The following is a 72089-nucleotide window of genomic DNA, read 5'->3' on the forward strand; positions in this document are numbered from 1 at the left end:
ACGACTGATATAGCCCAACAATTGAGATTTGGCTACACCAGGATCACCCATAAGACAAATATTTATATTACCACGAATTTTCATGCCATCAGGACGCTTATCAACACCACCCACCAACAGTAGAAGCATAGCCTTTTTAACATCTAAATGTCCATAGATTTCGGGAGCCAAACTGGTGGCCAAACGTTCATAGAAATCATCTTGAGCCAATTCGCTTAGTTCCTCGGGTGTTAATTCAGAATCTTTATCGGAGATTTCATCATTTTTGTTAATGCAAATAATGCGCTAATAGAAAGAAATTATTAAACAATTTTGAATAAAAACAGACATTTACTAAAACTTACATGAGCTTGTAAAAAGGTTTCCGACAACAAACCCTGTACCATCTGTTGGAAACCACTGCGTATTAAAGGCAAATAAACACCCGATATAAGGACATGATCACCGGGCTGTGCTTGACGTGTGACCTCACCACGACACATAATGGTCATGGTACGCGGTATATGACCCACAGGAACTTGATCGCTGTGTTCTTGAATTTTAACTTCTTGAAATTTAACAAATTTCGAACCACGGGTCTGTAGATAAAGACGTCCGCCCGCCTTATTGACACGACAATCATCTGAAGGACAATCTGAGACGGGTGTAAAAGACAAAGAACTAACGGGTTGATAGGTTTCAGAACCACAACGATCGCAAGTATAAGTGGCCACTACCATCATGGGTTTGACTTCGGTACAACGGGTAACAATACCACGCACTGTCACTAATTTACCAATATGCTCCGCCTTAATTTCACGTATAGAACTGGCTTTAACATGGGACTGAGGCTTAAAACCCACTTCACTGTAAGGGAAGTTAGTTACTATTGACAAATTTCTCTATTTTTCACAAAAAACACTTACAATCTTTTCATTAACTCTGGTGGGAATTGATTTCTCTGATCATGCTGTTCCATGGGATTTCTAGTGCGTGTTTCCATTAACAAACGATGTTCTATGTACACATCCAAGGCATCTTTGGCATGTACTTCATGTTCCTTGTAATTGGGCAACATTTCCGCTATAACATCACTAAACATAGTGGCATAACGGCGACTATTATTAACAACAGCATCGGCTAAACCCTCATTAAATTCCGCCAAATGATCTAGATCAACAGTCAACAAAACTTGCTCACGGTGAGCTAGCTTCACCAATTGCTGACCATAGATGAAATGTTTTTTACCCTCATCATCTTGTTTGCAGAATTCACTAAGGAAACTTTTGATGGCCTCTGTTTAAGCAAAACAAAAAATATATTTAAATTATCTTTATCCACAAATAAAAGTATTTCTTTCAATGTCTGTTGTTTACCTTTATCTTGGGCATAGTCACGTCTTGCCATTTTGCGTTTTACTTTTATTTAAATTAACACAGTATATAAAAAATATTTGTTTTATATTTTAGTTTAAGCTTGCCGCTGTTGTTAAATGCTCGGCTTTTTATTTAGTAATGTTTTATTAATCTTTAATTTTATTTAGAAAAATTGCATCTGCATTCCACCACCAAAAAAAACACACACAAAATATGGCACGCTTATATTTTGTTGTATTAGCGCGCCAAAAAATCAAAACAAATGTTTGTTAACAACAGAGTTGCATTTTACTATTGTGACATGTAGAGAGATTTTTCAAGAGAAATCTAGCGATTTAGGTTGTTAATCGCTGGAAATTTTGTAATATATAGTGGAGAGTTAAAGTTATGGTTGAAGTGGGAAAATTTTTACCAAAAAAGGGAAATAAATGGGATAATTTTCTTTGTGAGATTTTAATAAAATTTGCATATTTAGAGTAAGTTAAAGAGTTATTAAGGTTATGTTTTGAATTTATTGCACACAGATCTACCAGAGGGTGGAATAGAAGTCTACAAAGTAAGGTACGCCGAAAATTGGTAAGACAGTAGGTTGATAATGCAGTGTTTAAGAATTTGTGCAAATAATTCGAGTCGCTGCTTTTACTTCAAACACTTTATGTTTGTAGCAAACACGAGATACGAAAAATACATTGCTGTTTGACAAACCAGAGTTTCCTACGTCGTCAAACCAATGTATTTTAAATGGGACATCAAACAAAATCTGTTTGAAGGAAAAATTCTGAAATTTTTTGCGCGCAGTTGTATGTTTTCGCGCCAATTTTTGCAAATTCTTTATTGGATCTTCTGCCATTTTACACACATCAATGCACGAAATCTATATACATACGTATATAAAATTCTAACGTTACTGACTGACTGACTGATTCATCATCGTAGAGCCTAAACGGTTGAAGCTAAAGAGCTGAAATTTGGGCAGGATGTTAGTCTCCCACCAAATGTATCCAATAAGACGGGATTTTTGGAAATTCGATTTTTTTGGGGGTTAAAAAAGGGTAAAAACGTAAATTCGGTAACCTCAAATCTCCTAAACTAGAAAAGTTACAAAAACAGTTAAAGCTTATGTCGTTCATTAAAAAAAGCGGACAGGTGTCCGGTAATTTTTTCAAATTCGGCCCCTTTGGGGAATAAACGGGTAAAAACTGTAATTTGGTACTTCTTTTGCACCCCATGTATCTTTTAAACAAGAGAACATTAAAAAAATATTTTTGAATCCTTCATAACTTGACGAACAAATAAAAATATGAATTTAGTACTTTTTGGATATTCGGACGTTTAAGGGGTGAACATTTTACCTATTTTTGGTACTTTTTTATGAAACATTGTTTTTGGTTTATTAACAATACGATGTTGCAACTTTTTGGAACAGAATTTTTATTTCGTTAATGGGGAGGAAAAAAGTACCAAAAGGGGTAAAAACGGGAAATTTGATTTTATTAAATATGCTAATGGGGTGTTATTTGAAACACCGGTACCAAGTGATATTTTTTGGTACTTTTTCATTCTCCAATTGGTACTTTTTGAGTTTTCTATAAAATTTAACCTAGAAACATGAAATTAAGCAAGTAGAGTCCGGAGTAAATGAGAATCTATAAAATGGGTACTTTATTGGTACTTTATCGTACTTCGACTGGTACTTTTTGACTTAAAACTTAGAAACATGTAATTAAGCACTTGAGAATCTATAAAAGTGGACTTTTTGGTATTTTTTCGTTCTTCAAAAGGAACTTTTTGAATTTTCTATAATATTAAACCTAGAAACATGAAAGCATGTAGAGCCCCGATTAAGTAAGAACCTTTAAAAGGGGACCTTTTTGGTACTTTTTCGTTCTTCAAAAGGTACTTTTTGAGTTTTCTATTAAATTGAACATAGAAACATGAAATTATGCACGTAGAGCCCGGAGTAAATGAGAATCTATAAAATGGCACTTTTTGGTACTTTTTCGTTCTTTGACTGGTACTTTTTGAGCTTGCTACAAAATTTGAACCTCGAAACATGAAATTAAGCACTTAGAGCCTGGAGTAAATGAGAATCTATAAAAGGGGAACTTTATCGTACTTCGACTAGTACTTTTTGAGTTTTCCATAAAATTAAACCTAGAAACATCTATAAAAAGGGACTTTTTAGTACTTTTTCGTTCTTTGACTGGTACTTTTTGAATTTTTTATAATATTGAACCTAGAAACATGAAATTAATAATGTACAGCCCGGATTAAGTGATAACATATAAAAGGGAACTTTTTGGTACTTTTTCGTTCTTCGACTGGAACTTTTTGAATTTTTTATAATATTGAACCTATAAACATGAAATTAGGAATGTACAGCCCGGATTAAGAATGTACAGCCCGGATTAAGAATGTACAGCCCGGATTTTCGTTCTTCAAAAGGTATTTTTTGAATTTTCGATAATATTGAAGCTATAGACATGAAATTAAACGTGTAGGGCATGGAGTAAGTGAGAACATACTTTTTGGTACTTTTTCGTTCTTGAACTGGTACTATTTGAATTTTCTATTATAATGAACCTAAAAACATAAAACTAAGCAATCAGGGACTTGAGTGAATGAAAATTTAAACTGGAGTATTTCTGGTAATTTTTCGTTCTTTAACTGGTACTTTTTGAATTTTCTAAAATAGTGAATATATAAACATAAAATTAATTGAAAATTAAGTCGGGGGTTTTACTACTCAGTTAAACTAGTATTAACTTGTTGATAAATTAAACTCGGAACAAATTTAGGTGTTTTTCAGTTATGGATTAAAGAGCAGTTAATTAACTCTGTTAGTATTGCCAATTTTTCAGTTAAAAACATAAACAATGAACAGCTGCTTTTTGTAAATATTACTTTTGAAATATGAAAAATTTTAGAAAAAATGTTAATAAACATTTAAAACAATAATAATATTAATAAAACAAATAAAAAAAATACTATTTATTTAAAAAATTACGTTTTTCTTGTTCCGAATTGATAATTTTATTACGTGTAGATTATTTTGTCTTTTTCAATTGAGATGTTAAGTTTCGATTCGAATTTTGATATAATCTTTGCCTTGACTCCTTTTTATCATGATTTCCAAGAAAAAATACTATATTACGGTGTCCCATGGAAAATAATATGATGTAAAACTTTGTAGTTCCCTAGATATCGAACTAGTTTTAAAAAGACCAGGACTTTTACTGAAAATTTTGAAGTTTTAAATAAAACACTAATGGTTTTTTTTCGTAATTTTTTTTTAATTATATGTATTTATTTTCAGTTTTACGAAATAAAAATGTGTTTTTTTTTACAAAAAGAAATTCAATTTTACATAATTTTGTTTTATTATTAATATTACTCTTTTTTTAAATGTTGCACATTTATTTTTTATCATTTGATTAATAATAGTTTATAATATATATATATTATTAATGTTAATTTTTATATATATTTGTTAATAATAATTATTTGTTGGTTTTTTGTTTAATAATTAAACAATAATTATGTTGCCGATGTTTTTTTTAAACTTATTACTGTTTTAACTGACATTTATTTTATTTAACAATTTATTTTTGTGTTTTTTTTATTAATATTTTATATTTAAATTAAATTGCGACTATATATACGGCCATTTTATTTTCTTCTGTTGGTATTTTTAAAAATTATTTATTACAGACTAATAATAATAATAAACTATTTATATAAAAATATTGAATTAATATTATCATTTAAGGGTTGACAGTTTTGTTGGAAAAACAATAATATTTTTTAAAATATATTTTTTTAATGTATTTTTTTATATTTATCGTTTTAACTAAAAAATAAACTGTTAACACCTTAAATATAAAGTAGTAGTTTAATATTTAGTGTTTTTATAATAAATTATGTATTTTTTAATAAGAAAAGTAAACAAAATTTTTACGCTTTTTCTTAAAATCGGAACTGATTCGTTCTGATATCTCAACAAACGAATGATTCTTCTGTTCTAAATAAATTGTTCTATTATGATTGCCAAAAGTTGATCAAAACTTGACTGCAGATCTTAAAATCCTGTTCATCTACATAGAACTCGCTTCTCAAAATGAATCTCTTTCCGCATTCAAAATTTTGCTTTCTTTTCTTTTTTCGTTTAGTTTTCAATACTTTTCTTATGCAAACAAAAAGTAATAAAAATAATAAAATTTTAAACAAAAATTATTTAAATATTAACTTATATTTTATTAATCACATGCAAAAAAACATTTGTTGTTTTTTTTTTAATTTTAAAAAATATATTTATAAAGTGAGTTATAACATATAGAAAATATAGATTTATTTTTATTATTTAATATATTTTTTTAATTATAAACATGCAAAACTTGTCATTAAAGGTTGTGCATTTTTAGTTATTTTTTTTATTTATAAATTATTATTTAAATTACTTTAATAATTATTGGCTACTAACTAAGCTTTTTTTTATTACGTTTATACTAAGTTATTTTAATTTAATATTTTTATTTAGTTTAATTTGTGTGTTTTTTATTATTTTTTTATTATTTTGAAATATAATTTACATTTAAACATTTTACATTTATAATTAAAGATTTTTTCCGTTTTAATAATCGTTAGAAGATGGTTTTTTGAGTGTTTTTTTTTTAAATATATAAAGAGCAATATTCGGGTTTTTGTGAAAAAGGAATATTAAATAAATTTTTTTAGATTTTTTTGTTTGAAATCAAATTTTAATTGGTCGTTTGAAAGTTTTTTAAAGAAATTCTGTAAAAACGTAATTTTATAACTTTTCAGCAATTAATTAGTTATATATTTTTATTTAATATTCCTTTTTAGCTTCAGCAAATTATTAATCCTTAAATGGAAAATATTTATAAGGGAATTGTAGACATTTTAACAATAAACGATTTCGGGGGAAGAAAAAAATCTATAACGTAATAGTGATTCTTTTTTATTTTTTTCTAGAATAACTGACTTTTATAGAAAAATGTCTATATAATAGGTTTTCCAACAGAAATTGTCTGTAAATCGGTTTTTTGCTATAGAAAATTCGTAAATAACATTTTTTGTATAAAAATTGTTTTTTAATTGAAAATATTAATTAAAAATTAGGTATTTGACAGTTTAAAAATAAAAATATTCTGTTTGCCTATTATAAGTATGACAGTTTATTTTTAAGAAAATGTTCAGTATAACAGTTTTATTTCATAATTTTCTATAATTTTGGTACTTTGGGTATGAAAGATCTCTTTGAATATTATTCTAATACCGAACAAAATCTAATTCTCGAACCCCCCTGATCTATAATTTCTAAATTCTCTATTTCAATTTAGAGATTCTCAATAATTTACGGTTTTAATTTTATTTCAAAACTTTGCTAATAAATTGTTAAATTTATAAAAAAATATATAAAAACAATTGCCACATTCGTTCAAAATTTTTTTAATTTTAATTTTGAGAAAAATTAGCAATTGTTTTTATATTTTTAATAACTACAATATCCATTTAAGCTATTAACTATACAATTATGACTTATTTTAATATTTTGCCATTAAGTGATTAATAATTTCTTGTGTCCCTTAAAAAACAACAATAAATTTCTAATTAATAATTATTAATTATTTGTTTTTGTGTGTTTTCAATTCTTTAATTGTTTCTTCAATTTGTATAAAGCTTGTAAGTCTTCTAAGTTTAATTTTTTTTTAATATATATTTTTAATTTTTTATTAATTTACTAAAGTAAATTTCAGTTCTTCTTGTACGTACTTAAATTTTTTTGTTTGAATTTTTTTTTTATATATATTCTCTTTTTTTACAAATTTCACAAAATCTGAATTTGGATTTAATTTTCTTGAATATTGTGCTTGTTTTTTTTTTTTAGAAAAAAAAGAAAACCTTTCTTTTACCATTTTATTGTTGTATTATATATTTTAAATTTAAAAAAGGAACAATTATAGTTTTTTTTATATTTTGTTTAATTCTTTTTTACTTAATATTTGCAAACAGTTTAGTTGTGGTTATGGTTTGTTTATTTATTGATTTTTATAAATTCCAGTTTGAATGAGCAATTTTCATATTTTTTTTTTTTGGAAAATTTGTGTTTATATGTTTATGGCACCTTTTTTTCTTATTTTTGCTTGTGTTGTTTATTTTGTGAGTAGAAATGTTTGCTGGGCTACTTTAACAAAACAACCCTGTTTTAGTTTAACGGTCAAAGAATAAACAAGAAGTGAAACGCTGTCAATTTTTTACAACAATAACATTACGCTCTTCTCACAGACGAGTGCTGTGTAAATTCAACACATATGTAAAAATTTTATTCTCTCTCCAAACTTCAAAACTTTTTCGCGAAAATTTGAGGATAATAGCACTTTGAAATATTTTTTATCACTTAACATTATATTTTATAATTTTTTTGCACAATTTAAACACATTTAATAGCCCGAAAATAATATATTTTTTACAAACGAAAATAAAATATTTTTTATTTTTTGACATTGAATTTTTGTTGGTTGAAATTAAAACTAAAAAAAACAATGTTGTAAATTTTCGTATGGTAAACGAAAAAGATATTTCAAATAAATAATTTATTTTTGCAATATTATAGATTAAAAAACAAATAGACGTGTTTATAAAATGTTTGTAGATAAAATATGTGGAAAATATCTTAAGAAACCTTTCAAAGTATAAATTGAAATGTAATATTTTTTTTTCAATATTTTTCAATACGATTTTTTGCAACTATGTTGACTTGAGAATTCTACTAATACATTCTTAGAGTTAGGTACCGGATGACAGTACACTTAGGTACTTTTGACAGCAGTTTCATTTCTTATTTATTCTTTGTTAACGGTTTTCAGTTGTTTCCTTTACAGGGTTGTATTTTTCTATCAGTTTAATGGGGAATCATGTGGAGACTTTAACGCCAAGTAGTTTTGTTAAATTTAAATTTATTTTTTTGTTTAATTCTAAAAATTTGTTAATTGCCTAAAAACAAGTTCTCTCTTTTTTGTTTTGTTTTTAATTTCTATTAAAAGATTTACATTTTTTTATTTAGAGCTCTTTGGACTTTCTTTAGATTCAAATTATGTTATGTACGTAAGTTTTGTTTTTGTATTTTTATGTTCTTGTATACATTTAACATATTTTCGTATTTTGTTTTTATAAATTTTTAATAAAGTTTTTCAACTTTATTTTTTATCACTTTTTTTTAAAATTATTTTGAAAATACGTTCTTTAAAGAATTTCTTGCACTTGTTATTGCTGTTTTTTTTGTATTTTGTCAATTTTTGTTAAAAATCATTTTAAAGAATTTCTTTATTGTTACTCTCTAAGAGTATTTTAAGAGCAAGTTTAGTTTGCATTTAGTCGAGTTCGAGTTGTTAATTTGTATATATATATTTTAAATTTATATATAAACTACATAATTTATAAAACAGAGTTGCACCCTTTGGATTTTTTCAGTAATATTTTTAATATAACTTAAAAAATCGTATCGTTGTTAATAATTGTATGACTAGTACGGCGCTTAGAAGAGTTGTCAAACTCATGTGTATTGTTGTGGAAGAACTACCGCCAGTTCCTACCGCAGGTACAATCTCATTTTCAGTAGGATCAGACTCTGAGCGAGGATTAAAGGCGAGGGAAGGATGATCTGTAATAAGAATAGGAAATTAGAAACAATTATAGACAAATTTAAAAAAAATCTCTATAAAATATTAGAAGAAATCGAATTTTTTTTGAAATAAACCTACCTCCACCAGATCCATCTCCTGAGCCTTGCATATGATATTCTTCATCGTCGACATCATCTGTCATGCGGCCAGAACCTTCATCATCATGACCAGCCATATCACTTTGAATGTCATTGATTGTCCTAGTGGTAGAGGGTATCTGAAAAAGAAGAAGAAGAAACCCATTTGAAGTTAAAAACATTTTTTGAAAAAAGTTTATTGACAATTCTTGAAACATTTCTAAAAAATTTTATAAAATATTAAAAAAAAAACTTTGAAATTTATCAAAAATTTCAAAATATTATATATTATTTAAAATTATATATTTTTTTAGAAAACTTACCGCTGTTGCAATATTTTTGCGTATTTTCAATAATTTATCAACTAATTCATTTAGTTTAGAGGGTTGAGAATTTGGTTCCAATGGTACTTCGGGATTATAACGTTGCGTATCAATGCCAGCGGTCATAACCAATTGTGTATAGTCACCAACACGATCACCAATCCAACAGTGACGATCGTTTCTTTGGATATCTTCATCTTCGCAGAAACTAAAAAATAATAACATAAAAATAAAAAATTATTAAAATTAATTAATTTTTATGCCCCACTGTACTTTGTCATAAATTTTTAATTGAGAAAAAAAAAATATTTAAAAATTTCTTTAGATTTTATTTTAAAATGATTCTTATCAATTTTATAAGGAAACTAAAATCTATTGTACACGATATTTTGAAGGGTAGATTTTTGATACCCTCACAAGGCACTGGAGTAAGTTTTCTTTAATAAAGAAATTTTGTTATTTTAATTTGCATTTTTTTTAATATAGGCCTACAGACCCCCGCTGTGGCGCGATATTGTGCTGAATGTTATATTTTTTGGTGGTGGCATATTTGCTCCTTTATATTTTTGCATAATACGTGATATTTTACGTAAAATATGCAGTTATAATTATAAAATTGTTAAAATTAAAAAATAATTTTGAAATTTGCAATAAAAACTAGAATCTAATATTTAGTTTTAATACTAGTTCTTATACAAGATGCCGTTTTAAGTTTTGTCTTAATATTTATAAATATTAAGACAAAACTTATTTCGTTTAAAATTTTAATTGAGAATTTTCAAATTGAAGATCATTTTATTGAGATAACTTCAAGTTAACTTACTTATTGACAATGTTTGAGTAGAATTCCTTTGATTTATCGATGGTAGAAAGGAAACGTAAAATTTCCGAATCGGCAGGTGTGGCCCATTTAATATTGTGTGGCATTGGTGGTTTAGGTTCTTGTTCCATACTCAATGAGGCTAATAATTTTGGAGTACCGCAGGTTTTTTTCACCTAAAATATATTAAAAATAGAGTAAATTATGAATAAAATATTGAAAATTAAAAGTTTCAGAGAAAAGCTTATTATTTATATGTATAAATCCAGTAAAATCAATTTTTTTTTTGCAAAAAACTAAAAATTTTTAATAATATTCTGTCTTTTCATATATTAAAGCCTTTAAACAAATAATTTCCTATTAAATTCCTTAAAAATTAATAATATTTCTTAAAAATATCCATTCTAAACCTTAAAAATCCCTGATTCCCGTTTTCCCCATTTGAATTCTTCAAAAATTAATAGTTTCCCCTTAAAATTTCCCTCCAAAGATTAAAAATCTCCAATTCGCGATTTTCCCCACAAATTAGCGATTTTTTTTCTTGATCCCCACAATCGCACCTGTTGACAACACCATTATTAGTCTTTTATTAAATTTGCTACTGATAACACGCGTACGGGAAACGGGTTGAAGTGTTTTCGTTAAAATATCAATATAAAATCGAAAGTAATTTAGAAAAAAGTGTTTTAACTAAATAATTAACTATATTTAACATAATTATTTATAAAAAGTTTATTAATTTAACAAGTGTTTGTGCTTAAAAATCCAATTAAAAAATCTGCAAATTTTTGCATGTCTGCCATGTTTTTTTTCGTACGCGTACGGGAAACGTTTCGAAGTGTTTTCGTTAAAATGTCAATATAAAATCGAAAGTAATTTAGAAAAAAGTATTTTAACTAAATAATTAACAATATTTAACATAAGTATTTATAAAAAGTTTATTAATTTAACAAGTGTTTGTGCTTAAAAATCCAAATAAAAAAATCTGCAAATTTTTGCATATGACTGCCATGTTTTATTTCGGCAAAACAATAACAACAAGTATTAACAAGACATTTAAAGAGATATTGTTGTTGCTATTGTGTTGCAATAAAATAAATGCATTTTTAACCGAATGTTACTGAAATTGTGACAAAAATTAAAAAAAACTTTTACAATTTATTTGCAATAAAAACTTGTCATAAATAACAACAGCAACAACAAACAAATGACAATTTGTTAAGATGTTTGTGTAGTTGAAAAGAAGAAGATGAAAAATATGACATACATACATATGTATGTCGTATGTATGTATGAATGTTTATTTTTATGTTTCTGCGTAACAATCAGGAATAGACTGTTGCACAGTGGTATAGGAAAAAAAAAAGAGGGAAATAATTCGGTAACTTCTAAACGGTTAATCCGATTTTAATGAAATTTGGTGTGCACAAAGAGGAGGTGTTGTCGAGTTTAGGTTTTGAATTTGGACCTTATAGGCCAACCAGGGGCCCGGCGGGGGGTCATCAAATTAGGACACCTCGGCTATGTTAAATTTTTAAAACGATCCTATTTCTTCATTTGAGTTCCGATTTAAAAAAAATTTCGTATATAGAATCTCCTCATCGAGCACTATAAAAAATGTTGTCATAGCAGTAAATTATCTCTTATAGTTTAGGAGATATTCGCATTTGAAAATTAAAATTTTAAAATTTTTACCGTCCTTACTTTAGTTTTTTTTTGATAATAGCAGGTCCAAATATTCCCGATTTTCGCCATTTTGTTTTATTCGCTTAACAACAAGTTTATATATCAAGCAGTGAAAGAATTATGTAAAAATCATGACTGAGTCCAAAGTTATAGGCATTTTAATTTAAAAAATTAAAAAAAGGCGATTTTTTGTCATTTTTTTGGGAAAAAAGTATCTTTTTCTTTTTAAGTTATCTAAAAAGTTTCTAAGAAGATGTATATAGAATTTATACTTTTTGGAAAGCTGACTTTACATAAAGTACGATAAATGAAACAAAACCTAAAAATTTTTGATACCGAGGGGACCAGGTCCATCCAAAAAAACCCTATTTTTTATGGAAAATTAAATTTTGAGCAAAAATTCTCAAATCGCATAGTCGATATCAAATTATAGTTACCTGTTTTATATGACCCAATATGTTCTTAATCATTTTGTAACGGGTTTCGATAACCCCGCCCCTGGTATGGATATAATAGGCAAAAAACTAAAAAATCCCATTTTTGGGATTTTTTAAAACTTTTTTGGGAATTCCGGGATTTCTAATAAGAAAATTCGAAATTTTGATTTAATTTTGGATTTTAAGTAAAAAAATCTACCTAACTGTAAAATTTCATCAAAAAATATTCATAAATAAAATTTTTATTGCAATTAGAAAAATTTGTATCTTCGCAAAAACTGAATAAAAAACATTTTTTAATTTTTTTTAAAAAAAGTATTCCGCGAATTTTTTAATTTTCAAAAATTATATACAGTTTTGAAAAATAGACAAAATTACCTTTCCATTGATATATAACATGCCTACCTAATGTTTTTTAAGTGACAAATTAATTAGGGAAAACTCAACATCTTTTAGAAAATTTGCCTAGCACTATTATTTTCATCCATAAGGTTAACTCTTAAATTTGTTACATATATGGATGAAAATAATAGTGCTAGGTAAATTTTCTAAAAGATGTTGAGTTTTCCCTAATTAATTTGTCACTTAAAAAACATTAGGTAGGCATGTTATATATCAATGGAAAGGTAATTTTGTCTATTTTTCAAAACTGTATATAATTTTTGAAAATTAAAAAATTCGCGGAATACTTTTTTAAAAAAAATTAAAAAATGTTTTTTATTCAGTTTTTGCGAAGATACAAATTTTTCTAATTGCAATAAAAATTTTATTTATGAATATTTTTTGATGAAATTTTACAGTTAGGTAGATTTTTTTACTCAAAATCCAAAATTAAATAAAAATTTCGAATTTTCTTATTAGAAATCCCGGAATTCCCAAAAAAGTTTTAAAAAATCCCAAAAATGGGATTTTTTGGTTTTTTGCCTATTATATCCATACCAGGGGCGGGGTTATCGAAACCCGTTACAAAATGATTAAGAACTTATTGGGTCATATAAAACAGGTCACTATAATTTGATATCGACTATGCGATTTGAGAATTTTTGCTCAAAATTTAATTTTCCATAAAAAATAGGGTTTTTTTTGGATGGACCTGGTCCCCTCGGTATCAAAAATTTTTAGGTTTTGTTTCATTTATCGTATTTTATGTAAAGTCAGCTTTCCAAAAAGTATAAATTCTATATACATCTTCTTAGAAACTTTTTAGATAACTTAAAAAGAAAAAGATACTTTTTTCCCAAAAAAATGACAAAAAATCGCCTTTTTTTAATTTTTTAAATTTAAATGCCTATAACTTTGGACTCAGTCATGATTTTTACATAATTCTTTCACTGCTTGGTATATAAACTTGTTGTTAAGCAAATAAAACAAAATGGCGAAAATCGGGAATATTTGGACCTGCTATTATCAAAAAAAACTAAAGTAAGGACGGTAAAAATTTTAAAATTTTAATTTTCAAATGCGAATATCTCCTAAACTATAAGAGATAATTTACTGCTATGACAACATTTTTTATAGTGCTCGATGAGGAGATTCTATATACGAAATTTTTTTTTAAATCGGAACTCAAATGAAGAAATAGGATCGTTTTAAAAATTTAACATAGCCGAGGTGTCCTAATTTGAGGACCCCCCGCCGGGCCCCTGGTTGGCCTATAAGGTCCAAATTCAAAACCTAAACTCGACAACACCTCCTCTTTGTGCATACCAAATTTCATTAAAATCGGATTAACCGTTTAGAAGTTACCGAATTATTTCCCTCTTTTTTTTTTCCTATACCACTGTGTGTTGCTATTGTTGTGTTGCTGATTATTGTTGATCTTCTGTATGTAAATAAATACGCAACATGTTTATTACATTTTAATTGTTTGTTGTATTGCATATTAACTAAATAAATGTTTGTATACATTTCTAAAAATAAACAAGAACAACAAAAACAAGTGCTGAGAACATGTTGATGATGATAAGAATAAGAGCTTATGAACCGAAATTTTTAAAATAAATAATTAAAAGCTAAATTGACAACAATTACAAATAATGAAACATACAATTAAAAACAAGTAGGAATTGCTTATTTAATAAAATTAGTTTGAAAAAGTGTTAAAGTGAAAATATTTAAAATTAAAAAAAATGTAAAAATTTGAAATTTCTTTAAAAATTTTGTTAAAAAAAGTGTTAAAGTGTTTAAAATTAAAAAAAGTCAAAATTTATAATTACAAAAAAAGTGAATTCTATGAAATTTGTATAATGCGGATAAGAATTTGGAGGAAAATATTGCAATATTTTAAGCACAGGTATGAAATTTTTTTAAGTTTTCTATTTATATCAAATATTTATAAATTTTTATACCCTACACCACTATAATGGGAAGGGTATTTATTATACGTTTGGGATGATGTTTGTAAACACTAAAATATTAGTACTATACCCACCTTAAAGTATACCGATTGACTCAGAATGAACTTTCTGAGTCGATTCAAAGTACAGGTCGCAATTTTCAATATAATTTCATGAACTTTGGAATACACGTTTCTTTTGACCGAAAGACGAAGCCTATTGAAATTGCTTAAAATCGGTCCATTATTTCACCTAGTCCCCATACAACTAAACCCCCCGAAAGGGGTTTAGTATGGGGTTTAGTTCGTGCAACTAAGTTTTATACAAGCCTTGATGACCTTGCCGAATTTTGAAATGATCGGACCTCATTTGACCCTAGACCCCATACAAAGCTACCTTCAGAAAGTGACTTGAATATCCGCAATTCACTTACTAACACTGTTATTGCAAAGGAATTTAGCATAGACAAATATTATATAAATATAAATCTATCCAGCCCACATTTTATCGGGATCGGTACACATTTTCAACCTATCTTTCATATAAAGCCTCTTTCAGAAAATTAGTTTTTCGTCAATAAATTGCTTTAATAAATCGAAATCAAGATAATATTCCGATTTATGCATTATTATGAAAAATAAATCATATTTAATATTCAAAACTGGTGTAGGGTTTCATTGTAGTTTTAACCTTAGACCCTGCTGAATAATGACTGAAATATAATCGCAAGTTAGCGAGAAATATTTCCCTTATGTTTAATTTAAAAGCATTGTTAAATACGTGACAATTCTTTATATTTTTAATAACAAAAAATACAGCTTTGACCCTACAAAAAAACTAATAATTTCTGACAAAATTTAAGAGCCTAGACGATATTTGTTATTTCCTTAAATTTAACCTTTGGAACTTCGAGGCAATGACAAAAGTTTTCAAACTTCTCTAATCTTCTAGGTCTAAAACTTTATATGAATTAAAACAGATTAAGAACTGAAGCGATTCAAAGAACTAGTTTGTTTATATCCATTGTCTGATCCATTTAGGTAATCCCAAAAGTACTCCCCTGTAGACATTAGTAGAATACATAATCCGTTTGGTAGTTCTATGTAATACAGTCAGAGACCATGTTAATTTTTTAAAAACTGCAAGCTGTGGATCTTACAGTCCCAATGTTTTAGCAAAGAAGTAGTTCTGGGATTAGTCTGATGTAATAAATGTGTGGATTACGTGATCCTCACCTAGGCCATGTCAGTATAAAATGAATCATGTTTTTATAATATGTTTGGATTAAGATCAGGGTTTGGACAATTTTTTAGCACGGGGTAATGAAATCCTTTTGAGAAGTTTTGTTCTGTTATATTTCTAATTTAATTTTTAAATAAATGTTAATGAAATATATGTAACTACTAATCAGACCATCTTAAATACGACTATTTAAGACCAGTAGCATATAAATTATATGCAAATATTTACATTTTATAGGAATATTTCAGTGGAACTTAACTAAGTACTTTATTATAGTTTTTATTATTATTTTCCAACAAAGACAAACAAAAAAATTACAAACATTTTACAGATTGTTTTATGCACTTCAATTTAATTTGTTGTAGTATTTAGTCCTTAGCAACAAGCTGGAAAACATGTTAACACTATTCATTATATTCATTATAAAACATACAAATGCATGTTGTAGTTACAAATAATACAACTACATGTACAAAACTACGACATACATCTATAATTTATTTAACAAATTTACGCTAAACTTTAAACTTATTCAACATTTAACCAAACTTTCATAAGGCCTCAAACGAGTGCTTGATATGAAAACGCCGTTAAACTAAACACTAGTGTTAAGTGTAATGCCAGTGTAATTTATGCTGCAACTAAACTAAGTCTACAACTTCTTCTACACTTCTGCCACTCTGGCACATTCTTACATTCCCTGCTTACAACTGTTTAATATTCTTTAACTTTCTATTGTTTTTATCATAATGAGGGAGTAAGTACTACTACACTACTAGTTGTGTACATTAAGATAGTCAAGGCAATCATACGAAAGGATTATTTCTTAAGCAATTTATAAATATTCAATTTGCTTGAAAATCATTTTATGTTGTAGGTATACACAAGTGTTTATTTATTAAGTTTTTTTTTATATGTCTTTCTACTCTTTTTATTTTGCCTCCATTTATTATGTATTCAAATAATATTGTTTTGCATTTTATGTACTTTACTAGTATTACGTATGTATAGCTTGTTTTGCAACAAGCCATTAGGAATTCAGTTTACGAAATCATTTCTATAATTTTATGTATTCTAAAGGCATTAATTTTTATGTTTAACGTATTTGTTTTTTTTTAATTTATCCTTACAGGAAGTGAAAAGTGTTAAAGTGTTAGACAAGTAAGATGAAAATGTGTGTCTTTGATTGAGACGACTATTTTTTTCTATTTTTGTTCTATTTAATAAGGATGATCGGGGTTTTAGTTCCTTAAATATGTATTTGGGAGTATTTGTTGAAAGATTTGGAAGTTCAGAGGAAAAGAGCTGACAGAAAACTGGGGTTCTTTGGAAGCAGTTTTAGTTCTTAAAGTCTTATTTTAACTTTTATGGGTCATTGGGTGTAATAGTGATTTGAAGGACCAATTTAATAAACTTTTGTAGGACTGGAATGGGGGAAAACTGACTAATTTTAAGACTGAATCTTTGAATTGCCATTGCAATATGAGGCAGAAAAACTAATGAAATTTGAGACTCGCTACGGAAAGACCTAGCAAAGCTTTGAGACAACTTTGCATCAATAGATCACTTTTTCCTTAAGGAAATTGAGGAGAAATAACACAATTCTGTAATTAAATGAACATTTCATAATATTTAACTTTAGTTCTCTATTCAAGGAAATCATTGTTAAAGTATTCTTGCAAATTGTCCTTTTTTATTCTCAGTATTAATTACATATACATTTGTTCTTCATCTAATATTGTTTTCTACTTAATTGATTTTCAAATACATTCATATATTGGTTTCAATATGACATTGTCCTGTGCCAAGTAGTACATATAAAAACTTGTGGGTAGTAAGATATTTCAAACTACCCACAACTTGTAGCAATTTGTAAATTGCCTTTTCATATTTTACTTTGAAGATTTGAAGAACAGAACTGACTAACTAAATTACCGAGTGTTGTGTATTGTTCGAAAAACTTACCTTCTTTTCCAATTCAGGACCATTTTCCATAGCTCTCATTATTGTTTCTGATAGTTTATTATCCAATTGTTTAATGACTGTAACAATGCCAGTATCAGAACGTATATGTGTTGTGACCAAATTATCAATAGCATCAACAACATTTGACCAAGGACTATCTAATACACCAGCATATTGAGCCGAGCAGCCTCTGTCAAGGAAAATAAAATAGAAGAAAAGAAATGATGTAAAATACTATTAAATTAAAGTAGCAAGCAACTAGCTACAAAGAGTGATGTAACAATCTTAAATTGTGTAATACTTAAGAACGTCGCAAAACAACCACATGACATTTGTGTCCAACTGTCTGTCTGTCTGTCTATCTCTGTTCGTATCTTCTATTACATTTACAATTCACATAGTAGTACATACCTTAAAACATTCATGCAATAACTGTAACAGGGCTTAACATGCGTCTTTTGTAGACCATTACAACTGGGACAATAACTCATTTTAAGCAAATGCTTCTGACAGCTCTCACTCAAATGTGTGGCATATAATTCATCAGTTTCACTTAAAACTTCAGCACTTTGATACAAAGCATTGATGAAAATATGAGCCGTTTGTAGACTTTGTACTAAATTGCGTGTAATTTCTTTGGGTATGGCACCAAATGGCTGCAGATCGTCATATGTGTGTTTCAAACAATTAATATAGTCTTCATGTAATTCACCATAACTTTGCTTATTCAAATGCACCACTTGATGATAGGCCACCGGGAATAAATTCACAAAGAACTTATGGATGGCATTTTCCAAAGAGGTGGCACTAACCGTTTCACTTGATTTTAAATTGCTAAAAAATGAAAGAGAAGTAAAAGAAATATGATAAAATAATTGATTTAAATTGAAATGAATGCGAAGAAATTTATATTTATTTGGAAGTTGTTAAATAAAACTTGCATGCAATCAGTGGTTCCTTAGAAATTACTTTAAAAATATTAAGAGTTGATTGACTTTTACACTTATTTTCTAAGCGAATATGATTGATCGTATTCTTTTTTTGAGATTATGATCGATAATTCTCAAAATAAGAACATTGTAAGATCACTTTTCCCCCAAAAATGCTTACATTAGGGTTATCGTATTTTGTATTTGATTTTAGTAAAACCGTACTTAAAGAACTTCGCAAAAACAGTGTTTCCAACTGATCGAGTTGAGATCAACCCAATTTTTTTAAATTAAAATTGCAAACAAATTTTATTTTGTTCATTAATTAAATTTAAATCTGAACGATATTACCGTAAAATTTATTTAAATTAACTTACCTTATAATTTCTGAATATAATTGTACAATCAATTTGCGTGATAAAGGTAACATGCGCTTATACACTTGGGAGAATATATTTATTGTTCTATTCTCTGATTGTTGAGCCAATTCCAAAATGTGAGCTAAAAAGAAATACAAAGAAAAACATATTGATAATTCTGACATCTTTCAAATCATACTTAAAATATAATATTATAAACAAAGAAACAAGTATCCCCTTTTCAAATGTCGTTTCTTTTATTAACTGTCAAATTTGACAGTTAAATTCTCTCTCACTGTTTTACACGCCCCATCCCTAATCCTATATATAGTTCTTTGCCGAAATTGTAGCAAGTTTTTGTTTATTTGATTTTATTAAATTATTAAATTTTATATTTGTTTAAGCAATATTGCAACATTACCCTGCCCTTATTTCGGACGATTGATTTAATAGAATTATTTTTCTGTATTTGTATTTTATTTCCTTCATATTGGCGGCAATGTATGAAGTCCTTTTGTTCTGCCCATTTACTGTAGACCAACTGTCTCTGTTTGTTATTTGGTTTTGTAGGTTTTTGTGAAAATTTCTTAATTAAAATTCAATTTTGATTATAAGGGTCGTTACATACAAACATATGTTGTTATGTTTTGCTATTATTTACTAGTATATTTTGACCGGATATTGGCTACATACATATGTTTTGTATTTTAATTTTAGATTTATGTTTTGTCATTTTATGTCAAAGACAAAATCCAATTATATTTTAACTTTAAGTCTTTGTTCACATTATAATTTATTTTTTGGTATACATAGTAATGATTGTTTCCCCTACAGCAATCACTGTACAGAACTAGAACAGAATTAGAACAGAACTAGAACAGAACTAGAACAGAACTAGAACAGAACTAGAACAGAACTAGAACAGAACTAGAACAGAACTAGAACAGAACTAGAACAGAACTAGAACAGAACTAGAACAGAACTAGAACAGAACTAGAACAGAACTAGAACAGAACTAGAACAGAACTAGAACAGAACTAGAACAGAACTAGAACAGAACTAGAACAGAACTAGAACAGAACTAGAACAGAACTAGAACAGAACTAGAACAGAACTAGAACAGAACTAGAACAGAACTAGAACAGAACTAGAACAGAACTAGAACAGAACTAGAACAGAACTAGAACAGAACTAGAACAGAACTAGAACAGAACTAGAACAGAACTAGAACAGAACTAGAACAGAACTAGAACAGAACTAGAACAGAACTAGAACAGAACTAGAACAGAACTAGAACAGAACTAGAACAGAACTAGAACAGAACTAGAACAGAACTAGAACAGAACTAGAACAGAACTAGAACAGAACTAGAACAGAACTAGAACAGAACTAGAAACAGAACTAGAACAGAACTAGAACAGAACTAGAACAGAACTAGAACAGAACTAGAACAGAACTAGAACAGAACTAGAACAGAACTAGAACTAGAACAGAACTAGAACAGAACTAGAACTGAACTATAACTTTAAATAGCTTTTAAGGAGCTTTAAAAGTTGTTAAATAGTTTTGAAAGTAACGAGCCAAATAATGTTACAGCTGTTAGTATGAAAGCTTTTAGAGTGCTCGAAGCTTTTTAAAGTTTATGAATAGTATTGAAAAAATCTTATATAGCATGGAAAAGCTTTTAAAGAGCTTTGATAAGTATTTAAAGAATATTACTGCTCTAACTAGAGCTTTCATATGTAGCACTGTTTTAAAGTTTACAAAATATAAACAATTACTTTATGTAAATAATGTAAAAAAGTAAAGAAATCATGTAAACAATAAAATCTTTACATAATGGGAACAATTTTAAATTCCAACTTAGCTTACCGCATAACTCGTTACATTACATTATGTAATCAATAAAAAAAACCTGAATAAATATTGTGACATTTCCTTCATTTTTCATCTGTGACAGTTTACATCAAAACATTTTTATGCAATTTAAATAAAACTTCTTACTTTATCCACAAACCGGAAGTTATTGTCTCTCAAATATTTTCATGCAGAGAAACTAACAGAATCTTATTTTCTTCAACCACTTAGAAGTTTCCTTTGTGTAAAAAAACATTTTATAACTTTATTTATCATTGCAACATAACCAATTAAATACAATACTTTATTTTCATCTTGATGCACTTTTCATGTTTATGGCTAATGGCTAGTCAGCCAACTTTTGTGTAAATATTTTGTCTGATTGTATGTTCACATTTACAAACTAAATTAATTATCTGTTAAATTAATTGTTGTTGTAGTTTGTATATAAAAAAATCCTGTTTTTACAACACTTCTTTTTAAAAAAAACCGCCGTTTTTATGTTTGAAAAACCTTTATTCATTAATGAACTGCATGTAAATTTCTTAATTATTACAACGTTTTTAAAACTTAAAAACTGAAAAAAACCTGTTGCTATTTTTTTTTTAAATTTTAATGTGGAATTTTAATTTTATATACATTACCATGTTTTGTTGGTTAAATATTGTAATGTAAAATGTAAATAATGACGGTGTAAATGGGTGGTCAACATTTAGTGTGTTTATTTAAAAAAATAATTAACGAAATAAATAAATTATTTAAATAGGAATGTAAATATTTAAAATTAATTTGTTATTTAAAATAAATAATGTAAAGATTTAATTGCTATATGTGTAATTAGTTGGAGTTTGTGGGGCAAATTAAGTTTGAAGTAAAACTACTCTATAAATGTGTTAATTTAAACCATTAATCTTAATTAAATGTTAACATTTAAAATTGGAGATAAATGTATTATTAAGTTTTATAAGAGGTTTTGCTAAGTGAACACATTTGTATCTTTCCCTTTTAAAAAGCTTTCTTTTGAAAAAAATCCTATTTGTGGTTTAAAAATAGTTAAAAAAACCTGCTCACTTTAAAATATCCCTCTTGCTTTAAGACACACATTAAATTGAAAATTTATTGTTGTATGTTGACTCATATGTAACTACAACAACATGTTTTTACAACTTGTCTTAATATTTAAAAATATACAAAATTGTTTTTTAACAAAAAGAAATTTACATTTTCTATGCGTTTAAAAAAAAAATAAAAGTTGAAAAATTTTCAAATAACTTTATTTATAATTTATGCTTTTATGTTATGGAATATTTCTTTGCTTCATTAAAAATTAATTTACTTCAAAAATACCACAACAATTTTTACACCATATAGACTTACACTTACACATACATACATATTTACATAAAAAGTGAACAAAATGAAATCAAACTTCCTTTTCTGTACAGAGATAAATGGGAAGTATACCTACATCCAAAATAAAGCTATTTTCTTTAGGATGTATTTAAAGAGCTTGAAACAGTTTTTACTGCTCTAACTTTAGCATTTAGATAGTTCCCTAGAATCTTCTGTAATCCTCGATTTCTTTCAAAGTTATGTTAAGTGATAGAAAATATAATTTTTACCATGTATATTAAAAAAGACTAAAAAAAGTCAAGAAATCCTAATGCGAACTATTTTGAATAGCTTCTCAGTCTCACAAATCGAAAGTTATTGTCTTTCAAAGCTTTTAAAGAGCTCTGAAACGATTTTGAATAGCTTTGAAAAGCTTTTAAAGAGCTTTTGAAGAGGTTTGAGAAGCTTTCAAAGAGCTTTGATAAGCTTTCAAAGAGCTTTGATTAGCTTTTACAGAGCTTTAATAAGCTTTTGAAGATCTTTGATAAGTATTTAAAGAATATTACTGATATAGTTAGAGCTTTTTCATAGCATTCTAAAGAATCTTCCTTTTCTTTCAAAGTTTATGAAATGTAAACAATTACTTTATGTAAATAATGTAAACTGTAAAACATCTCAATGTAATGTAAACCATTTTCAATTTCTTCTCAAAGAATCTTCCTTTTCTTTCAAAGTTTATGAAATGTAAACAATTACTTTATGTAAATAATGTAAACTGTAAAACATCTCAATGTAATGTAAACCATTTTCAATTTCTTCTCAATTTACCTTATTTCTTGAAAAATCATTATTCTTCTGTCCAACGAGTTAAATGTGAGCTTTGATAAGCTTTTAAAGAGCTTTGAGAAGCTTTTAAAGAGCTTTAATAAGGTTTTGAAGAGCTTTGATAAGCATTTAAAGAATATTAGGCACTGTTCTAACTAGAGATGTTTCATAGTATTCTAAAGAATCTTCAGTTTTTTTCAAAGTTTATGAAATGTAAACAATTACTTTATGTAAATAATGTAAAAAATCATGTAAACTTTAAAACATCTCAATATAATGTAAACAATTTTAAATTTCTTCTCACTATTATAATTATTCATCTGTCCAACGAGTTAGGTTTGAGCTTTGATATGCTTTTGAAGATCTTTGAGAAGCTTTTAAAGAGATTTGATAAGCTTTTGAAGAGCTTTGATAAGTATTTAAAGAATAAAGTTCTAACTAGAGATTTTTCATAGTATTCTAAGGAATCTTCAGTTTTTTTCAAAGTTTATGAAATGTAAACAATTATGTAAATAATGTAAAAAATCATGTAAACTTTAAAACATCTCAATATAAGGTAAACAATTTTCAATTTCTTCTCAAATCATTATTCATCTGTCCAACAAGTCAAATTTATTTAGTGTAGATGGGAAAACTTCCCTTTTATATTAAAATTTTTCTCTGACAAATATCATTCTCATCCTTTGTATTCTATCTGTATTTGTGTATCTATTGTAACACTGATATGTAAATGTGTAACTTAGTAACGAAATAGATAGTAGAAAATGAAAATTTAGCATAATTTACGTTTCATTTTACAGACACAAAAAAAGAAGAAAGATATAAATACACAGAAACCAACATCCTGTTAATGTTTTCAATGCTTTTATATGTCTGTATTTGTAAATGTTTGCAACTAAATGTATGCTGCGTTTTTAAACATAATATTCTAGCTTTGTTGTCATTTACAAAATCTATAGTATATTTTGCAGAGTTTAAATCTTCTAGAAACTACAACAGCATTGTATTTGGAAAACCACATAATATTCACATTACTCTATATGTATGTAAATTGTAGAACTGGGAAATTGTTAAAAATTAAATTGTTATTAATGCTAAAGGAAACATAGTTATAAGAAATTAATTATTTAAATTAAAAGTTGGTTTGGGGTTTCCTTTAAAATTTAAAGTTTAAATAGTTGGGAAAGTAGTTAACAACATGTTCAAAACACAAGCTTTTGTGGATTGAGAAATCTGCGCGAGATGCTTTAAAAGTGAAATATAAGTATTAGGAGAAGAAAGTCAAATAGCAAAGCTAAATATTTGGAGAGATTCTCTTTATATTATAGACTTGTAAAACGGAGATTTGAATCTAATTTAGGAAGAGTAGGAAAGTTTTTTTTTTAAATATTTATATATTGGAAAGAGAACAGAGAGTAGATTTAACCTAAAAGAAAGAAAAACGTTTAAGCTCAGCCTTCTGAAACCAATCGGAACAACTCAAAGGTCACAACTTTTACCCATAAGCAAACTAAAAGCATAACCAGTGCGACTAAAGGCGGAGAGAAAACAACGTCTAAGCAAGTTTTTAAAAAACATTATTTAAATCATATTAAGGAAAGTTATCAAATAAGTAGATGGAACGTTTGAAATGGACGTTAACATACTAAACTTTAGATGCAGGGTCTCCCTTGCAATAAAAGGCTGATAGTTGTAATCTAAATGAAAGAAAATCATTTAAGCCCAGCCTTCCGAAACCAATCGGAACAACTCAAAGGTGCCAACTTTTACACACAAGAGAACTAAAAGCATAAACGATTTAGACACCTAAGCAAAATCTCAGCATAATTATCCGAAAGTAATCGACTCAACTTAAAGTTATATGAAATTTTTACTCATAAGCAAATTAAGAACAAAAATATCCAAGTAAACTCTTTCTGGACCGATCATTAGGGCAGATTTGCAGTACGGCATAACGTCTAAGCACAGCGGTCATAACATTTGTGTCCATCACAACACTAAAATGAAACGTTGTCCACTTATTATTATCCCAAACTTTATATTTTATCATGAAGATATCCGTAGTCTTAAACTCCCCATAGTCTTGTATCACTTGTTTATATTTGTTGAAATTTAAACTTTATTTTTATTAAATATTTTTGCCATAAACATAACTACACATACATACAATGGGAATACAAAGTTTGAACGTGTACAACGACCACAATTGTATTGTTACTTAAATAAATATGTTCAAACCCAGCGAAAAAAAACAAGGACTTTCCAGAAAGTGTAAAAGGAAAACAAGGAATTTGTAAGTAGTCTACGTTGTGCTCTATTGAATGAATGGGTAAGAGTACATCTAATGTAATGGAAGAATGGAATTTTGAACGTGAAAAAGGAAACAAGGATTTCTGAAGGAGTCTACCTTAAGCTCTATTGATTTCTATTTACTGAATAGGAAATTGTACTGCTAATACAAATACTTCTAGTTAGCAATACTTCCCGAAAAAAGTTTTTATTAATAACTTGCATAAATTGAAAACATTTGCACTTTTCGCTGGGTATTTATTTATGCACAAGTATTATTGTTTAAATTCATTGTGTTTAAAACTTCATAGTTTCATAACTTTTTTTTTCAATTTTCCATTCTTTAGTTGACATAAACCCAACAGCATGTTCGAATATAAGGAACATTTTCATCAAGCAATATACATATACCAAAAGGTATGAACTTTTATGTATAAACTAGAAAAGGGAAATAAAGGCTAGAACAAGAGAAGTGGGGAAAATGATGCCAAACATTATCCAACATCTTGTTCTATTCTTTTTTATTTTTGCCCATATTGTGTATGACTCTCTGCTGTGAACATGTTATTAAAACTTTAATGAATTAAACTACACATGTATGCCTCACAGTTTACTCTCTCTTTCCTTTTCCTTTTCGCTTACAGTATATTTCCTAATATTGTGAGTGTTTTTGTGTAAATTACCTTTTGTCCTTTTTTACTTATATGTGTCACAAATCTAACTAAGAGTGTGTAAGTGCTTATATATGAGTTTATTTGACTTTTCAAAATTAACAACATGAACTTACGAGTACTGTGAGCAATTTAATTTAAATTTTTGCTATTTTGCACCATGGTTAAGGTTGCTTTTTTTTATTCCTTAATGCTTTACTCTTGATTTTTGTGCTTTTCATTATGAATCGTTTATGCAAGATGTTGTGTTGGCTTTAGTTAATAAAGGAAATCAGTGAATAGGAGAGGGTAGAGGGGAAAGGTATTTTAATTAAAGCCTTTTGGGCTAAATGTTTTTATATGGGCAATTTCTGTGGTCAACTGGAAAAAATCTCTTTGAACCTAAGTCATAATCATAAATCTTTATTGTAGAGATCTCATTTATGTGATTGTATTCAAGGAATAAAGAGTAATATAAATTATTCCATTTTCTCGAAATATCACTTCCAGAGATCGGTGATCTTGAACAGTTCTAGAATCTAGAGATACAAACCGATGCAAAATGATCGGCGGCGGCGGCGCAATCATTTTAGGTTTTATTATATTAAACAATCTCTGTATAATAGTCTGTTATATAGAAACCTGTCTCTATATAAGTTTTTTCTGCAGAAAATGGACATTTATAGTAGTTTTCACTCTTTTAATATTAGCACAATATTGTGTGGCAACTCTTTTCAATTTGCCATAAGAATTTAAAATAGTGGCAACTCCGTTCAAATTGGTGAAATTATTTTCTGAAATACATGTGAGATTCCAATCTTTATCAGCGGCTACGTTTAAGCCGGCTAAGCTTTTGAGCCGAAAGAAGTCGGCGGCGGCGCGGCTTGCAAAATATTAGCGGCGGACAGCCGCCTCCGGTTTGAGCGGTCTCGGTTTGTATCTCTAGAATGTATCTAGATCTTGTTGCTCTCAGTATGGTTTCCGATAGCTCCGATACATTGCTTAGTATATGTTCTGAAAAGTTGGTCAAGCATAATGTCCAAAATCTGAGACAAAGTCCGCTTATCCGTTAACTATATCACGTAAGCTATAATACTATTTTCTATAACGTTAACAGGAAATTAAGTTGATCATTGTCTGATCAACCCTGATCGGTCTGTAACGTTTCCTATACTCAAGGATAATGTCTAAATATTTCCTTTAACACACGTAATATGAATTGCATCTGTGTATCTGTTCTTGCTCTTTAGTTTGGTTTAAGATTTATGTGATCTTTCCTGATTGACCTTATATAGAAAATCTTGTCAAAGAGTAACACTGAAGAGAGACTAATTGAAAGTCATTGCCAACTTATCTTTCTGTGGTAATCTCTGCTTTATTTCAACACCAGTCCACTGTAGATTAGTAGGTAACGATAGAACTAATGATCTTCTTATAAAGGCAAAGTAACTTGAGGATGTTAACTTACAAATGGTAAATCATTTCATACAACGAGGAGGGAGTTAAAAGCAATTGGGGGAAAAGCTAAATATGTTTGTTGGAGAGAAGCCTCCTCAAGATGAGTAAGTCCAAGGATCAAAATTATATCAAATGATATGAGCGGAACTGATGATTAGACAACAAGCGGAAAAGACAGAAAACTCTGGACATTGACGGTTACTTCTCTGAATGTTTTTATGGCATAAATCTCTACATGACCCTCTGCTTGCAAATATCTCATCCTTTATTAACCTTTATTAACTTTATTAACCTTTATTAACTTTAACTTTATTAAGGATTAAGAGAGCTTCATTTTAAATTCATCACGAAAAACACCATTTGACACGTCTCTGTAGATCAATTTATCTTAGTATTCCCTTTAAACTCTCTGAGAGTTATGCACACAGTTTAAAAGTTTTCTCCCTAAATTTTTTTGGTGCCAAACATTGCCCAACTTTGCATTTATACAAAAATATTTATAACATTTTATTGCTAAACCCATAATGACTCATTTTCCAATTTGTTATGACATACTTGAAGCTCAAAATACCACAGAAAAAAGGATTGTGCACTGTGCGTTGAGGGAACAAAAATCTGGTTTGTTAAAATATAAATTTTACGAGTATAACTACTTTATTTATTTTTTTGTTATACATATTTAAAACGATAAAGATTTTATGATATTTACATTTAATTTTTTCTCTACCATATTCCCACGCTTCTTGTGCGCGAGTTTCCTTTCCTCTAACAGTTCCTCAAAAAAAAAAAAAAACCTCCAGCTCAAACCAAACAGTCAAACCCATAAAAATGTTGTTTGAATTCCTTTGGGTTTAAAGACTTCTTTTATTTTATGTGTTTATTTTTATACTCATATTTATTATATATTTATGTGCAGTATAAGTAAATATATTTATTTATATATAAAAAAACATAAATCTTTGCGTAGTTATATATACGAGTATAATATGCATCAATGATTTAGATACAAATGTAAATTTACTCTTTGCTTAAATGTTAGTGTGTAAGTATTGCACATATACATATATATTTTTTATATAACGATTTTATTTGTGATTTTCTGAAGCAAATATTTGCATTCAATATAAAACTGATACATACGGGTAGAAATGCATATAACACACAACAGATTGAAATTTATATTAAAATAAAGATAAATACTCATACTAACACTTGAAAGGTGATTTTTAATCGTTATTTTGAGGTGTGTCGTATTTAAGTAATTTATTTTAATTTGTCAATACTTGGAAGATATTTTAAGAAATATACTTTCTATAATTTTATTTAGGTGTTAGGAATCAGGAAATGTTAACCATATTATCTAAGCTAGTGGATCAGTTATTGATAATGATTTAATTTTAAAGTTAATAGAAAAAAAGTTGTGGAAATTAGTTACGATGTTAAAGGTACTTGAACTTTTTGATTTAGAAGAATTTGTTATTACAAGGATAGCTCTAAGATAGACTGTAAGAGAGTCATAACCGACTTATCTTTCTGTGGTAATCTCTGCATCATTTGGGCACCAGTCCACTTAAGAATAGTGGGTAATGTAGAGCTTATAAAATAGCTATTGGGAGAAGATATTCGTGGAAATCGACTTCCCAAAAGCTTTGCTTTTGAGACAACGAGAACGGAGTTAGAAGCATTAATGAGAGAAGCCAGTTGGAATAATAAAACTTAAGGTTTATCTCAAAGATCCTTCTGGGTAACTTAAACTAGAGGAAACTTCTTTGTTTGAACTATGAATGGGACGTGCATAATCTGAAGAATGCGGGACATGCGGATAATACAGTAAAACCCTGAAACACTTGGTAAAAGTGCACTCGAAAATATTCGGTAATGAAGAGCTACTGAATTTGCTTTTTGATTTAGAAGCCTTTCTTGGAGGATCCTCTCATGTATTAATATCAGTTATCTAACCAGTGTTACTTGCTCTGAGATTTTTTAAAATGCGATATTAATTTAAGTTACAGAAATAATTACCAATAATAACTCTCCATTATTTTACTTTTGATCAGTTGACTTATTCGAAGATCTTTTAACATCAAAGGGATCGGAAAACACTTAACTAATGATCCTCCTCCATTGTAAACTGTTTGAAATTAAATTGAAATAAATCTAAGAAAATCCCAACTTCCTTTATGAAGACACTTAGCTAAAACAGTGAAAACTATTCTCGTTCTATTACATCTTTCTCTATATGTAACATTTTCTGGTATTTCGTTTAATAATGTAGACTGGAATTCTTAGTAGTTACCACCAAACCAACCAGCCAACTTCCGTCTAAGTAAAACATGCAAAATTCCTTTAAGATGAAAAAGAACGCGAAATAAAAAAAGAATATTATGCCGCTATTTATATTTAACTATGAATTTCATTAAATGTTGTTATACATCTTTAGCACTTATACAGATGCAAACTCATACTCAGTGTAAACATTTTAATAATATTTTTGTTAATACCACTACACCACTGTTAACATACACACATACGCCATTATAGACACGATATTAAAAGTATTAAAGTATCTAAAGAGATACTTACGAATGTTAAAAGGCTAATAGGAAATAGGAACACCAAACACTTCCTTTTCTTCAAAACTTTACAATTAATCGGATAGAATTGACTTTCTCGAGAATTACGAATTTCGAATCATATTATTGTATTCGAGATTCTATATAATGTGGAAGATGTTAAGGTAATATTAGTGATGCTGCTATTGGATAGTGAAATGCTGTTCCAAATCTGATATAGAGAGATATATGCAGACCGATTTGCCCATATATAACCGGATGTATTCATTAAATCAAACTTTACTGTTACTTTATCGCATATCAGAGACATAATTTGTCGGAAATTGCAAGACATTGATCAAGATTGTTTTCAAGCGGAACATTAAGCCATTACTCGTAAGAATATGTTGTGACAAGGACAGCTCTAAGATAGACTGTAAGAGAGTCTTAACCGACTTATCTTTCTGTGGTAATCTCATTTGGGCACCAGTCCACTTAAGAATAGTGGGTAAAGTAGAGCTTATAAAATTGCTATTTGAAAAAGATATTCGTGGAAATCGGCATCGAGAACGGAGTATTGTTTACCTCAATGATCCTTCTGGGTAACTTTAACAGGTGAACATCCTCTGTTTGTATTACGAATGGGACGTGCAAAATCTGAAGAATGAGAGGTATGCAATAAAGTGTCAGTAAAACCGAGAAATACTTGGTCAGAGTGCACTCAAAAATATTCGGTAATGAAGAATTTTCTGCGAAGGCAAGGACACTCGAGGATATCAACCTGACAAACGCTAAACTGTTTTTGACAACGAGAACGGAGAACGGCTAGAATAATAGAACGAAGGGTACGGCTACAAAGATCTTTTTGGGTAACTTAAACGAGAAGATACTCCTTAATATGAGTAAGTCCAGCTTTACGATAGACTGTATGCTTGTCACAAACGACTTCTCGTTTCGTATATAGTTGGTAATGATAGTGTACTTACAGGTAATCGAGGAAGTCAAACTGTCAAATTCTAAACATCGAGAACGGAGTTAAAAGCATTTATGAGAGAAGCTTATCTAGTCAGTTGGAATAATGTCTACAAAGATCCTTTGGCGAGCCTCCTCCAGATGAGTAAGTTCACCCTTAGTACGATGGTATTCTGATGGACAATTCGGACTACGAATGGCAGGATTTGAAAAAATAGGGGTGGATATCTATGGATTTTTCTGATTCTCAGTTGGGACAAAGATGACAAAATTAGGGAGAGACAAATTTTCCTAAATAATCGCCATCATTGAAGACTTGGCTTTACCTGGATATATTCTACACGTCCTCTGGTTTCTCACCTACTTTACGATGTGAGGGAGAGCACATCAGGATCAATAGTTTTAAACAAATTTGATACTTATCTATTCAATAGCTTATCGATTGTGATGATCTTAGTCTTCAAATCCTTTTGTTCGCATTAGCAGTGATCTCATGTTAGCCGGGTCATGATTTTAAAAAAGAATCGTCGGATTTCTTTTATAGTTGGAGAAACGGAATAAGTTGTTTTAATAAATTTATTCCAAATTAGGTTTCATCAAAAGTGTAAAACAATCATACGATGTCTTACTGATCGAGATGATCTTAGCCTCAAGCCTTATTGATCGCTTAACCTTTAACCTCATATAGGCTCTAGCATAATTAAACAAAGGGAATGGTCGGCGCAAGAATGGTTACTTGGAGATTAAAAGTTTTATATTCACTGTGAAATGATAATGAAGTTTTAGAGGAAAATATGTACGCATGATGAGTTAAAGAACTGGTTGCTGAGAATTAAAAAGGGACTGGTTGTGGAGGAATTAGTTGCTGAGGAATAAGCAGAGTTATACAAATGGCTTAAAGTTGGCATTTCCTTTTGGGTTTAACAACAATAATATAATTTCAATCTGATTTCTTAACTAGCATCACTGTCACACCCGTTAGGCATTTTCGAAAATTATCTTGCCAAATAATTAATTATTCCTATTGGCATTAAAAATTTTATTACTTTGCTATAATGCAAATAACTTTTCCGTTACGTTACATTTCCTACAGTCTTCCAGTAAATCTAGCTAATGTTTTTGTTGTTCTAACTAAAAATGCTGGAACAACTGCTGTGTACCCGTTGTTGTTGTTGGCATTATAAACGACTACTATAACAACTACAAGTATTACGGGGCGTGCGTATATGCTGTAGTAAAAGCTTAGAATTTTTTAATATTTATAAATAGAAATTGCTTAAGTTTATGCCTGAGAATATTTATAAGTTTTAATGCATACTTTTGTAACTAAAGCTGCAGATGTTTCTTTTCTCTTTTTTTTTGTTAATAACAAAATTCATTTGCCTTTTATAAGGTTAGTTACCTTTTTTCCAAAGATATTTTTTTCTTTTTTTAAAAAGAATTTTTTAATAAAGATGTTTCGGACATAAATGAAGATGAAAACATTATTACAAAGTAATTCTAGTATTTATAAGTGGATTATTTCCACTTTTGATGCATTTCCTTTTCTTTTTCTGTCTTCTCATAAGTTTTCTTTTTTTACCCTTTATTTGAGACATTAAAAGATAAAGTATTAAACTTTTTTTTAGCTTTAAAGCAGCAGAGAAGGGGAGCTGTTCTTTAAAAGTTATATTAAAAAGTTCTGGGAATATTTCCTGGGTAGAAGGAGGAAATGCTTTAAAAAGGTATTTTTCCAAGAATTTCATTTTAAAGAAAGGAATTTGTTTTAAGCTGGATGATATAATAAATCATTGGTTGTCATAAAGTTAAAAATTTTGCTAAACTTCTTTTAACGTAAATGAGAACAACCCTCGCATTTTATTGTTTATACAATTTTTGTTATTAAATATTGCCTACTTTCATTGTAAAAATTTAAAATTAAAATAGCACACAGTATATATTGCATAACCTAGGGCTGTTAATAGAAAACAATAAAGTTGTGGTAGTCCATTATTAATTTCTCTATGTATTTGTTTCTGTGTGTGTGTGTGCAATTTCCTGTATTTATTTGTTTTTATTACTCTTTGAAAAGTTATTTCTCTTTTTCTTTCATTATATTTTTTTGGTGGGGAACGGCTAAAGTAAAAAGTTTTCTATGCTCATGATAATTAAAGTTTTTAAATGAAATTTTGCTTAAATTTATTAATTTACTACTCTGTAGTAGAATTTGTTTTAGCCTAAATGAGGCTAAAATACATCAGTAAAAATAAATAAATTACTCTAGAGACCATAGAACGGCTCTACTCATGTAAATAGTTCTCGAAGGATTAAACAAATATACAATTTAAATATCAATAATTTGTAAAAACTAATGACTCTTTACAATTCATATCCCTGAACCTCCTTATTAAAAAAAAAAAAACAAAACATCATTGATACAATAATTTTGATTGCACTATGTGAATTTTTAAAATGTTTGAAACGTGATCATTGTACAATTTGTTTTTGTTATTTTCATTATTATTATTATTATTTGCATTCATTTAATATTGATATTATAAAAATTTTGCTTTTGTTTATAGAGATTTTAATTATATTTGTTAAATTATACTTATTTATTGTGCAAATATTTTTCAATTTACCCAAATGTATTGGTTAGCAATTAACCCATTTGGGTTGTTGAAAAAAATTAAAATTTTCAAAAATTTTTATTATTGAAAATTAGCGGCAAATATAATTTTTGTTTAAAGTCTGTTTATAGTGTTATTAAACTAAATTTTTTTTCAATTCTCAAATTATATTCTCAATAATATTTGTAATTACAATTTGTGCGCAAAAAATATTAATATTATAAGAGGTAATCAAAATTTGTTCTCAATATAATTTGAATTTTAAATGGAAATTTAAAGATTCCAATATATATCTAAAGAGTGACTATAGCCTGTTTTGAGGATAGCCTTGACTATATTCATGACTATCTACTGTTTATAGTTTTGACTAATGTCAGATTTTAGTTTTGACTATTGTCTGACTATAGACTGACTATAGACAGACTATACTCGTGACTATAGACTGACTATAGCCATTCTATCGATTAATTACAGTTTCGACTATGGACTGATTTTAGTTTAGCTATAGACTAACTATAGTTTTGACTATAGACTAACTACAGTTAGATTATAGACTGACTACAGTTTTGACTATAGACTGACTATAAGACAGACTAGTTTGGACTATTGATAAGACAATGTTTGCACTAATGAAAGAGTATTCTAAGGATTATAGACTGAATATATTCTGGATTATAAAGTGACTTCAGTATTGACTATAGACTGACTATAGTCAGGACTACAGACTCACAATAATCAGGATAATATATTGACTAGAGTCTGGAATACAGACTGAATATAGACTATAGAACAGAAGTCTGTTCTATACACTAACGTTAATATATAATATAAACTGACTATAAACTAACTATAGTAAGGACTTTACTCTTTCTATTGCGACACCTATAGATTGACAGTATTCTAAGCTACAGCCTGAGCCCAAATTATGGCATACGACATCAATCGATATCTCCATTTAGATTCTATTGAGATTTCGATCGATATCGTAATTTGGGCCCTGGACTATGTACTAACTCTAGTATGGACTATACATTGACAATAGCTGGACTATAGTGAGGAATATAGACCTACTATAGTCTGGACTATAGACTAACTATTGTCTGGAATATATAGTGTAGATTGATAGTGAGGACTTTAGACTTGCTATAATCCGGAGTATCGACTGACTATTGGCTGGACTATAGACTTACAATAGTTTGCTTTGCAGACTGACTATAACGAGGTCTTTAGACTGATTGGAGTGAGGAATATAAACTGAATATACTCTGGACTATAGACAGGTTATGGTCTGAACTATAGAGAGACTAAAGCGAGGAATATATAGAATGACTTTTGTCTGGACTATAGTCTTGAAAATTCTGGATTATAGAACTGAACTGTTTAAGACCGAAATGCTTAATAAGTTTTTAATTTTAACCGAATTTTTATGAACTCCGTTATTATTATTATCATTAGTATTCTGATTTGGTATGAATGTCATTATTTATTTGCAAATACTTAATTAAGGATTTATAGATTTCCTGCTGTATTTTTTTTTAATAAAAATGTCAACAAAATAATAATCCTCAAGTGTGCCAAAAATTTTATTTGCAAAAAATACAAAAAAACTCATTATAAATTATTGAATTTTAGGCACTTTTAATTAATTTGAAATTCACAACATCCCACTGACAATTGTATCTTCCTTTTTAAATATTTATTTATTATGCAATGACACAAACATTTGTCATTTATAAAAAAATATGAATATAAATGTTTATATTTTATGCATTTTTACGGTATTTATTTTATTTTAATGAGTAATTTTCAAAAAAAATTATGACTTTATTTGCCAACCGCAATTTCAAGGAAAACATTTGTCATTTTTTTGGGCAGTTTTTGCAATAACTTTTTTTATACTGTTTTTTATAAGATTAAACCAAACAAATTTTTATGAAGTTTGATGTTTTTCCATGCTTTTAAATTTAATTAAAATTCATAAAAAGTTTATGATTTTTTTTAAGGCTTGCAAAATAATAAAATTTGTTAATCAATCAAATAATTTTTTTATGTTATAAAGAGGGGTTTTGAAATAAGATTTTGCATTTGAATTTTTTTTTTTGTTAAATTTTTTTATACTTACATTGAAATAAATTTGCTGTTGATTCTAAAATGCCACGTAAACTTTTTGTATGATGATGCAATAGACGTTCAAATACTGTTGTGGCCTTTTTTCTTAAATCGATTTCTGTTGAATTCGAACAACATTGACCGCCACATTGTGAACCTGCAAAGAGTGAGAGAGAGAGACATAGTAAAATGGGTTAAAGACAGAGTTATTAAATAAATTTTATATATATAATTTGTTTTCAATTTGCTAAATATTGGTTATATGTTTTCAGTGAAATTGTGTCAAGGTAACTTTAAGAAAAGCTTGACTATTATTTTCTATACATTGTATATGTTCGAATTTATGTATGTATAGTTGTTGCAATAACTCTTTTACATAAAAATATTCTTTTGGCATTTCGCCAAACTATTTTATTTATTGCATTTTTTCCCCAACATTGTTATAAAAAAAAGAGAAAAGAAGCATAGTTTGTCACCAGCAAATATTACACAAATGAATAAAATGGTGGACAGACAGGTTGGGAGAAAGAGATAGAGAAAAAGCTGGGATGGAATTTGGGTATGCAAATATGACTATAGTATGGATATAGTTGTATATAATCTGGCCTATAATAGCTATATATTGACTAAATTTTGGACCATAGAATGACTACAGTCTAAACTATAGTCTGTACTGTAAATTTAGTAAAAACGGGATTACAGAATGACTAAAATGATTATAATCTGCAGTCTAGCCTGGATTATAAAGTGACCAAAGTCCAGACTATATATTGATTATAGTCCCGACAATAGAATGACTATTATATGGATTGTAGAATGACTGTAGTCTGGACTACAGGGTGAATGTAATCTTGACTATAGAATGGTTATAATCTTTATTGTAAAATGGCTATAGTCTGAACTATAGCATGATTACAGAATGGCAATAGTCTAGACTATAGAATGACTAAAGTAAAGACCATAGAATGGCTATAGTTTGGATTATAAAATTACTATAGTCAGGACTATAGAACGGATGAGGTTTAGATTATAGAGTGATTATAGTATAGACTATTGTTTGAACTATAAATAGATTACAGTCTGAACTACAAACCATTACTATTGAATGACTACAGTCTGGACTAAAAAATTACTATATTCTGGATTATAGAAAGATAATAGTTTGGACTAAAAAGTGATTTTAGTATGGACTATAGAATGGCTATAACCTGGACTATATAATGGTTATAGTCAGGACTTTAGGACTATAGCATAATTAAAGAATTACTATAGTCCGGACTATAGTATGATTACAGAATGGTTATAGTCGGGACTATAGAGTGATTATAGTAAGGACTATAGAATGACTATAACCTGGACTATAATGTTACTATAGTAAGAGCTATAGAATGTCTATAGTCTGGACCATAAAGTAAATGCAGTTTGGATTATAAGGTAAATGAAAGTTTGGACTATAGACAACTTGTAGTCTGGACTATGGACTAACTATAGTCTGTATCATATAGTAATTACACTTGATTATAGAATGGTACTATAGTATGAATTATAAAACGGGTATAGGCTTGAGAATGAAAAAAGTATGATCTTATTAAACTTCCCATCTCTGCGAGAGAAACGCTCAATTGTATACCTTCTAAGGGAAATTGTAAGAGTGCAAGAGAAAGTGGGTTGTGTTGGTCAGTCATGATAGTGAGTTTAAACATTTCAAGTTGTTTTCAGGGCTACACAAAATTTGTGGTCAATTATGTAGATTGTCTGACGGTAATAGTTTAAAAGCGTATTTTGTAATAGTATTTGTGGTTTATGAGGATTTGTTTTTAATTTAATATTTTAATGAATTTAAAGCCTAGCTTTAGGGGAGGCAGTTAAAGGAATTTTAACGAATTTTAATTAATGCAATTAGAAAAATATGCAGTTTTTTATTTTGTAAAATAACAACATTTTGTTTAATAAAATATTTCGTACTTTATTTGTAAATTTAAAGCATACTTTTAAGGAAAACTAATTACACTTAAAGTTAAAGTTTTATTTTGTAACTAATATTTTTTATAAAACATAAAATTGTTGCATACTTTTAGTTTTGTTTTAGCAGGAATTTTCAGATTATATGAAAAAGTATTTGCCAGTGCTAGACTGTAACTAATTTTGTTAGTATTTAGCCAATGTCCAAGACTAGTATGCCAGACTATGCATTACTTTACATTGAAATTTTTCCTTTAATAATTTTATACCTTTAAGCTTTGGTTAATGGCATTTTAAGGCATTTAACATTATGATTGCCTACTTTAAGGCATTGATATATGTATAACAATATGATTGTTACAAGAAATTCAATATTTTGCGCCTTAAGTTATGCCCATAAAATTGCAGCATTTCTTGCAAATTTTCTGATATATGCAAGTAATCTACCTGAAAAAAAAGGAGTATGATTTTACATTATTTATATAAAAAGTATGGGTTTTTTTCAAACTCTAGCTGTTTCTGAGCAGTTTTATTTATTATAAATATATTTACTTTTATATCAAGACAACAACTATATGTAACAAATAAATATATAAACAAACAAACTAAAACTTTCTCTCAGATTAATTTAAAAAAGTTTATATTTATTTTAAAATGAGACTGTCTGTATGTCCGTCTGTACTAGGAGGAATCCAATTGACCCTTAAGAGAGTACAATTATATGCGACTTTGTTATTAAATCAAAAGTTCACTCTGCAATACAAAAGATATGCACCCGTACTCCTTGTAAAACTGCTGGGTTGTTGTTATTGTTTTATGCTGTTTATACTACTTAACTTTATTGGTTGTGTTTGTGCATGTTAAATAATTTTAAAGGTTTACTTTACATTTCATTTTTTTTGTCTGCTTGTATGTTTATTTTTATTTAACTTAAGTGTTCTTTCATATATGCACACTCTCTCTCTCTCCCTTAGATGTATTCGCGCGCCTAAAAGCAAACACTTGTTTCTTTATACTTAAACTCACAACTACCATGCACTGCCTGATTATTATTGTATGAGTAATATTTTTATTACTTTTTTGTTTTTGTTTTTCTCTTGTTTATTTAAATATATGTGTGAGCAGCATACAATTACTTCAATTGTGTATGTTTTTATTGTTTTACATATAAGTAAATTTTGCTAAAAGGAGTTGTATTTAGGGCATTTTTCCCCAAGAAAAACAAAGCAAACAAGAAAAATTACTATTGCAGTGTTGTTTCCTTTGTTTCTTGTTCTCTTTTTTAAGATTGTTGTTATAGTGTCAGGGTCGTTTTTAAATTTGTACAGTGTTTTTATTTAAAAATATTTCTTTTAAAGTAATTTAGGTTGTTTCTGTACATATTGCCGAGTTTTAGGCTGTTGATTTTTACAAATACATGTTATGGATTTCTGAGTAAACTGAAGCCAAGTTTTTTTAGTTTTATAATTATAATTTTGATTTTATGCCAAATATATGCTTAAAATGTTTTAGTTTTTTTCTAATTTATTAATTTCTAAGAATTTTGCCTAAAAGTAGGCAGTATTTTATGCTATTCTAGCAAAGAAATTATTATAATTTATGTGTAGCTATAAATTATATACAAAAATATAATTTAATTATAAAAAAATCTTTACATTTCAGTAATTAGGTTAAAGATAAAGTAAAGAAATTTAAATAAAAAACTTTTTTGCCCTAAAATAGGCTATATATATATTTATAAATATGTAATGAACATTAACAAAAAGGCAAACTGTTGTCTTTAATTTTATGTAATTTGTGAGCTTTCTCCAAAACAATTACTTTTTTCATAAATTTTTTTAAAGCCTTAAAGTATGCTATAAATATTTTGTTTATTTAGAAATGCCTAAAATATAGGCTATAATTTTTTGCTACTAAACACAAAACTGTTAAAATATTTTAATTTGTAATAGTTTATTTTTCTTTTTTTTCATTTTTAGTTTATTTGTTTCAAAATTTCTAATTTATTTGCTAAAACCCCCTAAAAGCCTACTTTGAATTTTTAATTTAAATAAAAATCCCTTAGCTATAGGCTACAATTCTTTGTTGTTAAACACCATAAGGCTTTTAGTTTTGCAATTAAACAAATTTTACTAATAATATCTCTGAACAAAAAAACCCTCATTATTTCTAATAGAAATTTCAAACCATAAATTTCTATCTACAGCTACACAAAACCTTCAAATATGCTATGATTTTTATTTAGACTGAGGAGTGCCTTCTAAACTAGTAATTAACAATAAACATGTAAATTAACAATTAACACCTCAATACTAATTGAAAATAATGAGCAGTTGAAAAAAAAAAAACATGAAAAACTAATCGCTAGCCAGACATAAGGACAACAATACATTTGGTGTGTGAGAGAACGAGACAAAAAAATAATAAAACAATTGTCAGGGAAAATCAATAATCTACAAAAAAAATTTTCGGTTTTATTTCGATATAACAAACCAATGAAAACCACAAATGCTGCATATGTCAGCCACACTAGTGCACCAGCATTGTTGTCCTAAATAATGTTGCAATAATATTTTCAGCATTGTAACTGTTTTACAAATAAAAACTATAGACAAAATTTACTTGTATGTATTTTCATACCTGTATTTAACAAGAGGGTATTGGTTGAAAAATATTTGAATACAATACAATGTATTGACAGTAAATCCCTCATGACATTGAATGGTAAAAATAGCTACAACATACCACAATAACCATTAAACCATAACCGGTAGAACGGTGTTAAATATAATGAAACCTTAGTTATTTTAACATGTGTTTGTCAAAGATGGAAATTAATTGTATCCTTGCAGATTACAATTATGCAACACTACGTTTTCTCTGCAGATTAGATTATTGCCCAGACCATAGACAAGACTATAAGCTAGAGTTTTGTCCAGACTATAGACAAAACTATATAAAATACTATAGTTCAGAGTATTGAGTATTGTATTGAGGGTGTAGATATAAGCTAGCCTTTTGTCCAGTCTATGGACTGGACTATAGTCCAGATTTTAGGCAGGGCTTTTGCCAAGACTGTAGACTAGACAATAGTCCAGACTATAACGCCTACAGTCCTGACTATCGGCTAGGCTATAGTCGTATCAATAGAACAGACTATAGTCCCTATTATAAACAAGACTATTGTACAAACTAAAGTTTATACTATAGACCAGACTATAAACTACACTAGACTATAGTCAGATCCATAGTCCAGGCTAGATAGTTGTCAGATTGTAGACTGAATTAGAGTCCAGACTATGGAATAGCCTATAGTAAAGACTATAGGCTAGACTATAGCCCAGATTGTAGATTAGACTTGACTATAGTCCAGACTATAAACTATTGTATAGAATATGGACTAGAACAGGGGTCGGCAAACTTTTGAGTCTGAAGAGCCAAAATTTACAGTTTACTAAACATGGGTTTTAAAAGAGCCACAAAATTTTTGTTTATTAAAACATTACAAATACTTTATGAATTCACTTCAAAAACATATTTTTTGTTTAATTATCTACAAGAAGAATCTTTCTTATAGATTTTTGACTACAAACACTTTTAGAATTTTTATGGGTCATTCGAATGCGTTTTTTAACACTTGTTATATAAATATATTACAGTTTATTAGAGTGGAGCGACAGTGATATAATTAGGCAGCAATCGAGATAAAGTTTTGCACAAGTTTTTTTATACAAACAAAAAATTTACTGTGATGTATTGCGGTCATTGAACCATAATTGACCAACCCCAATTCAGAAAATTACTCTAACGATCATAATTGACTTAACAGTAGCGGTATAGAGACGAAATTCGACATAAACAAGTTGTATAAGAACAAGAATCTATCTTCCAAATTTGATTTTAACACTCATAACTGGCTTAATAATGGCAATTTTATGACGAAATTCAACACAAACAGGAACAAAAATCACTTTACCAAATTTGGTTACGATCGGCTCATAATTGATCCAACCCCCCATATTAGATCCCCATTAGAAAATGACCCTATCGCTCTTAAGTGACTTAATAATAGCAGTAAGCGACGAAATTCGACACAAACAGGTTTTATAAGAAAAAAAAAAAAATATCCGTACCAAATTTAATAAGGATGTATTCAAAATTGACCCTTCCCCCCATATGGAGTCCACTTTCGAAAGTTCCGACATACAACAGGCTAAAATACAAGTATAGTGATGAAAATCAACACAAACAAGTTTTATAGGATCCAAAACTTCATTACCAAATTTTGTAAGGATGGGTCCTTAATACGCTTTCTGGTCCCTTATTTATAGCCAAAAATTTTATGTCAAAAATATATCAGTCTTTCATAGATCACTGTAATTAAAACGTGCAATATATAAAAATTTATAATTTTTTGCACCTTTTTATAGAAAGCGTGCAAAAAATATAAAATTCTTAAAAAACAAGATTAAAGTTTTGAGATAGACTAAGTTTTTAGTATTTCACTTAATCAAAATTCTCCACATTATTAATTAATTACTATATTTTAAATTTCCAAAATATATGTTTTAATTCGAAAAACACGAAAATTTCGGAATGTATGAACATGATTTACATGTTATCTAATGGCACCTCGTAGGATCACTGATATGATACCACATTCGTTTATAGGGAACTTTTCAATTAACACTTTAAAGAATTAAACATTTTCTTACAATATTAACTTGTACATGGAACAAATTCAATGGGAGTGATAGGTTTGTATGGCTTTAGAAAGCTTGGATCATAACTTGTTGTTTAAAGTTTCAAAAATGACTCTAAATTTTCATTTGTTAGTTGTCTTTTTACCTAAATCTTCCAATTTGCTTTTAAACTTTGACAATTTTCCACAACACAAAGCTTCACTTTTTAAATTGATTTCTAGAGATCCAATACCAATTTCAAATGGCTCAATGAGGATTTATCCTCACATGTACAATTGTAGGGGCAAATAAAAGCAAGGAAATGAGCGAAAAGCTAATTGTGTTGTTTTCTTTCTTTCTCACTCAAAAAGTATTTGTTTTTGTTCTGTTCATGTACAGAACGATTAAGAAAAGTTAAAAAGTTTTGTATATTGTAGAAACGTTTGCGAAGTGTTTTGTTAGTTTTAATACATTGCTCGTTAATCGATTCGGAAAGATTTTAAAATATGCATACAAATATTTTTTTTATAAAATAAATAAAATGTGTGTATGAAACTAAAGAGCCACAGCTCCACATCCAAAGAGCCGCATTTGGCTCGCGAGCCATAGTTTGCCGACCCCTGGACTAGAATAAAGTCCAGGTTATAGTGCAGACTATGGACTAAACTATAGTCTAGACTAAAGACCTGGCTATAGTACAAAATATAGGCTAGATTATAGTACAGACTATAGATTATACTGTAGACTAGACTACAGTCCAGACTATGGACTAGATTAGACTATAGTCTAAATTAAAGACTAGATTATATTCAATTCTATAGGCTAAATTTCTATATTCTATACAATAGTCAAGTCTTTAGTCTGGACAAATCAATAGTTTGAACTATATTCTAGTCTATATTCTGCACTATTGTATAGTCTATACTATAGACTCTATAGTCAAGTCTTTAATGGACTATTGTTTAGTCTTTATTTTGGACTATAGTCTAGTCTATGTTCTGAACTATAGTTTATTCTATTGTCAAGTCTGTAGTCATTGTCTATAGTCTGGACTATACTCTAGTGTATAGTCTGGTCTATAAGCTGAAATATAGTCTAGTCAATATTCTGGACTATAGTCTAGTATATATTCTGAACTAAGGTCTAGTCTATATTTTTGACTATAGTTTAGATTATGATCAATTCTATAGTCTGGACTATAATCTAGTCTATAGTCTGGACTATAGTCTAGTCTATAGTCAGGACTATAGTGTAGTCTATAGTCAGGACTATAGTCTAGTCTATAGTCAGGACTATAGTCTAGTCTATAGTCAGGACTATAGTTTAGGCCATAGTCCAGACTAACTAAACTATAGAACAGGCTATAGAATAATACAGACTATATAGTCTGGACTCTAGACTACATTATAGTCCAGACTCTAGACTAAACTATAGTCCAGACTATGTACTAGATAACAGTCTGAACTATTGTGTATCCAAAAAGGGATACACTGATTCCCTATAAAAGTGTGTGGTAACTACAGATTTCCATATTTAACCTTACTCAAACCCACACACACACAAGTTTAGCCTTTAAAATACACAAATAAATTTTATACAAATAATCAACATACACACCTAAATAATGCGGGTTTTGTGAAATAAAAAAAATTCTCCATATGTATTTTAAACAAATAATTTTTGCCTGCACTTTATTTGTTTGCAAATATTTTATAGAATAAATAAATCATTTTTCTTTTCATACTCCCTCCCCACGTACTCTTTAATTTGCAGGTAAAACTATCACAAGTTTTCAATTAAATCTAAAAAGAATTTTAAGATTTATAAACAAATACATCTACAATTATACTCATACATTTTCCCTTGGATTCATGCTGTTTTTTTATTAAAAGAACAGAAAAGTGTTTCTCACACCAGTTTCCTTTTTTGCTTTTCATAACAAAACTCTACAACATGTCAACACAAAGAGTCACAAAAGGATATTTTTTTTGCTTTATTTCTTTCTCTCTAAATTGTCAACAACAAAAAACATAAAGCAAAAATTCACATGTTTGTAGAGGCAAAAAATGCAAAATAATGATAAATTCAAAAAAATATTGCATATTTTTAGGTTTTATGTTTGTTTAGGTACTTAATATGAATGTGTGTTAAAAATATATATATTTCTATGTGTGTGGGTTTCAGTTTGGTTAGTTTAAAAGAGTGTGTCAAGATTGTATGGAAATTATGCAACACAAAAATACAATTTATTTTAAAAACCCTCTAAGGTTTATAAATAAAATGCTGCATATTTGTAAGGTTATTTTTAAATTGTCTGTAAAGTATAAAGTATAAACGATTGGGGTTTTTGTTAAACTTTTTTTATAAAAATGTTTCCATTATTATAATTTTTCCAATAATATTTTTTCTATTTTTACCTTTTTTACCAATATTGTCCTCTTTTTTTAACCTTAAATAAAATGTCTACATAAATCTACTGTCTAATAGAACTCAGTGCGTGAATTCTGTCAATTTATTATAAGAGTGCGTGAGAGTTGGCTTGAGGTCAAGGTTAAAGTAGTAGTATCAGTATAACAAATACTGATAAAGGCCAAATAGAACTACCACCAAACTTAACTATTTGACAACTAAATAAATAAATGAAATCGATACACTAAACTTAATTTAAATAAATTCGTAATTTCCTCCCTTTTAGTAGCCTACTCTTAGGCAAACTTTTTAACAAACTTAAGCCATCAATTAAATAAATTTTTATTTGTTTTAAACAAATGTATCATGACAATTGTCTATTATCATGTTATTTTTAATTAAAAAAAGCTAAATACTCGTAATAACAATTAGTTTAACAATATTACAAAATAAATAAAACTAAATAATTAAATGTTTTGTTTATATTTTGAGTCTTGGTTTTTTGTTTATGTGACTTTACTAATGTAGTAATTAGTTATTTTTCGGGCTATTGGTTTTTGTGTTAAAATTTTTTAGAGAAAAATAGGAGGGATGGGAGTCAAATACTAGCAATCAGATAACAGAATCTGTCTTAACACAACCAACACTCAATAGAAACTTAACTGAAGTCCAGTTTATAGACCAAATTATAGTACATGCTAAAGACTACTTAGACAGCCGTCAAGACTTTAACGTAAACTATAATATAGTCTGGTTTATAGTCCAGAATATACACTAGACTGCAGCTCAGACTTTAGATATAACTCTAGTGCAGACTATAGTCAGGACTATAACTACACTATAGACAAGATTGTACATTACTGACTAGACTATAGTCCAGACAATGGACATGTCTATAGACTACACCATAGTTCAAACGATATACTAGACAGCAGTCAAGACCTAGACTAGACCTTAGACTAGACTGTAGTCCAGACTATAGTCTGGTTTACAGCACAGACCATCCAGGATATAGTCTGGTTTATAGTCTAGACAATAGACTAGACTGTAGTCCAGACTTTATACTAAACTGTGGTCTAAAGTATAGACTCGACTGCACAGCAGATTAGATAACAGTCTAGTCTATAGTCTGGACTATGGTATACCTAAAAGCCTATAGTGTATAGACTAGAGACTAGAGCCTATTTAAAGTAGTTCAGACTATAAATTATAGTCCGAACTGTAGACTATAGTCCACACCATAGACCATAGTCCCGACTATAAACTATAGTCCAGACTATAAACTGTAGTACAGACTGTGGACTATAGACCAAACTACATACTATAGTCCAGATTATAGACAATAGTCCAGACTATAGACTATAGTCCAGACTATAGACTACAGTCTAAAGTATAGACTGTAGTCCAGACTATAGACTACAGTCCAGACTATAGACTATAGTCCGACTATAGACTATAGTCCGGACTATAGACTATAGTACAAACTATAGTCTACTATAGTCTAGACTACAGACTATAGTCCAGACAAAATACTACAGTCCAGGCTATAGACTACAGTCCAGACTATAGACTATAGTACAGACTATACAGACTATAGACTATAGTCCAGACTATGGACTATAGCCTAGATTATAGACTATCGTCCAGACTATAAACTATAGTTCAGACTATAGACTATAGCCCAGACGATAGACTGTAGCCCAGACTATAGACTGTAGCCCAGACTATAGACTGTAGCTCAGACTATAGACTATAGCCCAGACTATAGACTATAGTCCGGACTATGGGCTATAGCCCAGACTATATGCTATAGCCCAAACTATAGGCTATATTCCAGACTATAGGCTATAGCCCAGACTAAAGACTATAGTCCAGACTATAGATTATATTACAGACTATATACTACGGTCCAGACTACGGACTATAATCCAAAGTTTTTTTATTTATTAGACTACAACATTGAAATATAAATATTTTTTATATATTTTCATATAATTTTTGTTGTTGCTATATAATGTTTTTCTCCCATTTCAACTACATTACCAGGGTGTGGTGTCTATATTTCATTTTCGCTTTAACCATTTAGCAACTAATTGAACCACCCACTGTTAGAAATTTGTTATAAATGTTTGTTTTATTTATACATTTTACTGTTTTTAGTACATTTATTTATTAAACTACTTCAGTTCTTTTCGAAATATAAGTAAAGATGTCCATATGTCTTATCTAGATATTTTATTGTTAATAATTACCAAATTTTATTAGGAAAAAATAAAAGACAACAATTAATAACAATTCAATAAATTTAGGAAATTGTTAAAAGAAGTATTGAAATCCAATTAAATGAAAATTGTTCTGCATGACTGATTAATACAACTAAAAGTAATTTTTATTATTTACTAATTTAACTTAATGATCTTTAAATAAAAAACTAATTATTGCTTTTTTATTATTAATTGTTTAAAAACTAATCGAGCTTGAAATTATGCTTTTAAACACAACACTACAAACAAAAAGTGTTCATTTAAGGCCTAAACCAAAATTTGTTAAAAAGAAACTAATTATGGCTAAAAAACATGTAATTTACATGTTAAAAGTAACACGTAATTTAGAATAAAAACAATTGACAAATGTGGAAAAGTTAAATTATTATATAAATAAAACAACAATTATAATTTCATTTAACGTATTTTGAATTTCGTTTTGTTTTGTCTTAACAAAACACTAACCCTTTCTGAGAATCAATCTGATTGTATTTTTTTTATTTTATATATAAATAATAAACAAATTTATATAAAACTTTAACTAAATTAAAAAATCCAATCACGTTAAGACAACAATTCAAAACTTAATACAGAAAATAAAACGAACGTAAACGTTTGTAGTATGAAAAAAAAGGGTGATACAATTCTAAAAGGTTGTAGTTAAGGCATTAAAACTACTATGTGATCAGAATATTTAATTTAATAATAATTTTAACAACAAAAACGATAGAAACAAAACAATTTTCTAAATACTTTGCAGGTTTTTCTAATATAAATAAAAATATTTCTTACTTTTTCTATAAACAGACAAATGTAATAACAATAAACTATAAGCTATAAAAAATATTATTTATTAATTGAGAGAAACAAAACGATTTTCATAAAAGTTAACGAATTTCTTTAGTTTTCTAATAATTTATAAGATAAATTATTGAAATATGAGGAAATGTTAGCAATAATTTTATTTAAAATTTTTTAGTTAGAGTATTGGCTAGACTATAGATTAGACTATAGACTAGACTATATACTAGACTAAAGATTAGACAATAGACTAGAATATAGACTAGACTATATAATAGACTATAGACTAGACTATATAATAGACTATGTACTAGACTATAGACTAGACTATAGACTAGACTATAGACTAGACTATAGACTAGACTATAGACTAGACTATAGACTAGACTATAGACTAGACTATAGACTAGACTATAGACTAGACTATAGACTAGACTATAGACTAGACTATAGACTAGACTATAGACTAGACTATAAACTAGACTATAGACTAGACTATAGACTAGACTATAGACTAGACTATAGACTAGACTATAGACTAGACTATAGACTAGACTATAGACTAGACTATAGACTAGACTATAGACTAGACTATAGACTAGACTATAGACTAGACTATAGACTAGACTATAGACTAGACTATAGACTAGACTATAGACTAGACTATAGACTAGACTATAGACTAGACTATAGACTAGACTATAGACTAGACTATAGACTAGACTATAGACTAGACTATAGACTAGACTATAGACTAGACTATAGACTAGACTATAGACTAGACTATAGACTAGACTATAGACTAGACTATAGACTAGACTATAGACTAGACTATAGACTAGACTATAGACTAGACTATAGACTAGACTATAGACTAGACTATAGACTAGACTATAGACTAGACTATAGACTAGACTATAGACTAGACTATAGACTAGACTATAGACTAGACTATAGACTAGACTATAGACTAGACTAGACTAGACTATAGACTAGACTATAGACTAGACTATAGACTAGACTATAGACTAGACTATAGACTAGACTATAGACTAGACTATAGACTAGAATATAGACTAGACTATAGACTAGACTATAGACTAGACTATAGACTAGACTATAGACTAGACTATAGACTAACTAGACATATAGACTAGACTATAGACTAGACTATAGACTAGACTATAGACTAGACTATAGACTAGACTATAGACTAGACTATAGACTAGACTATAGACTAGACTATAGACTAGACTATAGACTAGACTATAGACTAGACTATAGACTAGACTATAGACTAGACTATAGACTAGACTATAGACTAGACTATAGACTAGACTATAGACTAGACTATAGACTAGACTATAGACTAGACTATAGACTAGACTATAGACTAGACTATAGACTAGACTATAGACTAGACTATAGACTAGACTATAGACTAGACTATAGACTAGACTATAGACTAGACTATAGACTAGACTATAGACTAGACTATAGACTAGACTATAGACTAGACTATAGACTAGACTATAGACTAGACTATAGGACTAGACTATAGACTAGACTATAGACTAGACTATAGACTAGACTATAGACTAGACTATAGACTAGACTATAGACTAGACTATAGACTAGACTATAGACTAGACTATAGACTAGACTAGACTAGACTATAGACTAGACTATAGACTAGACTATAGACTACTATAGACTAGACTATAGACTAGACTATAGACTAGACTATAGACTAGACTATAGACTAGACTATAGACTAGACTATAGACTAGACTATAGACTAGACTATAGACTAGACTATAGACTAGATATAGACTAGAGATAGACTAGACTATAGACTAGACTATAGACTAGACTATAGACTTAGACTAGACTATAGACTAGACTATAGACTAGACTATAGACTAGACTATAGACTAGACTATAGACTAGACTATAGACTAGACTATAGACTAGACTATAGACTAGACTAGACTAGACTTTAGACTAGACTATAGACTAGACTATAGACTAGACTATAGACTAGACTATAGACTAGACTATAGACTAGACTATAGACTAGACTATAGACTAGACTATAGACTAGACTATAGACTAGACTATAGACTAGACTATAGACTAGACTATAGACTAGACTATAGACTAGACTATAGACTAGACTATAGACTAGACTATAGACTAGACTATAGACTAGACTATAGACTAGACTATAGACTAGACTATAGACTAGACTATAGACTAGACTATAGACTAGACTATAGACTAGACTATAGACTAGACTATAGACTAGACTATAGACTAGACTATAGACTAGACTATAGACTAGACTATAGACTAGACTATAGACTAGACTATAGACTAGACTATAGACTAGACTATAGACTAGACTATAGACTAGACTATAGACTAGACTATAGACTAGACTATAGACTAGACTATAGACTAGACTATAGACTAGACTATAGACTAGACTATAGACTAGACTATAGACTAGACTATAGACTAGACTATAGACTAGACTATAGACTAGACTATAGACTAGACTATAGAATGCATATAAGACTAGACATAGACTAGGCAAGACTATAGACTAGACAATAGACTAGATTTTAGTTTAGACTTATAACATAAACTTTAAAACATATTTAAATCTTTTAAATACATATTTTTTTGTTAAACCTTGTAAATAAATATTTCAATTAAAAAACTTCCTATAAATATTGATTATTAACTAATACTTAAAATAATAAATATAACAATTGTTATTAACTTTTAAACAAGTGACCAAAATCACGAGTACTAATAGAACAACATGTGATAAGATAAAAGTTTCTGATTACAACAAATAAAAAAGTAACTTGTTTGCAAAAAATCTTTATATTGGATTCTAAAATCTTTGTTTAAATGTTTGTTCTTTAAAAACTACAAAAGAACTTTTTATAAACTGACCTGTTTTTTATAGGTTCAAAAATAGAAAGATTATAAAGCTCTATACAAGTTAGTTTATTTATAGTAACATTTTGTATAAATAAATTTATGAATGGCTATAAATAGAGTTGGTTATCATCAATATTAATTTGTCATAAATGGCCTTTAAATTTAAAATTCAAATTCAAAAAAGTAACTTATTTATATTTAAAATAATAAAAGGGATTATTTTCAAATTAATTATAAGCTGACACCTTCAAGGAGAAAAGTGCTAAAAAGAAATATGTTACTTATATAAAGTAACTGAAGCTTTGAAATAATAATGAAATATAGCTAAAACTTCTTAAAAATTTTAAATATTAATAATATTAAATTAATAAATTTCTAGATTTTAAAATTTTAAAAGTTTATACATTTATTAATGTTCCGTTTTTTTTTTATAAAATTGTGCGCTTTAAAAATTCTTATTAATTATGCACATTTTAATTTTAACTTTGTCAACGTTTTTTAATTATATATAATTAAAATTTATTAACAGTTATTGCCCACCATTTACTGTAATTAATTAATAATTATGAAATGTTTTTTATTTGACAAATTGCAAATTTTCAATAGTATAAAAATATGTAGAAAATATAAAATAACCTGTAGATTTTTTAATTAAAATTTAATTACTACTTCATGGCCAAGTTTATATAGAAGTTTATACTTCTAAACTAACAGGTTCATTTTAATCGAATCGAAAGTCTAAACTATAGGCTAGTCCTTCTTTTAAAGTGTAAACTGTTCTATAGTCGAAACTAAAGTCTAGTGTATAGTTTAGATTATAGACTTCACTAAACTAATGTTTAAACTGTAGTCTATATTCCCAACTATAGTCTATTCTATAGTCTAGTCTACCGTCTATTCTATAGTCTAGTCTATAGTCTAGTTTATAGTCTAGCCTATAGTCTAGTTTATAGTCTAGCCTATAATTTAGTCTAGTGTATAGTCTAGTCTAGTGTATTATCTAGTCTATAGTCTAGCCTATAGTCTAGTCCATAGTCTAGTCTATAGTCTAGTCTACCGTCTATTCTTTAGTCTAGTCTATAGTCTAGCCTATAGTCTAGCCTATAGTCTAGTCTATAGTCTAGCCTATAGTCTAGTCTATAGTCTAGCCTATAATCTAGTCTAGAGTATTGTCTAGTCTATAGTCTAGCCTATAGTCTAGTCTATAGTCTAATCTATAATCTAGTCTATAGTTTAGTCTATAGTTTAGTCTATAGTTTAGTCTATAGTTTAGTCTATAGTTTAGTCTATAGTTTATTCTATAGTTTAGTCTATAGTCTAGTCTATAGTCTAGTCTATAGTCTAGTCTATAGTCTAGTCTATAGTCTAGTCTATAGTCTAGTCTATAGTCTAGTCTATAGTCTAGTCTATAGTCTAGTCTATAGTCTAGTCTATAGTCTAGTCTAGTCTAGTCTAGTCTATAGTCTAGTCTATAGTCTAGTCTATAGTCTAGTCTATAGTCTAGTCTATAGTCTAGTCTAGTCTAGTCTATAGTCTAGTCTATAGTCTAGTCTATAGTCTAGTCTATAGTCTAGTCTATAGTCAAGCCTATAATCTAGTCTATAGTCTACTCTATAGTCTAGTCTATAGTCTAGTCTATAGTCTAGTGTTTAGTCTAGGCTATAGTCTAGTCTATAGTTTAATCTATAGTTTGGTCTGTAATCTAGTTTATAGTTTCGTTTAGTGTATAGTCTAGTCTATAGCCTACTCTGTAGTCTATAGTCTATTATACAGTCCAGTCTATATTCTTGTTTATAAGCTAAAAGAAGTCATATTATGCTCTAATTTATGGCAAACAACCTACATATTTTTCATACTTCATTTCTCATTATAAAATATAGTTATTATAGTGGAAAACACTTAAACTAAAAACAATTTGACATAATTTTTTAACGTTTTATTTAAAGTAAATTTTTTTTCAAACAATTTAAAGATAAACAAAAATTGTTTGCGAAACCACGAGATATAGTAAGTACCACAGAGAAAGACATAAACGTGCAGAACTTAATACAAAAAGTATGGTGGTGCGTCTGAGACTCTAAATTGAAATTCAAAAAATTAATAAATACTAGTAAAACACATTGGTATTTGTATATTTAAAATGGTAAAAAAAAACTATCAACATTTGGCGCATATTGGCGCCATTTAGATATGTATGTTTACAGTTATAAAAACGACATGGCTGTGGCCAATTTTAAGGCATTGCCCCTCTACTCATTGATATTTAGCATGTACCTATTTAATAGATATTTCTTTATAGCTTTTTTGCATAATTTTTTTAGTATGACAATGTGTGTATTTTTTGGCTGTTTACTTTATTGTAATGAAAATACATATTGTACAATTTAGCAAGTAATAATTTATCTTAAACTAAGAAAAAAAAAGCTATACAACTACAGCATGATTTTAATAAAAGTCTATTTAATTGCACAAAATATTAGTTTTTTATAGAAAAATCTATGCTTAAAATAGCAACGGTTGATTAATATTGATAGATTGCAATGAAAATAATTTTTAAATTAACTTTATTTTTATGTTAAATTTTTAGGTGTATTTAAATAAAGTGGGTTTAGAATGATTAACGAAATATGCCAGATATGGTCAGACATGAAAATTACCGGTAAAGAAAAATATTGAATTTTTTATTAGAGAGAAAATGTTTAAATATGTCATTAAAGTTTTTAAGCTTTTTGGTTTTTTTAATTTAACTCTTTATACTAGACTCTAAATTAGACTACAAGCTAGACTATAGAGTACACTATAGACTAGACTATTGACTAGATTATAGACTAGACTATAGACTAGACTATAGACTAGATAATAGAATATACTATAGACTAGACTATTGACTAAACTGTAGACTACATTATAGACTAGGTTATAGACTTGACTATAGACTTGACTATAGACTAGACTATAAACTAGACTATAGAATAGACTATAGACTAGACCATAGACTAGACTATAGACTAGACAAGACAATAGGCTAGATAATAGAATATACTATAGACTAGACTATTGACTAAACTATAGACTAGACTATAGACTAGGCTATAGACTTGACTATAGACTTGACTATAGACTTGACTATAGACTTGACTATAGACTGGACTATAAACTAGACTATAGAATAGACTATAGACTAGACTATATACTAGACTATAGACTAGACTATAGACTAGACCATAGACTAGACCATAGACTAGACTATAGACTAGACCATAGACTAGACTATAGACTTGACTGTAGACTAGATAATAGAATATACTATAGACTAGACTATTGACTAAACTATAGACTACACTATAGACTAGGCTATAGACTTGACTATAGACTTGACTATAGACTAGACTATAAACTAGACTATAGACTAGATTAGAGACTAGACTATATACTAGACTATAGACTAGACATAGACTAGACTATAGACTAGACTATAGACCTAGACTATAGACTAGACTATAGACTAGACTATAGACTAGACTATAGACTAGACTATAGACTAGACTATAGACTAGACTATAGACTAGACTATAGACTAGACTATAGACTAGACTATAGACTAGACTATAGACTAGACTATAGACTAGACTATAGACTAGACTATAGACTAGACTATAGACTAGACTATAGACTAGACTATAGACTAGACTATAGACTAGACTATAGACTAGACTATAGACTAGACTATAGACTAGACTATAGACTAGACTATAGACTAGACTAGATAGACTAGACTATAGACTAGACGATAGACTAGACTATAGACATACTATAGACTAGACTAGACTATAGACTAGACTATAGACTAGACTATAGACTAGACTATAGACTAGACTATAGACTAGACTATAGACTAGACTATAGACTAGACTATAGACTAGACTATAGACTAGACTATAGACTAGACTATAGACTAGACTATAGACTAGACTATAGACTAGACTATAGACTAGACTATAGACTAGACTATAGACTAGTCTATAGACTAGACTATAGACTAGACTATAGACTAGACTATAGACTAGACTATAGACTAGACTATAGACTAGACTATAGACTAGACTATAGACAAGACTATAGACTAGACTATAGACTAGACTATAGACTAGACTATAGACTAGACAAGACTATAGGCTAGATAATAGAATATACTATAGACTAGACTATAGACTAGACTACAGACTAGACTACAGACTAGATTATAGAATATACTATGGACTATAGACTAGACTATAGACCAGACTATAGACTAGACTATAGACTAGACTATAGATTAGACTATAGACTAGACTATAGACTAGACCATAGACTAGACTATAGACTAGGCTATAGACTTGACTATAGACTTGACTATAGACTTGACTATAGACTATAGACTAGACTATAGACTAGACTATAGGCTAGACTATAGACTAGACCATAGACTAGACTATAGACTAGACCATAGACTAGACTATAGACTTGACTGTAGACTAGACTAGACTATAGACTAGACTATAGACTAGACTATAAACTACACTATAAACTAGACTATAGACTAGACTATATATTAGACTATAGACTAGACTACATACTAGACTACAGACTAGACAATAAAATAAACTAGACTATATTCTGAACTACAGTCAATAATATCCATGGTCCAGCCTATTTTTTTTAACATAACTGCTAACATGGTGGGAATGACGTCTCATTTGTACCCTTTATAATCCTTGCTAATGTGCTGTTTCAATTAAATTTACGATATTTTAATAGACCCCTTAAACATTATAGTAAATATATGTATAAGTGTGTGTGATGTATATAAAAATCGTTCATATTAAATGTAATAAAAATAGCATGGTAATTTTTTAAACAAACTCAAACGAAATGGTAATAAAAATACAAAAATATTGTACATTTATTTATTTAAATTTAAGTAAATCTGTTTTTGTTGTACAATTAAATGTAAAAAATATATACATACTTATAAAATGTTAGGGAATGAAAAACATTGAAAAAGGGTTTCTAACTATAGAGTGTTTGTAAAAGTATTAAAACGTTAAAAACACTCTATAGTTTTAAAACAGGTTTTCCACCATAATTCTGTCAAATATCTGAAACCTGTGGTGCCCCAGAAAAACCATACTTTAAGAAACTGGAGGAAGGAGATTTGAAAAACTTTTTTGTTTCACCCTGTTGTCGTATGTAAATTTCTTTTGTTGACTTTTGTTTTTATTAAACGTTTATTTTATGTATTATTGTCTACATTTATTTAATTTTATGATTTTTTAAAAGTTTAACATTTGCATGTAAATTCTTACAAGTTTTTTATATATAACATTTCTCTAACCCCTCTCCTTCAACCAATTTTTACTTTCCTTGCCTTTGCAATGAATGTTTGTCAATAGCTATTTGAGTTTATTAGAGAACCTCGGTTAATAAAATTCAAATTACGATTATATAAGTTAAACAAGCCACAAATTTTGTTGTAGATTTTTTTATACTTTTTTTTTGCTAAATAATGTGAAAGAACGTGTTTTATGGTCATTATAATTTTTGTTTTTGAATTAAGTCATAAAGTAAATGGTTGTAAAATTGTTTAAACAAAACGGTTGTTTTTTCGTAAAATAAATGCAAAAATGCGTAAACAGGAAATTTGTTGGAGGAATTACTTTGCTTTTCTTTTAACACTATGATTTAATTACTATGACTGGTTCTTCAGTGCAGCTTAATCGATCCACTTTATTTGCTTAAGTGTAATCCATAACCATAATCCATATGGTTTTAGTTTATATTCCAGACTATAGTTGTTATAGTTGAGTGCGTAATACATATAGTCTAGACTAAGGTCTGAATTACAGTTCAGACTGGTCTATAACTGAAACAATAATGTAATATGTAGTTGGGAATATAGTCAAGAATTTAGTCTAGTCTATATTCTCGAATTTGTTAAATTTATAGTCTGGTCTTTAGTCGAGACTATAGTCTAGTCTCTAGACCAAACTATAGTCTTGAGTAGTGTATAGTCGACTATAGTCTGGTCTCTAGCCGAGACTATAGACTACAGTCTGGTCACTAGCCGCGACTATAGACTATAGTCTGGTCTCTAGTCTAGACTACAGTCTCTAGTAAAGTGTCAAGAGAGTGTTCGATACTATAGTCAAGATTCTAGTCTAGTCTCTAGTTGAGACTATACTATAGCCCTTAGTGAAGACTATAATATAGTTCTTAGTCAAGACTGTAGACTGGTATATAGTCTAGACTATTGCCTCGTCTCTAGTCGAGACTTTAACCTAGTCTCTGGTCGAAACTATAGTCAAGATGTTAATCTAGTCTCGATTATCCACTAAGGAATAGACTAGACTATAGTCTAGTCAAGTCTATAGTCGAGACTTTAGTCTAGTCTCTAGTCGAGACTTAAGTCTAGTCTCTAGTCGAGACTTTAGTCTAGTCTCTAGTGAGACTTTAGTCTAGTATTTAGTCGACCTTTAGTCTAGTCTCTAGTTGAGACTTTAGTCTAGTCTCTAGTTGAGACTTTAGTCTAGTCTCTAGTTGAGACTTTAGTCTAGTCTCTAGTTGAGACTTTAGTCTAGTCTCTAGTTGAGACTTTAGTCTAGTCTCTAGTTGAGACTTTAGTTTAGTCTCTATTCGACCTTTAGTCTAGTCTCTAGTTGAGACTTTAGTCTAGGCTCTAGTCGAGACTTTAGTCTAGTCTCTAGTTGAGACTTTAGTCAAGTTTTTAGTCTAATCTCTAGCCGTAACTATAGTAAAGTCTCTAGTCGAGCCTTTAGTCTAGTTTATAGTCGAGACTCTAGTTTAGTCGACAATATTCCGTATAACTATAGTTTAAACTATAACTTAAACCTTAGTCTTAACAATTGTCTTACCACTCTAAACAGGATTTATAATAAATAAAAATTTCTGTTCCCCCGTGACAATTACAAGTCATACAATTTTGCCATAAATTTTATTTTGCAATTTTATTTAAAAAACTGAAAAAAAACAAACTTAATTTATAACAAAACTAAGAAAAAAAAAAAACAATAAACAAATTAACATTTCAATAAATTTCAAATTAACCCATTAACATTTCCATTTACCAAAACGGTACTCATTGGGGAGAATTGCTTTATTAGCTGCTATAAATAAAAGAAACATGAGACCTTTGTATAAACATAAATCTAAATTTTTTTTTTTTTCAAAAAAACATTACTCACTCAAGAGAATTTCTTTGCTAATGCTATTTTTAAAGGAAAGTATTTTGACACACAAGTGTCACTATTAATTACCTCATATACTACTACATATTTATTTAAATTTTTCTCTTATATTTTTTTTATTTGTTTATAAATGTCGCCTTCTAGCTAAAAAGTCAGCAGCCAACCACTATATACTACATAATTTTACCGCCTTTAAGTGGTTGTGAGTAAAGTAGCCGAAATAGGGCTACAAACTGACTGCGCTGCACTTTTGCTCCCATATACACAAAGAAACAATCTACACATGTATTTTGCTCTTATGTGTATCAATAAATTTTAACTTGTGACACATTTTGACACGCACTTCACGCGTTTGGCTCCTACAATTACTGTGGGTCCTCGTTTTCGTTCGTGTTGTATTGCTGCATGTTCGTTGTTGTTCTACTGCAGCACACAAATATGGTATGATTAAGTGCTGCTGCAAAGATATATTTCCAACTTACAGCTTGTTTGTAGTATTTGATAAATACCTATTATGGATTTTTTTGCAATGGGGACAATTTTCCACGACATTTTATTAGGGCATATAGTTTTGAAAAGTTTGAAGAATAAAGAAGAATTTTTAGGGAATTTATATTAAAAACTTACGGAACCCTTTATTTATTTAGTTAAAAAATGTACCTGCAATAAAAGAGAAAAGGTAAAAGTAATTATTAAATAATTTTAATATAAAATAATGTTAAATTATAAATCGTTAATAATGATAAGTCCTTAGTCGAGACAAGACTTCGAGGTTATAATCTGCTCTATAGTCGAGTCTACAGTCTAATCTATACTTGAGACTATAGTCTAGTCTAGTCTGTAGTCAGGACTATACTACAGTCGAGACTAAAGTTTAGTCTGTAGTCGAGACTATAGTCTAGTCTATAGGTCAGACTATAGTATAGTCTATAGTCAATACTATAGTCTAGTCTGTAGTCGGGACTATAGTTTAGTCTATATTCGAGACTATAGTCTATAGTCGAGACTACAGTCTAGTCTATAGTCGAGACTATAGTCTAGTCTATAGTCGAGACTATAGTCTAGTCTATAATCGAGACTATAGTCTAGTCTATAGTACAGACTATAGTATAGTCTATAGTCGAGACTATAGTTTAGTCTATAGTCGATACTACAGTCTAATCTATAGCCTATAGTCGAGACTATAGTCTAGTCTATAGTCGAAACTATAGTCTATTCTATAGTCTAGTCTATAGTCGAAACTATAGTCTAGTCTATAGTCGAGTCTATAGTCTAGTCTATAGTCGAGTCTATAATCTAGTCCATTGTCGAGTCTATACTACAGTCGAGAGAGAGGGACTATTGTCTAGTCTATAGGTCAGACTATAGTATAGTCTATAGTCAATACTATAGTCTAGTCTGTAGTCGGGACTATAGTTTAGTCTATATTCGAGACTATAGTCTAGTCTATATTCGAGACTATAGTGTAGTCTATAGTCGAGACTATAGTCTAGTCTATATTCGAGACTATAGTGTAGTCTATAGTCGAGACTATAGTCTAGTCTATAGTCGAGTCTATAGTCTAGTCCATTGTCGAGTCTATACTACAGTCGAGACTAACATTTAGTCCGTAGACGAGACTTTAGTCTAGTCTATAGGTCAGACTATAGTCTAGTTTATAGTTAAGACTATAGTCAGGACTATAGTCTAGTCAATAGTCGAGACTATAGTCTAGTCTATAGTCGAGACTATAGTCTAGTCTATAGTCGAGACTATAGTCTAGTCTATAGTCGAGACTATAGTCGAGACTATAGTCGAGACTATAGTCTATAACCGAGACTATAGTCTAGTCTATAGGCCAGACTATAGTATAGTCTATAGTCGAGACTATAGTGTAGTCTATGGTCGAGACTATAGCATAGTATGTAATCGAGACTATAGTCTAGTCTATAGTAGAGACTATAGTCTCCTATGATGTACAAGTATAAAAAATTTTGCTTATAGAAAAGGATCAAAGACAATTTTGAAATTCAGTGGAACGACATTATTTTCTTAATTTGTTTGTTATACAGTGTAAATCTGTTTATATATCGTACATGTCAGAAATACATTTTTCCTGTTTTTCCCTATACGATCATCAGCACTAACATAACAATAAAAGTAAATTAGGGTGTCCCAAAAAAACAGAAACAAAACCAAACAAATAAATGGTTATTCTAGGCTCGAGGGACCAATTCTATATTTCTTATGTTTAAAGTTTTATTAATATTTTAATCATAAAGAGCTCCAAATAAAAAGGGTTTTGAATTTTAAATATTACTTTTAATTTATGCTCTCTCCTAATGCCCATAAATATCAACAACAACTACCAGGAGCTGAGATTTATAATAATGTTGACAAATATTGTTTGTTGTTGATATGACCTCAAAATTTTCAAAAGAAAAAAAGTATATATAACAAAATCTGCGTGACATATGAAACATTATTTTCAAATGACATAATAACTGTGAAAGAAAAAATTTATGAAAAAAATCACAAAAAATATAGTACATAAATATGCGACCGTGGGGGAAAAGTTTTATGGCATATTTTACAAATTACATTCGCACAATGCATTATAGAAAAAAACAAAATGGGGGAATGTTGGCGTTTTTTGATTTTTTTTAATGCAGCAAATTAAAATAATAAATAAATTATGATTTTCAAGTTTTCCATCATAAAATTTTGACATATTTGGTTTTGGTGGTGAAGTAGTGGGGTTCTTTTTTTTTGGATTGAGGGTATAAATGAAATCAATTTGGGAGTATTTTTAAGTCAAATTGAACTACAACTATAGTCGAGACTATAATCTGTTCTTTAGTCTAAAATATAGACTTGTTCTTAAGTTCAGACTAAAGTCGAAACTATATTCTGGGCTCTAGTTGAGAATATAGTCTGCTAGTTCTAGTCCCCAAAGCGTTAATCTTTTACATTCATAAACCATAGTGGGTGTTAATCCACAATCATGTACATAAACGAGTGTTAGTATATATTTTCCTGTAATTACATTTAATTATCATAATTATAAAATAAACATTTAATTGTATAAGTATTTCCATTATGTTCAACACATACATGGGAGTAGTTAACTATATCGACTAATTAATTGACGATTTCATTAGCATTAAATTGAAAAAAATTATAATTATTTTTTTTTCATTAGCATTATTTTGTCTAATGGTAATGGTTTTTAATGAAACGATTTCATTAGTAATTATTTAAAAATAAATTTTCATTACCATTATTCAATGGATTTTAAAAATGTTCGAACATTAGTTCGAATTTCGGAATTAATTTCGAATATCCGAACATTATAATGTATTGTCATTAGGTGAAATCATGTATGCCAAATTTCAGCACATTCGGACTAGAAGAACTAGTTTTAACAGCTTTAAAAATTTTTCGAACACGAGTTCGAATTTTCGATTTTTTTTTTTTAGGTTTTATGACACAGAGATTAATTTAAAAACATAAAAAAAATTTCGAAAATAACTTCGAATTTTCGAACTTAATTTCGAATATTCGAACATATTATTGTATTGTCATCAGATGTACTTATGACTGCAAAATTTCAGCCAATTTGGGCTACGGGAACTGGTTTTAAAAGCTTTCAAACCTCGAATCTTCGAAAAATTTTCCTTAATATATTTTTCGACAATTATAAATACTAATTAAATTCGTTTTTGAAAATTCATTATCAAATTCATTACCATTATCAAAAAAAGTTATAATGAAAAAAATATAATTTTCATTAAATGGTACTTAAAATATTTTTCATTACAATTTTTTCTATAAATGGTAATGAAATTTTAATGCTTAATGAAAAATTCCCATGTATGGTTCAACAAAATAATTTTACTCAACAACAGCCAGTCAGCCAAAGAGTAAGCAGAACTGAGCGCACTTGTTGATGGAGGTTTTTCATTTATTTTACAGGAAAAAATACACCGTTAGTTTTATGGCATAATTATAGCAATTTAACAAAAACTAAATACTACCTACTACTAAAATTACAGACAAAAACAACAACAATAACAAAATTTACATCATTATTATTTATTTACAAGAAAAATTCAACATAAAAAGCTACAAAAAAAAAAAACGCCAACCAACCAGTTAATTGATTTGTTGTTTTTGCAAATAATGTTCACACTTGGACAACATGTAGTTAACTGTTTACATTTTCATACTCGTTATGGAAACCTATAATTTTTTGCATATTTTTGTTGTTGTTGCAGTTTTTTAGACAAATGAAATAATTATTTTAATGACTATTGTTTTAGTTGTTAAAAGGTGTTTTTATTTATTGAATTAATGATGATGAATTTTTGGTGTGATTTTAAAGGAGGTATTGGGGGGAGTCTAGTGTACAGTCTACTCTATAGTATAGTCTGTAGACATGTCTAAAGTCTAGTCTACACTCTGGTATACAGTCTAGTCTATAGTCTAGTCTATAGTCTAGTCTATAGTCTAGTCTATAGTCTAGTCTATAGTCTAGTCTATAGTCTAGTCTATAGTCTAGTCTATAGTCTAGTCTATAGTCTAGTCTATAGTCTAGTCTATAGTCTAGTCTATAATCTAGTCTATAATCTAGTCTATAGTCTAGTCTAGTCTATAGTCTAGTCTATAGTCTAGTCTATAGTCTAGTCTATAGTCTAGTCTATAGTCTAGTCTATAGTCTAGTCTATAGTCTAGTCTATAGTCTAGTCTATAGTCTAGTCTATAGTCTAGTCTATAGTCTAGTCTATAGTCTAGTCTATAGTCTAGTCTATAGTCTAGTCTATAGTCTAGTCTATAGTCTAGTCTATAGTCTAGTCTATAGTCTAGTCTATAGTCTAGTCTATAGTCTAGTCTATAGTCTAGTCTATAGTCTAGTCTATAGTCTAGTCTATAGTCTAGTCTATAGTCTAGTCTATAGTCTAGTCTAGTCTAGTCTAGGTCTATAGTCTAGTCTATAGTCTAGTCTATAGTCTAGTCTATAGTCTAGTCTATAGTCTAGTCTATAGTCTAGTCTATAGTCTAGTCTATAGTCTAGTCTATAGTCTAGTCTATAGTCTAGTCTATAGTCTAGTCTATAGTCTAGTCTATAGTCTAGTCTATAGTCTGTCTATAGTCTAGTCTATAGTCTAGTCTATAGTCTAGTCTATAGTCTAGTCTAGTCTATAGTCTAGTCTATAGTCTAGTCTATAGTCTAGTCTATAGTCTAGTCTATAGTCTAGTCTATAGTCTAGTCTATAGTCTAGTCTATAGTCTAGTCTATAGTCTAGTCTATAGTCTAGTCTATAGTCTAGTCTATAGTCTAGTCTATAGTCTAGTCTATAGTCTAGTCTATAGTCTAGTCTATAGTCTAGTCTATAGTCTAGTCTATAGTCTAGTCTATAGTCTAGTCTATAGTCTAGTCTATAGTCTAGTCTATAGTCTAGTCTATAGTCTAGTTATAGTCTAGTCTATAGTCTAGTCTATAGTCTAGTCTATAGTCTAGTCTATAGTCTAGTCTATAGTCTAGTCTAGTCTAGTCTAGTCTAGTCTAGTCTAGTCTAGTCTAGTCTAGTCTAGTCTAGTATAGTATAGTCTATCGTCTAGTCTGTAGGCTAGTCTACAGTATAGTCTATAGTCTAGTCTATAGTCTAGTGTATAGTCTAGTCTATAGTCTAGTTTATAGTCTAGTCTATAGTCTAGTCTATAGTCTAGTCTATAGTCTAGTCTGTAGTCTAGTCTATAGTCTAGTCTATAGTCTAGTCTATAGTCTAGTCTATAGTCTAGTCTACAGTCTAGTCTATAGTCTAGTCTATAGTCCAGTCTATAGTCTAGTCTATATTCGAGTCTATAGTCTAGTCTTTAGTCTAGTCTATAGTCTAGTCTAGTCTATAGTCTTGTCTATAGTCTAGTCTAGTCTATAGTCTAGTCTATAGTCTAGTCTATAGTCTAGTCTATAGTCTAGTCTATAGTCTAGTCTATAGTCTAGTCTATAGTCTAGTCTATAGTCTAGTCTATAGTCTAGTCTATAGTCTAGTCTATAGTCTAGTCTATAGTCTAGTCTATAGTCTAGTCTATAGTCTAGCCTATAGTCTAGTCTATAGTCTAGTCTATAGTCTAGTCTATAGTCTAGTCTATAGTATAGTTTATAGTCTAGTCTATAGTCTAGTCTATAGTCTAGTCTATAGTCTAGTCTATAGTCTAGTCTATAGTCTAGTCAATAGTCTAGTCTATAGTCTAATCTATTGTATAGTCTATAGGCTAGTTTATAGTCCAGTCTATAGTCTAGTCTACAGTCTATAGTCTACTCTATAGACTAATCTATTTATTTAATATAAATGTTTATTAAAATGTTAATAAAATATGTCTAAATTCTTCGCAAATAAAGTGTGTTTGAGAGTCTAAACTAATAGAAACTTCTAACAAAATGTCTGGTTAGTTTGTTCAAATTGTTTGTCTAGCTGTAAAAAGCACTCTAATCACTTTATTTAAAACATTCATCCTACAATAGTTCTCTAACACTTGTCATTTAAATATCGGTTGGCTGGCTGAAATTAATTGACACTTTGTGAACCAAAACCAGCCTTTTTGTACCACAAACTCTACCCACCAAATGTCACACAACACACATAAGAGAAAAAAAATTCAGAAAAAAAACTAAATCTGGAAAAATACTACAAAAATGCATAAACGATTACATGGAAAAAAGCTACAAACGCCTACATACGACTGGCAATTTTTATGGCTTAAAGCTAAAAAAATCTATAAAACAACTGGTTGGTATGAAAAAAAGGCCAAGCTAGAAAAAAAGTCAAAATATGTTTCAACAAATTGTTGGTCTATCAAACTACTGCAATTAACGCACCTTAAGGCTTAAAAAATGCAAAAGTTGCATGGGCAACTTTAGACGGCTTGACTTTATATAAAAAAAAAATTACAAAAAATGTATTTCTTGGCTTTATCCTCTAAATATGGCTAACAAAATGTGGTGGAAATATTTTTGAAAATTTTTTTAACAACTTGTTTAATTCTGCTACAACATGTAGCAACAGTATATTAAAGATAAAAACCCAAAGAAATTCCAGGGTCTGGTTATTATTGTCCTCTAGTTTTCTTTTTAACTTATTGTGGCAAAATGTTTAACTGCATTCCCACATTGCGTGTGTGGCAAGGAGAAAGTCAGACAATTGATGCTGTTTGTAGCTTTTGTATATATTTTTGGCAAATTGTTTTTTTTTTTCTTACATACTTTTGTATTACATTTATTATCTGTGGCTGTTGTTGTGTTACTTTTTTTTGGAATTAATTTTGTTGGTTTGTCTTGAAATTAATTACCTTATTTGGTAATTGGTTTCTTTTCTGCGCTGTGTGGTGTATGCTCTTGATTTGCTGTGGTAGTAGGTCAAAATGTATCAATTTTTGTGGCCACATTATTGTGTATATTTTTTTCTTTTGGTTTACAAGTCGTCAAGGTAAAATCTGTTTCAGAATTTGATTTGTGGGAATGGTTTTGTTTTAATTTCAAGTGTTTTTCTTTTTCGTCTTGATAATGACCAAAAAATAAAGTTTTGAAATTGTTTTTGAAATGAATTAATTAATTACACAAACAAGTATTTGTAAGTAATGGAAATATTTTGGGCTTTTTAAGGAAACTTGGTTTTTGTAAAGATTTTTGTTTAAAAATTAATTAAAGGAGTTTAGTTTTTAATACTAGTATTAAGATCTTAAAAAAGTTATTTACAAAGTTTTGAGATTTATATATTTTGAACTATACTATAGTCCAGACTATAGTCTATACTATAGTGTATAATATATAGTCCATAAACGATAGTCCAGGCTAGAGTTTATAATCTAGTGCAGACTACAGTCTACACTATAGTCCAGACTACAGTCTACACTATAGTCCAGACTATAGTCTAGACTATAGTATATACTATAGTCCAGACTATAGTCTATATTATAGTCTATACTATAGTCCAGACTATAGTCTATACTATAGTCCGGACTATAGTCTATAATATAGTCCAGACTATAGTCTAGACTATAGCCTATAATATATAGTCCATAAACGATAGTCCAGCCTAGAGTTTATAATCTAGTGCAGACTACAGTCTACACTATAGTCTATACTATACTAGTCTATACTATAGTCCAGACTATAGTCTATACTATAGTCCAGACTATAGTCTATACTATAGTCCAGACTATAGTCTATACTATAGTCCAGACTATAGTCTATACTATAGTCCAGACTATAGTCTATACTATAGTCCAGACTATAGTCTATACTATAGTCCAGACTATAGTCTATACTATAGTCCAGACTATAGTCTATACTATAGTCCAGACTATAGTCTATACCAGACTATAGTCTATACTATAGTCCTGACTATAGTCTATACTATAGTCCAGACTGTAGTCTATACTATAGCCCAGACTATAGTCTATACTATAGTCTATACTATAGTCCAGACTATAGTTTATACTATAGTCCAGACTATAGTCTATACTATAGTCCAGACTATAGTCTATACTATAGTTCAGACTATAGTCTATACTATAGTCCAGACTATAGTCTATACTATAGTCCAGACTATAGTCTATACTATAGTCCAGACTAAAGTCCAGACTATAGTCTATACTATAGTCCAGACTATAGTCTATACTATATTCCAAACTATAGTCTATACTATAGTCCAGACTATAGTCTAGACTATAGTACTATATAGCCTAGATTATAGTACTATATAGCCTAGATTATAGTCTAAACTATAGTCCAGACTATAGTATTATTATAGTCCAGACCATAGTCTATACTTCAGTCCATAGTCTATTCTATAGTCCCGACTATAGTCTATGCTATAATCCAGACTATAGTCTATGCTATAGTACCTGCTATAGTCCAGACTATAGTCTATGCTATAGTCCAGACATAGTCTCAGCTATAGTTCAGGCAAAATGTCAGCATTTGTCCAGGCTTTAGCCTCAGCTTTAAATGAATGACAACTGTAGTTATGTAGGGTATTAAAAATTCGACCTTTGCTTACATTTCCTACAATTGTAATTGTAGTAAATTACAGTTGTTTGTATTACATTTCTTACAATTTCTTTTTTTTGTCTATAATTCTGTTTCTATTTCTTTAAATATTTATACAAACTTGCAGTAAAGTAGAGTAAGACATGTTGCAATGTTGAAAGAATCATTACAAAACTTAAGATTTTTTTGTTTTCATCTACAATCAGCAACAGCATCTTCAGTGATGAATTGGAGCCAGTCTAGAGTTAAAAATATATTTATTTATATTTTACGATATTTTTTTTGTGCTGTTGCTGCTCTTGTTTGTTTAGTTTAAGGAAGTAAAAAATAATTTTACTTCTAAATGAAAACAACACTTGACGCAATTTGTGTGCAACACTTGAAGCGTGTTGGGTGAGGAGAGAGAAAAAAAAATATATTGTATGTATGTATACTGTTGCAACTTGTGCAAGTGTACTATAGGACATGCAATGCCTGTTGTCTATAGAGTCAGTGATGAAAGTGTTGATAGCTGCAACAACACAATTTAGTTATTAACATATGTTGCATGCTGCACTTATGAAGAGAAAAAAAAAACATAAATATGTTAAAAAAGAGATAAAAAACTGTTGGGTATATCAAATGTTTTGACTCGGCATTCACAATCTGGTTAAAAAGAAAATTAACTCATTATTAAAGCGGGGGAGGAGGGGAAATTTTTATGAAATTGAAAAAAACTCTAGAAGCGAAAACTGTTACAATATAAAATATTTATATATTGTGTCATCTAGTCGCTGCTGCTATTTCCCTTCATAGAAATTTTTAAATATTCATTAAACAGCTGTTTGTTTATATTGATGTCATTTTGATTACAAAATAAAATAATTTTTATAAAAACACTCCGCAACATCTACTAGAAACAGATTGTTATTTATATACAGATACACAAACACAACTATTCCTTTAGATATACATAGATTCTGTAACAGAAAAATAATTGCATCATGATTTGTGGAAAAAATCGAATTTAATATGAAATGATTCATAGTATCTGTAGCATGAGTTTAGAATATTTTTTTGTTGTTTTGTATTTTTCATTATAATTTGTTTTGTTTGTTGATGCTGTTAAAATTTAAATAAAATCTTTCCATATGATTTTATATGCATTTTTCATACATTCATCTATGTATTTGTTTAACCAATAAACAAATACACACTGGTACCACTACTACTGACCGTGTGGTAATTTTATGTTGCAACTAATAATTATGCAAATTTCTAAAAGTTTTAGAAACAATGATTCAATTCATATATACAACACCAGGTTTGAATTTTAAATAAAATATATAAGTTTAGGGGGACTCATTTGGAAAATGTTACAAAAAAGCTTATTCTTTTTAAGAAAGCTTTTATATAATACTAATATTTATTATTGTTTATGATATTTATACCTTTCTATAAATGAGCTTTGTCGTTCAATATAGCATTCATATTAAAAAGAGCATTCAAAAAGCTTTCATTTGATACCAATATTTATTCATCTGGAGTTTAGCGATATCAAATAAAAATGATCGAATTTGTATATTAAATACATTTTGAAAGCTTTTTCTTTTCGAATCATAATACAGAGTAACCGTACTGCTTTTCGTACAAAGAGCTTCCAAAAAAGCTTTCCTATGATTCAATATGTATTATAGTTTCCGATAATTATACTTTATTTTAATTAAGGAATAAACATACAATTAAGTTTTGACTTTCAATATGGTATTAAAATTCGAAAGAGCTTTTAAAAAGCTTTCGTTTGATACCAATATTTATTTTATCTAAGACTTGCTCTGTAATTCGTTTTGAAAAACTGTTCGAATTTGTATATTAAATAAATTTTGACAGTTCTCCTTTCAGAATCGAAATACAGCGTAACCGTACTCGTTGTCATAAATGTAAAACAAGAGCTTTTAAAAAGTTTTCATACGATACTAATATTTATTATAATTACTGATATTTATAACTTTCATTAATTAAGAAATAAACATACAATTGAGCTTTGTCGTTCAATATAGAGTCTATATTCATAAGAGCTTTCTGAAAGCTTTCGTTTCATACCAATATTTATGATGTGAAACAATACTGTGCGAATTTGTATATTAAATACTTTTCTAAAGCTTTTCCTTTTCGTATTGACATACGAACTGGTTTTCGTAAATGTGAAAAAAGAGCTTTCAAAAAGCTTTCATTTGTATCTGGGGGGGTTTTCTGTAATTCAATTCGAATAGATACAATAAATAATCTTTAAAGCTTTTTCTTTTCAAATCTAAATACGAAGTAATCTCCCTGGTTCCCGTGAGACAAATGTGAGAATATTGAAAAAAAGCTTAATAATCATGGAACATTTACAATTTATTTAATTCAATAAAGCTTTCTGAAACAACACAACACTAGAGCTTTCAAATTCTATAATGCTTTCAAAAAATCTTTTAAATGACAGTAATAATTAATACGGGTTTCAGTTCTTTGATTTAGGCTGAAAGAATCTCTCTATAGAGCATTTCCAATTAAAAGAGCTTTTTCAAAAAGCTTTAAAAGTTAATACTGGAATAAACATACCAATGGGCTTTGTCAGTCATTATAACATTCTCATTTAATAGAGCTTTCCAAAGCTTTCTTTTATTAAAACTTGTTTAATTTTGGATATACATCTTTAAAAGCTTTATTGATTACTGTCCTATAGAGCTTTCTGATGCATTATAGCAATCTCATTCAATACTGCATTGTCATTCGAGAGAGCTTTCAAAAAAAAACTTTCATAAATTTACAATCTATCGTTTTACTCTAAACAATTTTTTAACAGAGCTTTTTATTTCGGTAAGTTTTCCAAAAAAAAGCTTTCATTGAAAATTATGGCAATAAACTGTAATTCTTTAGGTCCTTCGGCTGTGGATAAACTTTTTTTTCATAAAATAGTCAAAATAGCTTTCTAGTTCCATAAAGCTTTCATTTAGAAATATGAGAAAAAATTTTACAATTTTCTAATCCCTTTTTCACTAAAAAATCATTCAATTTACCGATAAACAATAGAGCTTTCTCATTTGGCCCACTTTCCTTTGCATCTGGATTACACTTTTTAGAAGTTTAAATTTTTATATTGAAAAGACTCTCTTTGGAGCCTACCTAATGTTTAAGCATGAGTAATCCATAATATTAGATTTGTTAACATTTAAATAATTGTCTATTGTTTGTGCTCAGCTGCAGCAGATTTTGCTGATGAAGTTTGAAGATGAAATTCTAAACTTTGGGGTACTGAAACTCTGGTACTCTTTTCTAACTAGTAGAGAATACAAAAGGGGGTTCAGAGGTATTTTATTGATAAATTTTATATTTTTAAAAAATATGTAAACAATTTTTTCCAATTAAAATAAACTCTCTCAAAATGTAATTAATTTTTTTTTGTTAAATTAAACACACAATTTTTCATTACTTTAAAAGTCTTTTCTCTGCATAATCCCAGGGACTTTAAAAAAATCAACATGAACATCATATTTCCCAGGCTTAAATTACTTTTTTAACCCAATTTAATTTAACTAAAATACTTATATAAAGTATACTCCTCAACTTCAATAGTAATACCATAAAATATAATTTTTATTTTATGCATTTATTTTGCAAAAAGAAAAAAAGAATCTATAAAAAGTGCATGTTTTTCACATGCTTATAAAAACTATACAAATTTTTCAGCCATCATTCATACAAACCCCTGGGAGTTGTCCATATTTAGGTACTTACTTACTACATACCTACAAAAAATACACTTCGTTTTGAAAATACATAAGCACTCGATCTTGTTTCTGCTTTACTATTTTTTTTTCATCTTATATTTAACTAATTTGACCCATTGCCATTTGTGTATATCATGTAAATCGTTATGAAAATGTATAAAAATTCTTTTAGCTTTTTAGAATCTTCTACACTTCAATAATGTTTCAAAGTAGTCTCACATGTTGGTTGCGAATCCCCCACGCTGCCCTTTTCGGAAACAACTTGTATGAACCAGAGTAAATGCAGTTACATACTTTGAGTATTTGTGAATTTTTACTTGTATTTGTTTAGTGGAGGTTTCCCTCTTAGACTAGAGTGATATGATAAATTACTGTAACAAGAGAGGCTAAGTTGGAGTTAGAGATTGTTTGTATGTTCAGGTTTTACTATATAGTAAGTATTTCTATCTAAATTGTTGTATATGGAGTAAACAATCGTCTTTTACTTTTGTTGTATAACGAGCGAGTATTACATTCCTACATACATACATATACAGATATTTACAATCTTTACGTATTTGTCTTGTCTGGTTTAGTTGTTGTTGGTCTTTGTTGTTCCCTTTTGGAATCTTTAGAATTTGCAATATATCATCTCATATGTGAAACGAATGATACACTCGAGAAGTACTTGATAGTGCAAAATTTTATAGTCTGGAATATAAAGCAAACTATAGTTTACTCAATAGATTATTAATAAGTCAATTGTATGCTGTAGCCTGGACTATAGCTCAGTCTATAGACTGGATTATAGATCGGTCTATAGCATGGACTATAGATCAGTCTATAGACTGGACTATAGATCAGTCTATAGACTGGACTATAGATCAGTCTATAGACTGGACTATAGATCAGTCTATAGACTGGACTATAGATCAGTCTATAGTATGGACTATAGATCAGTGTAAACAATAGATCAGTCTAAACAATAGATCAGTCTATAGTCTACATTATAGATCAGTCAATAGTCTGCTGCAGCCTGGACTATATCTCAGTCTATAGACTGGACTATAGATTAGTCTATAGCCTGGAATATAGATCAGTCTATAGCCGGGACTATAGATCAGT

At 28.8% G+C, this 72089-nt stretch overlaps 2 protein-coding genes across 2 annotated transcripts in view; both read right to left on the reverse strand.

The window, feature by feature from the left end:
* Nucleotides 1–1604, reverse strand: part of LOC119611289 (DNA replication licensing factor Mcm7-like) — a gene marked incomplete at its 3' end in the record, with an annotated part of 2635 nt that extends 1031 nt beyond the window's left edge. Inside the window, 4 exon segments of the mRNA XM_037966823.1 lie at nucleotides 1–285; nucleotides 345–846; nucleotides 906–1275; nucleotides 1356–1604. The exon segment at nucleotides 1–285 is cut by the window's left edge and continues 625 nt beyond it. Coding sequence (XP_037822751.1) covers nucleotides 1–285; nucleotides 345–846; nucleotides 906–1275; nucleotides 1356–1386 — 1188 coding nt within the window.
* Nucleotides 1605–8314: 6710 nt separating this feature from the next.
* Nucleotides 8315–36038, reverse strand: LOC119611288 (division abnormally delayed protein). Its single transcript, XM_037966822.1, has 8 exons — nucleotides 35899–36038; nucleotides 19251–19374; nucleotides 18356–18778; nucleotides 17945–18134; nucleotides 10282–10454; nucleotides 9459–9666; nucleotides 9137–9275; nucleotides 8315–9036 (listed from the first exon to the last, which is right to left on the reverse strand). Exons 2-8 carry the CDS (start codon nucleotides 19301–19303, stop codon nucleotides 8855–8857), a joined length of 1368 nt encoding a protein of 455 aa, XP_037822750.1. The 5' UTR covers nucleotides 19304–19374; nucleotides 35899–36038; the 3' UTR covers nucleotides 8315–8854.
* Between the last annotated feature and the right edge of the window lie 36051 nt (nucleotides 36039–72089).

Source organism: Lucilia sericata, unplaced genomic scaffold, assembly GCF_015586225.1.
Source record: "Lucilia sericata isolate MDLA Ls3-8-SP2 unplaced genomic scaffold, ASM1558622v1 Contig001412F_arrow, whole genome shotgun sequence".
Taxonomy (NCBI): Eukaryota; Metazoa; Arthropoda; class Insecta; order Diptera; family Calliphoridae; genus Lucilia; species Lucilia sericata.

Bases quoted from the DNA above. Each gene is read 5' to 3' on its own strand.
- LOC119611288 (XM_037966822.1), bottom strand. From the start codon at position 19,303: ATGTTACCTTTATCACGCAAATTGATTGTACAATTATATTCAGAAATT. The intron at 10,455-17,944 runs GTAAGTTTTTCG...AATATATTTTAG, and splicing joins GTCCTGAATTGGAAAAGAAG to GTGAAAAAAACCTGCGGTAC. The intron at 9,276-9,458 runs GTAAGTTTTCTA...CTTCTTTTTCAG, and splicing joins GCAAAAATATTGCAACAGCG to ATACCCTCTACCACTAGGAC.